Source organism: Rana temporaria, chromosome 7 (genome assembly GCF_905171775.1).
Source record: "Rana temporaria chromosome 7, aRanTem1.1, whole genome shotgun sequence".
In the NCBI taxonomy this organism is placed as follows: Eukaryota; Metazoa; Chordata; class Amphibia; order Anura; family Ranidae; genus Rana; species Rana temporaria.
The window spans coordinates 159,660,697-159,732,785 of record NC_053495.1 but is presented as its reverse complement, the minus strand read 5'-3'; the positions used below and the strand labels follow the sequence as shown (position 1 = coordinate 159,732,785).

Here is a 72,089-nt window from a genome sequence, read left to right as displayed (position 1 = left end):
TCTAAGACTTAGGGGAAGTAGATTCCACTCTCTCGGGCCAAGGACAGAAAAAGCCCTGCCCCCCCATTTTTTCAGCCGACTCTTTGGCTGTTCCAAACGGAATTGGCAGCTCCATCTAAGGGAGCGGCCAGTAACATGTCTATTCAATTTCTCACATAGATAGGCGGGTCCTAGCCCGTGAAATGCTTTAAAAACAAGTGTTAGAATTTTAAAACGCACCCTCTGACCAACTGGCAGCCAATGCAGGGCAGCCTGATGTAGAAGACACCGACGTTCTCAAACACGGAAGTGCAATGCTTCCACGCATGTGTCGAATCAATTCGACGCATGCGCGGGATTTCGGGACGCTGGTTACACATCATAACCAGCGGACATGTCTGATTAGGTGTACTAACCATCGGACATATCCGACGAACATGTTTCCAGCGGACAAGTTTCTTAGCTTGCTAAGAAACTTTTGTCCGCTGGAAACCTGTCCGCTAGGCCGTACACACGGTCGGACATGTCCGCGGAAACTGGTCCGCGGACCAGTTTCCGCGGACATGTTCGACCGTGTGTACGCGGCCTAATGCCTCGTACACACGACCGTTTTTACAGATGAGAAAACTGCCATTTTTTAGATTGGTTGGGAAAACCGGTCGTGTGTATGCTCCATAGCAGTTTTCCCGACGAGAAAACTGCCCGCAAAAAAATTTGAACCTGCCGTCGTACGTGTTGGACGTCACCACGCTTTGGTCAAGCGCTTTTTTTGACTGAACGTGTGTAGGCAAGATATGCTTGAGAGGAATCACGTCAGGAAAAACATCGGGTTTTGGCATGTCAGGAAAACCGGTCGTGTGTACAGGGCATAACTCTTTACCTCAAAAAAAATTCTGACATCACACGGAGTCGCGCCATCCTACCGACAGAATGCCGGTGTTTTTTTTTGTCTCAGCACATACCTCTTAATCCCGATTTTCACCTCACGGCAATCCCGCGGGAGTGGGCGTTCCCAAGCACTGCCTGTGATTGACAGGCTTCCGAACGGCACATGTTGCCGAAAAAACCCGAACGTCGGTGCGGCTCTATACGGCGCCTGCGCACCGACGTTCGGGTTCTGTCGACAACCTGTGACGCGCAGTATGCGCCGTTCGGAAGCCTGTCAATCACAGGCAGTGCTTGGGAACGCCCACTCCCGCGGGATTGCCGTGAGGTGAAAATCGGGATTAAGAGGTATGTGCTGAGAAAAAAAAAAAAAAAACACTGGCATTCTGTCGGTAGGATGGCGCGACTCCGTGTGATGTCACAATTTTTTTTAAAGGGTGAACCTCCACTTTAACCACTTGACCTCCGGAAGCTTTTACCCCCTTCCAGACCAAAGCACTTCTTGCCATTATAAACTGAGTTTCTATCAGCGCAAAAAATAAACTTGGTGACAACAAATATTAATAAATCTATAAAGAAATGTGCAAAATAACAACAAAAGTGCAAATTTGAAAAAAAAAAACACCTGGCTACTGCTAACACAGAAAACGTGTCCACTTCACATTGATTGAATAAATACCAAAACAGTGCTGCGCTGCCAATCATATAAATGTGCAAATGATAAAATTAATACTTAACCAATTTTACCTGCAAAGAAATGTGCAAAATACATTGTGCAAAAATACAATTTCAGTGCAAAATAGGGTGTAACATTCCACCCCCACAAAATTGCTGCTAGTGGCGATCAAATAAATAGAACGGTGCTGCGCTAATGACACAAGATACTAATGTCACAATTGAAATGTTTTAATTTTATGTGTCATTAGTGCAGCACCGTTCTATTTATTTGATCGCCACTAGCAGCAATTTGGTGGAGGTGAAATGTTACACCCTATTTTGCACTGAAATTGTATTTTGCACAGTTTTTGCAAGTAAAATTGGTTTAGTATTCATTTTATCATTTGCACTGCACTGCTTTAACTGGTAATTGCGTGGTCATGCAACATTGTACCCAAACAAAATGTTCGTTCTTTTTTTCCCCCCACAAATAGAGCTTTCTTTTGGTGTTTTTTTTTTTTTTGCTATATAAATGGGGGGAAAAAAAAGATAAGTTTTAAAAAAAATGAAATTTTCTACTTTTTGTTGTAAAAAATATCCAATAAACAAAATTGTTGTCATTCATTTAGGCCAAAATGTATTCAGCCACATGTCTTTGGTAAAAAAAAAATGCAATAAGCATATATTTATTGGTTTGCGCAAAAGTTATGGGGGTTATATACTAAATGAGTCCCCTCCTCACATCACAGCCCTACCTTTTGGCTACAGCAGCATGGCAGGGGGTGAGAATGGGGGCAGGACTGGACAGTGCAGATTGCCATCCTTTCCTGAATGCTGGGTTTGACCCTGCATGCTGCCTGCCTTGTTTCAGCATCATGTGTTGCCATGGTGTGGGTGAGCCAGCCACCAACATCAAAACAATGAACAATGCTTTGTATCTTGCCCTGCATCGTCACTGGTTGGTATGGTTCTGACAGCTGGCAAGTTATGAGGCTGATCCAGGGAAAAATTGGTCTCGTGCTTGTGGCACCCCCCGGGGGAATACAAACAGTACCATGGTTGAGAAATATTGTAATAGACTACCAGGGGAGGACTGACAACTCATGGGGCCCCCCTGCGCAAAAGGGGATTATGGGGCCTCCGGGAAATAGGAGATTATGGGGCCCCCAAGGAATAGATTATGGGGCCCCCAGGCAATAGGAGATTTTGGGGCTTCACAGTATACACACACAATACACATACACACACTGAAAAGGTACTGGAGAGGTGGGGCAGCTATAATCTTTTTAGACCAAAAGGATGTCTGTAAGATACATTTCAGGGACATAAATAAAAAAACAAAGATTTTTACATACTGTCCCTGGTTTTACTGATGCTGGGAATCCTGATGGGGCCCCCTAGTGGCATGGGGCCCTTCGGGCAGTGCCCGAATGGTCAGTCCGCCCCTGTAGACTACTTGTTCATGAGGTTCTGCAGAATTTGCTGTGTTCATTTAGGGGAAGCCAACCCTAAAGGGATATTTCATTTATAGTAGGACCTTTTAGCCCAAGGTCTCTTACATCTCTTTATGAATTCTAGATGGAATATCTCTCAGCTATAGTTTATCCTCTCTTCCCATACACTCTGGCCCAGATTCTCAAAGGGCTTACGACGGCGCAATGCAATGTGCGCCGTCGTAAGTCCTAATCTGGGCCGTCGTATCTATGCGACTGATTCTTAGAATCAGTTACGCATAGATAACCATTAGATCCGACAGGCGTAAGGCTCTTACGCTGTCGGATCTTAAATGCAATTTTTTTTCCGCCGTTAGGTGTCGCCTCGTTTTCCAGATTGAGTATGCAAATTAGCAAAATACGCAAATTCCTGAACGTACGCGCGGTCGACGCAGTGAAGATACGACGTTTACGTTAGATTTGCGACGTGTAAAGGGGCAACCAATGTTAAGTATGGCAGTCGTTCCCGCGTCGAAAATTAAAAAATTTACATTGTTTGCGTAAGTCGTCCATGAATGGGGCTGGACGCCATTTACGTTCACGTCGAAACCAATGACGTCCTTGCGACGTCATTTAGAGCAATGCACGTCGGGAAATTTTAGGGACGGCGCATGCGCAGTATGTTCAGCGCGGGAACGCGCCTAATTTAAATGATCCACGCCCCCTACCCGGATCATTTGAATTAGGCGGGCTTGCGCCGGGGGATTTACGCTACGCCGCCACAACTTTACAGGCAGGTGCTTTGTGAATCAAGCACTTGCCCGTAAAACTTGCGGCGGCGTAACGTAAATGAGATACGTTACGCCGCCGCAGAGATGCGGCGATCTACGAGAATCTGCCCCTCTTTCTTTTGTATTCCTTGCAATAAAAATAAAAAAAACAACAAAGAAAATGTGATCCCTGTGTGATGACTGCAGAAAGTGTGAAGGCCATGGAACTCAAGGGCATACAGTATCTTCATCTCATTAGTAGAATTAATACATATATATCTTAATTTTTTTCTAGGAAGTGTCCTACAATCTCTCATTTACCCATCTTTCCACTCCAGTTCATTGTGCTAGCTTGATAACTGACAGTCACACTCATTACAAGGGTCCTAACAGACTTGAAGCTGATGAAGAGAGGGAGCATGCCTGGCCAGATAACTGACTACATTGGGCAGAAGAGTCAAACTCAAAAGAGTAGCCTTTCTCAAAATTTTTATCCCATAGGAAATCGTGAAATTATTTGCAGATCTCAGGGAAACCTTACTAAAACCTATTCATCGAAAGTCAATGGGAAAAATGCCCCTTACATTGGCAGTTAGTAGGCAGAAAGCAATCTTTACAGCAGTGTTGAGAATGCTACCCTTACAGACAGCTGCTGGCTATGCCACGTGGTGTTGGCTCTGGAACAATGCAGACATTATCAGGTGGGAGGTTAATCCAACACAATTCAAGGAACCACTTGCAACCTATAAAGGAACATGTTCATCTGCCTTAGAAAGAGAGTAGAAGTAATACTATTAAATTGGATGTTGTTAGTACAACTGTATCCAACTATGTCTACTATTATATGACTATCCATTGTTGTGACTTCAATTGAGCCCAAAAAAATACAACCTGAAAGATAAAGTCTTAATGAGCTTGTATGCATAGCACGACGGCACGATCCCATTGAGAAACGGCACGCTCAGTGCACCTGCGCCGTTGTCTACAGAGCGTATGCACTGTTGTCTACGGCGCGCATGCGCGATAGACATCAGGGCCGTCTTTCTTGCAAATATCTCCTTAAAGGGGTTGTAAAGGTAAAAAATAAATCCCTAAATAGCTTCCTTTACCTTAGTGCAGTCCTCCTTCACTTACCTCATCCTTCCATTTTTGTTTTTAAATGTCCTTATTTCTTCTGAGAAATCCTCACTTCCTGTTCTTCTGTCTGTAACTCCACACAGTAATGCGATACTTTCTCCCTGGTGTGGAGAAAGCCTCTTGAGGGGGAGGGGGCGAGCAGGAGTGTAAGGATGCCCACTAAATTTACTGTTAAAAAAAAAAAGGATGCCCACTAACACACAGCTCCTTTCTCTATCTGCAAAGCAGAGAGCGTCCTGACCCTCCTGCTCGTCCCCTCCCCTTCAAGAGGCTTTCTCCACACCAGGGAGAAAGCCTTGCATTACTGTGTTTAGTTACAGACAGAAGAACAGGAAGTGAGGATTTCTCAGAAGAAATAAGGACATTTAAAAGCAAAATGGAAGGATGAGCTAAGTGAAGGAGGACTGCACTAAGGTAAAGGGAGCTATTTAGGGGAAAAAATGTTTACCTTTACAAACCCTTTAACCGCGTAGGTTAAAGCGGAGTTCCGGCCACAATTTCACTTTTTAAATATAAATACCCCTGTAATACACAAGCTTAATGTATTCTAGTAAAGTTAGTCTGTAAACTAAGGTCCGTTTTGTTAGGTTGTTACAGCATTTAGACACTTTATAAAATAGAAATTGACTGGGGCCATCTTAAGTGTGGGCATCATGAAGCCAGACTGTATGACTTCCTGGATTTCAGCCATTACAAGCAGTGGAATAGGTTTCAGCACCTGTACTGTCCAAGTCACATGATTCTTCGAGACTGGGGAGTGCACAGACTCCTGGAAAGTTACACCCACTACATTCCCAGGAGTCTGTGCGGTGTAGGTTAGGAAGCTTAAGCACCTAGGTGCAGGAAGTGGGAAGATTAACTATTCTGCCTAGCAACAACACTTTGAAGGCATCTAAAAAAAAAAAAAATTCTTAAAGGACTAATGACATTTTTTTAAACTACTGATGTAATGTTATATTTATGGGTGGAACTCCACTTTAAGGAGATATTTCTTGCACCTACAGGTAAGCCTTAATCTAGGCTTACCTGTAGGTCTAAGTAGTCTGTAAGGGTTTACAACCACTTTAAGACATAAGGACTAATTTGATAAAACATGATGGATGCACACAATGCAGTAACACATTGAAACCAATCAGATTTTAGATTACTGTTATCTAAAAGATAGCTGAATTTGGTTTTGTTATTATAAGTTCTTACGTCTGGTACCCAGTGGGTTTAGCGGAAAAAAACTGAAAGCCCTGGTCAGAGACGCTGTACTAATGATCCAACCTTAGTCCAGCCATCTCCCTTACTGAGCTGTTGTGTTCTGACAGGGGGACAGCCCGCCCGCCAGAACACTCCGATCAGCGCTCTCAAACATTCGCTGAGAGCGCTGATCGGGAGTCAGTCAGCTGCTGCTTTTCCAGCATGCTCGTCCGACAGAAGCCGGCCAAACAGGTAGCTTCTGTCGGACCGGCTGCCATACACACGAGCCAAATGTTGGCCGGTTTTTATTGAGCCGGCCGAGGTCTCCTGACTTTTGGCCCGTGTGTACTATACTTTACACTTTGCGTGTTATCTACCTTATTAAAGCAACACCCATGCCAAAACTAAGATAGAAATAAGTAGCCCAGTAAAAGAAAACTAACAAAATTAAGGGCCAGATCCTCAAAAGGGATACGCCGACGTAACTGCTGTTACGCCGTCGTATCCCTGTTTCTAACTATGGAACTGATCCACAGAATCAGTATTCCATAGTTAGGCAGAAGATCCGACATGTGTAAGGGACTTACACTGCCGGATCTTAGGATGCAGTACCGCATCCGCCGCTGGTGGCATTTTGTGTCGAAATGCCGCCTCCGGTATGCAAATCAGCACTTACGGAGATCCACAAAGCTTTTACGCTTCGTTTTTACTCCGTAGGTTTTAGTTTGCAAACGCAAAATTAGGGCTGCTTTTACAAAGTGTAAACTGTTTACACCTTGTAAAAACAGACCCTTCTGTCCAGCGACGCATTTTTTTTTTTGTTTTGAATTTTTTTTTTGCGCCGTATCTTTTTTTTTTTTCGACGCAACTTTATTGACCCGTCGCAATCCACAAAGCTCGGCGTAACGTAATTTCGCGCTATGCACGTCGGGAAAATGAAGTCACGAGCATGCGCAGTACGGCCGGCGCGGGAGCGCGCCTAATTTAAATGGGAATCGCACCCATGAAAATAGGAACGCCTTGCGCCGGCGGAATTTAAGTTACACAGCCAAAAATTTCTAGGTAAGTGCTTTGTGGATCAGGCACTTAGGTAGAAATTTTAAGGCAGTGTAACTTAAATGGAAAAAATTAAGTTACGCCGGATCTTTGTGGATTACCCACTAAGCTTTTACTGCAATATTCAGCTTCAATCCAGAGATTTCCCCCTCCAGTTTTCATGTCTTTGTTTTCCGAGCCAGCATATAAACCTTATAAAAAAAAAAAAAAAACACCTACAAACAAGCTGAAAAACAGAAATAGGCAGAATACCAAAAATCTATGTGCAGACACATGTTCCATTCACACATGTATGCATTTGGGGGCATTTTATTGCATCTAAATGGCCTAAAATGTATGGTGAGATGCAATATGTATTTGTATACTCATTGACACTGTTTACCTCTCGGCATTTCATCTTGAGTATCTGTGCTTTTTTGAAGCTGCAATGAAAGTCTATGGAGCGGAAACAAATTCCATTCGTAGAACAGCAGCACTGGAAGTAAAGAGAGCCTGGACTGGAAGTACTGAGCTAAGGTTACCAATGTGCTTATGCAGTGATGTGCCAAATATGCCTGGGTTTGTTTCAAGGAACTGAAAAAAGAGGAAATTGTGAATGGTAATCAGAACCTCTGTGAAGTTTATTATGGGGAGGGGTTAAATCCTTCAAATCGATTTTGGCCTTTTTCACTGCAAACAAAGGGCATGGGGAACACCTTTTGGCACAGAGTATAATCTTTATTATTCCACATGCACCCCAACCCCTGGGCGCTGGTGATGCTGCATGTGATGGGTGCTGGTAGGCTGCATCTGGTGGGCGCTGGTAGACTGCATTGATGGGCGCTGGTATGCTGCATTGATGGGCGCTGGTAGACTGCATTGATGGGCGCTGGTGATGCTGTATGTGATGGGCGCTGGTAGGCTGCATTTGATGGGCACTGGTGAGGCTGCATTAAAGGGTGCTGGTAGGCGGCATTGATGGGTGCTGGTGACGCTGCATGGGATGGGTGCTGGTAGGGTGCATCTGATGGGTGCTGGTGAGGCTGCATTTGATGGGCACTGGTGAGGCTGCATTTGAAGGGCGCTGGTAGGCTGCATTGATGGGCGCTGGTGATGCTGCATGTGATGGTCGCTGGTGAGGCTGCATTGAAGGGTGCTGGTAGGCGACATTGATGGGCGCTGGTGATTCTGCATGTGATGGGTGCTGGTAGGCTGCATCTGGTGGGCACTGGTGAGGCTGCATTTGATGGGCGCTGGTAGACTGCATTGATGGGCGCTGGTGATGCTGTATGTGATGGGCGCTGGTAGGCTGCATTTGATGGGCGCTGGTGAGGCTGCATTGATGGGTGCTGGTGATGCTGCATGTGATGGGTGCTGGTAGGCTGCATCTGATGGTTGCTGGTGAGACTGCATTTGATGGGCGCTGGTGAGGCTGCATGTGATGGGCGCTTGTAGGCTGCATGTGATGGGGGCTGTTGAGGTTGCATTGATGCGTGCTGGTGAGGCCACATTTGATGGGCGATGGTGAGGCTGCATTTGATGGGCGCTGGTGAGGATGCAGTGATGGGCCCTGGTGAGGATGCATTGTTGGGCGCTTTCGAGGCTGCATTGATGGGCGCTGGTTAGGCTACTTTTGATGGGCGCTGGTGAGGCTGAAATTGATGGGCGCTGGTGAGGCTGCATTTTATGGGCGCTTTATTAAAAAGGTGGGGATAACTTGGTCAGGGCAAAGGGGACGGAGTCAGGGGTGGAGCCGGGGGGGGGGGGGAATTAGGTTTTGCCTAGGGTGTGAACAAATCCTTGCACCAGCCCTGATCTACACAACTGTGAATCTCTGTTGAAGGAAAGGCACATTTATTTTAGACTCCTTTGGAGGCTGTGAACATGTTGGATCAACGTGAGCAACCCTTATGGGCTCTCTCTGGTATAACTGTTCTTTCTACTAACTTTACTTTAGAGGAGAGAGAGGATGGGGGTTCCAGTTGTGGCCTCACCTCTGTCCCATGCTGTCTTCTCTTTACTTGCTCCACTCCTTTTTGGATCGTGATCAATGGCTTGAACCTAATGAGTTCTACAGAGCAATATGTTTCTATGTATTATTGCTGTTATATCCTCTGTTCTTTTACTGCCCCATGTGTCTCCATGTACTCCACACAGTTGATCACATTGAAGGTTAGAGGCCTGGAAAACCATCATAGGTTGTTCATCCTTTTCAAAGATTTCAGACTATCATCTACTGTGTACAGGATTAAATGATGTCAAAACATTCTCACTACCTGCAAAGACTGTGGATCAGTCATACATATAACCACTTAACCCCCGGACCATATTGCTGGTCAAAGACCAGAGCCGTTTTTAGTTTTTGCGCTATAAACAAAAATAGAGTGATAATTTTGAAAAAAATGAATATTTTTTACTTTTTACCATAATAAATAACCCCCAAAAATATATAAAAAAACTATTTTTTTCCTCAGTTTAGGCCGATATGTATTCTTCTACATATTTTTCGTAAAAAAAAAAAAATCGCAATAAGCGTTTATTGATTGGTTTGTGCAAAAAGTTATAGCGTTTACAAAATAGGGGGTAGTTTTATGGCATTTTTATTAATATTTTCTTTTTACTAGTAATGGCGGCAATCAGCGATTTTTTTTTCGGTAATGCGACACTTTTGACACATTTTTGGGACCATTGGCATTTTTATAGCGATCAGAATATAAAAATGCATTGATTACTATAAAAATGCCGCTGGCAGGGAAGGGGTTAACACTAGGGGGCGGGGAAGGGGTTAAGTATGTTCCCTGGGTGTGTTCTAACTGTAGGGGGGGGTGGACTCACTAGGGGAAATGACTGATCGCTGTTCATACATGGTATACATTGTCAGGCATTTCTCCCCTGACAGGACCGGGAGCTTTGTGTTTACACACACAGCTCCCGGTTCTCGCTCTGTAACGAGCGATCACGGGTGCCCAGCGGTGATCGAGCGGGGAGCGAGCGGGGGGAGCACCTCTTGCTCCTCCGGCGGCGCGCACGCGCCCCTAGTGGCCGCTTCGAGAGCCGACGTAGAGCTACGGGGCTCTCGCGCAGGAGAGCCAACCTGCCGCCGTAGAACTGCGGCGGCTGGTCGGCATCTAGATAATCTAGGTACTCTCATAGGGTATCCATGCTGATACATAAATCCATTGATTTTGAATTACATGATGCTCTTGCAGATAGAGATTTATATTCCTCCACCACAGAATATTTGAATTAAAATGTATATTAGCTGCGTTCTGCATTCCTCCACCCTTCTCTTTGGGTATTTGGAATTGGTTTTTGGCGTACCTCCTGGACAAACCAGACCTTCAACTTCCTGGGAAACTTTATAATCCTCATATATTCTGTCCTTGACTAATTTTCAAACACCGCCCACTACTTAGACCTAAAACCACTCCTGTGGTGGCACTCCTAAGGACGGATATTTGGAGACATCTACACCCTAATACAGGCAGTTTTAATGTTTTTCTAAAACACGCGTCACTATCCCTCATGTATCTGGACATGGCTAACTCTTTACTATCACCTCATATGTGTATGGGAGAGCATTTTCAAGAACCTCTTGGAAACTTAATTCCCCAATCTTATAATATGCCAAGAAATACTCAAACCAGGATCGCAGAGTTTTTTTTTTACTTGTGCCTATAATGCTAATTATAGGGCTTATTTGTCAACATGGAAAACCTTGACACCAAATGATATCCTTATTCTCCAAAAATAATTCATATACATCCACTACTTAACCACTTACCCCCCGGAACATATTGCTGCCTAAAGACCAGAGTACTTTTTGCGATTCGGGACTGCGTCGCTTTAACAGACAATTGCGCGGTCGTGCGACGTGGCTCCCAAACAAAATTGGCGTCCTTTTTTTCCCACAAATAGAGCTTTCTTTTGGTGGTATTTGATCACCTCTGCGTTTTTTATTTTTTGCGCTATAAACAAAAATAGAGCGACAATTTTGAAAAAAATGAATATTTTTTACTTTTTGCTGTAATAAATATCCCCCAAAAATATATAAAAAAACATTTTTTTTCCTCAGTTTAGGCCGATACGTATTCTTCTACATATTTTTCGTAAAAAAAATCGCAATAAGCGTTTATTGATTGGTTTGCGCAAAAGTTATAGCGTTTACAAAATAGGGGGTATTTTTATGGCATTTTTATTAATATTTTTTTTACTAGTAATGGCGGCGATCAGCGAATTTTTTTTCGGTATTGCGACATTATGGCGGACACTTCGGACATTTTTGACACATTTTTGGGACCATTGGCATTTTTATAGCGATCAGTGCTATAAAAATGCATTAGATTACTATAAAAATGCCACTGGCAGTGAAGGGGTTAACACTAGGGGGCGGGGAAGGGGTTAAGTATGCCTGGGTGTGTTCTTACTGTGGGGGGGGGGGTGGCCTCACTAGGGGAAACACTGATTTTCTGTTCATACATTGTATGAACAGAAGATCAGCATTTCCCCTGCTGACAGGAACGAGAGCTGTGTGTTTACACACACAGCTCCCGTTCCCCGCTCTGTACCGAGCGATCGCGTGTGCCCGGCGGCGATCGCGCCCGCCGGGCACACGCACGGGAGTCGGGGGCGAGCGGGGAGCGCGCGCGTGCGCCTCTGGCGGCGCGCACGCGCCCCCTAGTGGCGGCTATACGATAGGACGTATAGCTACGGGCTCTCGCCCAGGAGAGCCGACCTGCCGCCGTATAATGACGGTGGCTGGTCGGCTACTAGTTAAAAGGGTTTTAAAGGTTTTTATTTTTTATTTTCTAAATAGGTTCCTTTAAGCTAGTACATTGTTGGTTCACTTACCTTTTCCTTCCATTACCCTTCTAAATGTTTTTTTTTTCTTTGTTTTCTTTGCTTGAATTTCTCACTTCCTGTTCCTCCTCAGTAAGCTGTTCTGGCTGACTAACCACCGCTCAGACGATGGGGGCAAGCTTACTGAGGAGAAACAGGAAGTGAGAAATTCAGACAAAGAAAAAAAACATTTAAAAGGGAAATCGAAAGAAAGGGTAAGTGAACCAACAATGCACTAGCTTAACCGCTTGCCGACCGCCGCATGTATATGTACGTCCACAGAATGGCACGTACAGGCATATGGGCGTACATGTACTTCCCCACCTTTCCGCGGGTCGGGGGTCCGATCGGGACCCCCCCCCGCTACATGCGGTGGTCAGTAACCCGCGGGGAGCTATCCGGGACGACAGCGCGGCTATTCGTTTATAGCTGCCCCATCGCGATCGCTCCCTGGAGCTGAGGAACGGGGAGAGCCGTATGTAAACACGGCTTCCCCGTGCTTCACTGTGGCGGCTGCATCGATCGAGTGATCCCTTTTATAGGGAGACTCTATCGATGACGTCAGACCTACAGCCACACCCCCCTACAGTTGTAAACACACACTAGGTGAACCCTAACTCCTACAGCGCCCCCTGTGGTTAACTCCCAAACTTCAACTGTCATTTTCACAATAAACAATGCAATTTAAATGCATTTTTTGCTGTGAAAATGACAATGGTCCCAAAAATTTGTCAAAATTGTCAGAAGTGTCCGCCATAATGTCGCAGTCACGAAAAAAATCGCTGATCGCCGCCAATAGTAGTAAAAAATTATTTTTTTATAAAAATGCAATAAAACTATCCCCTATTTTGTAAACGCTATAAATTTTGCGCAAACCAATCGATAAACGCTTATTGCGATTTTTTTACCAAAAATAGGTAGAAGAATACGTATCGGCCTAAACTGAGGAAAAACATTTTATATATGTTTTTGGGGGATATTTATTATAGCAAAAAGTTAAAAATATTGCATTTTTTTCAAAATTGTCGCTCTATTTTTGTTTATAGCGCAAAAAAGAAAAACCGCAGAGGTGATCAAATGCCACCAAAAGAAAGCTCTATTTGTGGGGAAAAAAAGGATGCCAATTTTGTTTGGAGGAAAAACACATAGACAAGTATGAACTGTAAACCAAAAAAGACCATTTATTCTGGTAAAGAATAGAAATAAAATAAATACAAGGCAGCACTGAATAACCTGCTGCCATTTGTGCACTTGTGTGTGGAGACTAAAATTGGGACATTGAGAGGCACATACAGGAGGAAGCCCAATCTAGTCTTGGACTCCCAGAGGTCAGGAACAGCAGCAGGTCAGATAGATGTCCCAAGGTTGTGGTACTACAGCAGACTGCCTTCTGTCAGACCACCTTGAAGCAAGGCCAACCCTTCTTGCTCTTCCTGACAGCCTTCCTTGCTGCCTTCACTGCAGCCTGTTCTGCAGCCTTCCTTCTCTGCTTGGCTGGAGGCTGTGCCTCCGGAGGTGTACTCGTGCCAGGAGGAGGAGAAGAAGGTGGAGGAGGTGGAGGAGGAGGAGGTGGAAGAGAAGAAGGAGGAGGAGAAGAAGGAGAAGGAGGAGGAGAAGAAAGAGGAGAAGGAGGAGGAGGAGGAGGAGGAGAAGAAGGAGGAGGAGGAGGAGGAGAAGGTGGAGTAGGATGAGGAGGAGGAGGAGGTTGGGAATAAGCTGGTGGGGGAGGATGGCCATGGCAACAAATTACTGTGTCCTCAGTTAGTAGCCCCCTCACCCCCTTATTCACCAAATTGATGAGAAGGGGCTCAAATAAGAGGCGCTGGTTCTCGCTCATTTGGCCCATCACAAGGGTGTCATAGCCCTCTTCAGGGGTGGTTGGCTGTTGGAGGGTGGCCTGTGCCTCTTGAATCAGGGCCAGTGCTGCCTCGCTCACCATCATATCCCTCCTGGCCCTTCTTGTAGGAGGGCGGATGGGAGGCACCTGGCACCTTGTGCTGCCACTTGGCCCTGCCACCTCCTCTGTGACACTCACTCCTGCCACCTCCTCTGTGCCACTCACCCAGGCCTCCTCCTGCCTGGCACTTTCCAGACCCTCCTTCTGGCTGATGTCCTCCTGTGTATAAAAAAGCGATAGTTTGACTTTTGGGTTCAAAAATCACACACAATTTTCTGCTCATGACTGTTGCAAATGGTTTTTAAATAAATTGAAAAGACAATCATTCTGACCCCAGCAGTTTGCTTTCTTTTCTCCCCAACTTTTTCGGATACTACTGACTAATGATATGGAAAACACTTTTAGATCAAACATTCTTTTTTTTTACATATTAACATCTATTTTGCAGCATTTAAAAAAAATAAAAATAAAAACACATTTAAACTACTATACCTGGCTCCAGACAGCCAAATCCAGGTCTTCCTCCAGGATGGAAGACTCCTCTTGCTCCTGAGAAGGCTCACCTTGAGAAGGAGGATCAGCTTGGCTGCAGGGAAGGCTGGAGGCTTGGCTGGAGGCAAGGCTGCAGGGAAGGCTGGAGATTCTTGTGGTTTTTCTTGTGGCTTGTCTGAGGGGAAGGCTGGAAAGAGATTCCCTTGTTTCAAGGTGGTCATCCAGAAAAGACAGTCTGCTGTAGTACCACAACTTCGGTACATATACCCTCCCTGCTGCTGCTCAAGACCTCTGAGAATGCAGTACCAAGTTGCGTGCTTTCCTGTATGTGCCTCTCAAGGTCCCAATTTTAGTCTACAGCTGTTCAGATGTTACATGGGTTATGCGGGTGTGCACAAATGGGAGCAGGCTATTCAGTGCTGCTGTCCTTAGCTGTTTATTCCTGTGTATTGGGTCTTTTGTCGCCCAAAGAACGGGCAGCTCCCTTAATTTGTCAATGAATTCTGCCAGGAACTCCCTCTCATTGAATGGATTCATAATTTCTGCCAGACAAAAACAAAGACAAATATACTAATGTCAATCACAGTCTATAAACGCTAGTAATCTTTATCCCCATATAGCCCTTAAATCTCTTTGCAGTATAGGCCACTGATGTCCCAAGTTTAAAGCATACCTTCGTCCACACGCTCGTCGTTCAAACGTCTTCCTCTGCACCCCGAACGTATGTACGACACATGTGTGTTAAAGCATTATATACACTACACATACGTGACACTCCGCACATGTCGCCCGCCCATGACGTTCTTACTCGATGTTTCCCCGCTCCTTCTCTTTCGGCGCGCAAACGACATGGCGAAATTAGCTGAGCAGGTGTGTGATACTCGGCCAAGTTCATCAGAAAACAACGTCATGGCGGAATTAGATGACCAGGTGTCTGATAATCGGCCAAGTTCATCAGAAAACAACGTCATGGCGGAATTAGATGACCAGGGGCCTGATTTACTAAGCTATGTGCGCTGCGCTGGTTCATGCATTAATTAGTACTCCGGGTGGAGGCTTAATCAGGCGCATGAACCAGCGTAGCAGCCGGCGCATTGAAACTAATATGTAAAGCCGCGCCGAACTCCCTATAGAAGTCTATGGGAGAAATCAAAAGTGTTCATTTTAAAGGCTAATCTGCAAGTTTTGTCCTAAAAAGTGTTTGGGGACCTCAGTCCTGCCCCAGGGAACATGTATCAATGCTTTTTTTATTTTTTAAAACGGCCGTTTTTTCGGGAGCAGTGAAATTAATAATTCTTAAAGTGAAACAATAAAAGTGAAATATTCCTTTAAATTTCGTACCTAGGGGGGGTGTAATGTCAGCATGTGAAATAGCGCATTTTTCCCGCACTTAGAACTCCCCCTGCACAAAGTGACATTCTGAAGGAAAAAAGTCATTTAAAAATTCACACGCGGCTATAATGAATTGTCGGCTCTGACAATTCTAAAGGGATTCATTCATAAAACAAACAAAAAAATGTGTAGGGGTTCCCCCAAATTAAATTACCAGGCCCTTCAGGTCTGGAATGGATATTAAGGGGAACCCCGCCGTAAAAACCAAAAAAAAAAAAGACGTGCGGTTCCCGGCAAATATCCATTCCAGACCCTTCAGGTCTGGTGTGGATTTTAAGGGGAACTCCACCCCAAATTGAAAAAAAAAATGGCGTGGAGTCCCCCTAAAAATCCACACCAGACCCTTATCCGAGCACGTTGACCTGGCCGGCCGCAGAAAAGAGGGGGGGACAGAGTGCGGCCCCCCCTCTCTCCTGAACCGCACCAGGCCACATGCCCTCAACATGGGGAGGATGTCCCCATGTTGATGGGGACAAGGGTCTCATCCCCACAACCCTTGCCCGGTGGTTGTGGGGGTATGCGGGCGGGAGGTTTATCAGAATCTGGAAGACCCCTTTAACAAAGGGGACCCCCAGATCCTGACCCCCCCCCTGTGTGAAATGGTAATGGGGTACATTGTACCTCTACCATTTCACCCCAAAAAAAATGTCAAAGTGATAAAAATGACAGTAGCCGGTTTTTGACAAATCTTTTAATAAAGTCTTCTTTTCTTCTTTCCTTCGGGGTTCTTCCGCTGCTTCTTCTCGTCCACATCTTGCCCGACGTCTTCTTCTATCTTCTCAGTCCGTCCTTCCGCCTTCTGGTCCCGCATCTTGCCCGTTGTCTTCTCCGTCCGCCTCCTCGTCCGCATCTTGGGTCTTCTGCGGTCTTCTTCTCGGTCCGCCGCCTTCTCGTCCCCTGCGTTTGAATTGTAATTGGCCGCCGTTTTCCCGCTCCTGGGACCCGCCCCCCTCTGACGCCAGAAGTAAACTCCTTAGAAGGTCATGTGCGTCAGAGGGGGGCGGGGTCACATGAGTGTGACACGGCGGGAACTTCTTCTCCGGGCGGCGCGATTGAAATTGAATTCCCCCGCTGTGTGACGCTCTGCGACCCCGCCCCCCTCTGACGCACATGACCTTCTAAGGAGTTTACTTGTGGCGTCAGAGGGGGGCGGGTCCCAGGAGCGGGAAAACGGCGGCCAATTACAATTCAAACGCAGGGGACGAGAAGGCGGCGGACCGAGAAGAAGACCGCAGAAGACCCAAGATGCGGACGAGGAGGCGACAGGACAAGACAACGGGCAAGATGCGGGACCAGAAGGCGGAAGGACGGACGGAGAAGATAGAAGAAGACGTCGGGCAAGATGTGGACGAGAAGAATGAAGCAGCGGAAGAACCCCGAAGGAAAGAAGAAAAGAAGACTTTATTAAAAGATTTGTCAAAAACCGGCTACTGTCATTTTTATCACTTTGACATTTTTTTTGGGGTGAAATGGTAGAGGTACAATGTACCCCATTACCATTTCACACAGGGGGGGGGTCAGGATCTGGGGGTCCCCTTTGTTAAAGGGGTCTTCCAGATTCTGATAAACCTCCCGCCCGCATACCCCCACAACCACCGGGCAAGGGTTGTGGGGATGAGACCCTTGTCCCCATCAACATGGGGACATCCTCCCCATGTTGAGGGCATGTGGCCTGGTGCGGTTCAGGAGAGAGGGGGGCCGCACTCTGTCCCCCCCTCTTTTCTGCGGCCGGCCAGGTCAACGTGCTCGGATAAGGGTCTGGTGTGGATTTTTAGGGGGACTCCACGCCATTTTTTTTTTCAATTTGGGGTGGAGTTCCCCTTAAAATCCACACCAGACCTGAAGGGTCTGGAATGGATATTTGCCGGGAACCGCACGTCTTTTTTTTGGGGGGTTTTTACGGCGGGGTTCCCCTTAATATCCATTCCAGACCTGAAGGGCCTGGTAATTTAATTTGGAGGGACCCCCTTTTTTTTTTTTTTTTTTTAATGAGCAATGCCTCTATTCTTTATAGCCATGAGTACTTTAACCACTTGCCCACCGGGTTAATTCTGGCACTTCTCTCCTTCATGTGAAAATCACAATTTTTTGGCTAGAAAATTAATCAGAACCCCCAAACATTATATATTTTTTTTTAGCAGACATCCTAGGGAATAAAATGGCAGTCATTGCAATACTTTTTGTCACACCGTATTTGCGCAGCGGTCTTACAAGCGCACTTTTTTTGGATAAAAATCACTTTTTTGAATTAAAAAATAGGACAACAATACATTTTGCCCAATTTTTTTCTATATTGTGAAAGATAATGTTACGCCGAGTAAAATGATACCCAACATGTCACGCTTAAAAATTGCGCCCGCTCGTGGCATGGCGTCAAACTTTTACCCTTTAAAAAACTCGATAGGCGACGTTTAAAAAATTCTACAGGTTGCATTTTTTGAGTTGCAGAGTAGGTCTAGGGCTAGAATTATTGCTCTCACTCTAACGATCGCGGCGATACCTCACTTGTGTGGTTTGAATACTGTTTTCATATGCGGGCGCTACTCGCGTATGCGTTTGCTTCTGTGCGCGAGCTCGTCGCGACGGGGCGCTTTAAATTTTTTTTTTGGGGTTTTCTTATTTATTTTTATTTAGTTTTATAATGTTTTACACTGAAATAAAAAAATAAAAAAAAAATGATCAGTTTTCTTCCTATTACAAGGAATGTAAACATCCCTTGTAATAGGACTAGTGTGTGACAGGTCCTCTTTATGGAGAGAGGCGGGGTCAATAAGGCTGGAAAGCATGGTATTGAAAAAAAAAAAAAAAGATCTCATGCTTTCAGCTGCAATCATGTTCGTTCACCACAGTGGTGTAGTGTATAGCACTTTGACCTAGCAGCAAAAGAGTCGTTGGTTCGAATCCCGCCCGTGACAGCATCTGCATGGAGTTTGCATGTTCTCCCTGTGCCTGCGTGGGTTTCCTCCCACAATATAAAAACACGCTGTAAATCGGTTCCGGTCTAAATAAGCCCTAATATGCAGTAGTATATTAAGGTTTGGTTCTGCCCTAGGCCTGACTACATATCTGCACCTCCTAATAGAAAAATGACCAACCCCTTCCTGTCAAGGTCACACCCTGTTTTTGTATAACCCCGCCCAGTAATTTTCAGGGGACCCACACACTAGTTCTGGGGGGGCACTGGATTCCCTTAACCACTTCCATACCAGGCACTTACGCACCTTCCCGCCCAAGCCAATTTTCAGCTTTCAACACTGTCGCACTTTGAATGGCAATTGCGCGGTCATACAACACTGTACCCAAACAAAATTGGCGTCCTTTTTTCCCCACAAATAGAGCTTTCTTTTGTTGTTATTTGATCACCTCTGCGTTTTTTTTTTGCGCAACAACTAAAAAAAGACTGCAAATTTTGAAACAAAAAAACCTTTTTCTTTTTTTAGGTTAATTTTTTTGTAAATAAGTTTTTCTCTTTCAATTACGGGCACTGATATGGCGGCACTGATGGGCCCCGATGAGATGGCACTGATGGACATCGATGAGGTAGTACTGACGGCACAGATGAGGTGGCATTGATTGGCGGCGCTGCAATGCGGCACTGATGGGCACTCATAGGCGGCACTGATGGGCACTCATGGGCGGCACAGATGGGCGGCACTTATGGGTGGCACTGATGGATACTTATGGGCGGCACTTATGGGTGGCACTGATGGATACTTATGGGTGGCACAGGTGGGCACTGATAGGTGGGCACTGTGCATGGATGGGCACTGTGGGGTGGCACTGATTTTCCCAGTCAGTGCCCATTTGTGGGCACTGATTGGCATCTTTTTTCTTATTTTTTAATGCTTTTTGTTTTTTTGTTCTATATTTTTTTTGTTTTTGCACACCCTGGTGGTCCAGGGTGGGCATCCCTGGTGGTCCAGTGTGGTGATCCGAGGGGGGGCTGCGCTGATAAACAATCAGCGCGAACGCCCCCTGTCAGGAGAGCCGCCGATCGGCTCTCCTATACTGGCGTCTGTAAGACGCGAGTGAGGAAGAGCCATCGATGGCTCTTCCTGTTTACATCGTGATCAGCCGTGATTGGACACGGCTGATCACGTGGTAAAGAGTCTCCGTGAGAGACTCTTTACCGAGATCGGAGATGCAGGGTGTCAGACTGACACCCCGCATCACCGATCGCCGCGCTGCGTGCCCCCACAGGCGCGTGCGGCATGAAATCCTGCAGGACGTCCTGTCAGGATTGTGTAACCACTTCCCGGACGTAAATCGGCCATAGGCTGGGCGGGAAGTGGTTAATTTGCATAGTTTTTCTCTCACTTCCTGTTTGGCTATGGGGCAGGAAGTGAAGGCAAATCTCCCCAATTGGACACAGATAATACAAAATAAACTGACAGGGCCTATAACCCTCCCTCACTCTATCCAAAATGAAAGAAAATAAAACTTGTTGATTATAGTTCTTGTCAGGGGCGGACTGACCATTGAGTCACTTGGGCACTGCCCGAGGGCCCCATGCCACTAGGGGGCCCCATCCGGGTTGCCAGGCTCAGTAAAACCAGGGACAGTATGTAAAAATCTGTGTTTTTTTTAGATCTGTCCCTGATATGTCCGAAAATGACATGCTTTTAATGTGAATATCCCAAGATTTTAGCTGCCCGCCTCTGCACTACCTCCTGGCGTGGTGGTCATCTGTAAGCCAGAGGGGCCCCATAATCTTCTATTGCCCGGGGGCCCCATGAGTTGTCAGTCCGCCCCTGGTTCTAGTTTAAGCACAAATTTCATAGAGTTTTATTGAGAGCCCTAAGAAAATATAACCATGCCAATAGGCCAGGATAGAGCGTTGCTAATATGTAGGAATGTGTGTGTTAGAGCACCCCACCCAATGTTAACTAAAAAATTATTAATTTGCAAATAAGTATTATCTGCTCATTTTTTGGGGGATGTCTGCACCCCTGATAGTGACAACATTTGTGAGGTGTCTTCACCCTTTCTAATTCATTCACTTCCTGTCACATAGCCAAACAGGAAGTGAGGGTAAAACCTTACTAATATATTTTCTTGTGGACACAGAGATCAATCTAAATAGTTTCCCATTATGTAAATTGCACTCTAGCATTTTGCTGTGTACACCCCAAATTATTAGGGATCTTGGACTTTGGGGTCCACTTACTAAAGGCAAATCCACTCCTACAAGTGCAAAGCAAGGAAGAAAACAAAACAACTTTGCTTCTACAGGATTGGATGTTAAAACCATCAGTGCTTCCTCTCAGATTTTCAGCAACTATGCTTGTACTGCAGAGTGGCTTTGCCTTTACTAAACCCCAAACTAAATAATCATTTGGGGCAGGGATCCTCAAACTACGGCCCTCCAGCTGTTGTAGAACTACACATCCCATGAGGCCTTGTAATGCACTGACATTCACAGACATGACTAGGCATGATGGGAATTGTAGTTCCTGAACAACTGGAGGGCCGTAGTTTGAAGACCCATGATTTGGGGTGTACACAGCAGTGCTGGAGTGCAATTTGCTTAATGGGGACACTAGTTAGATTGACCGGTGTCCCCAAGAAATGACACTGGTAGGGTTTTAACCTCACTTCCTGTTCAGCTGTGTGACAGGAAGTGAAGCCAATTTTAAGAAAAGGGACACAAAGCTCAACACAAAAATAAAAAAACACAAAGCAGGGGTTCTAACACTCACTTGGCTTCCCTCAAACACCCACAATTTGAATAGGATTGCCTTGCGCTAGATTTAAGCACAGTGCTGTAAATCAGCACGTCAAGCCTGTCCACCAATAGCAAACCCCCCCCCCCCCACAGGCCATGTTTGCAGGTTTTCCTTCATCTTGCACATGTGCTTTAAAATAGTCTGGACAGCAATTCTTGATAAGAGAAATCCCCAAAACATGTCCTGTCGGGGGTACTTGAGGGCTGAGGACCACTGCAGAATAAATAAAATACTTACCAGTTTTTGTCTTTAAAGTCAGGGAGAATAAACATGGCAAACATTTCATGATTACACACCAGGAAAGAAGCTTAGACAAAAATCACACATAATTTGTTAGGCCCAAACCTAGTTCAGCTGCAGCTGTCAACATATGTAGCATGAAAAAGTAACAAAAGACAAACTTAACAATTTTAAAGTAATTTTTATTGGTCAACAAAACAAGGAAAGCAAAAAAAGACAAACAAACAAAAATACATTTCAAAATACTAATTAACCATAGCTTTACACATTTTTCATAAAATAAGGCCACATAGACAAATACATCAAAGTGAACATTATTTAAAAATAAACCAAAACCATTGGCAAAATAAAACAAAACCCATGCAACAAACCACATTTGTGTTTAGCAACAGCATTTCTGCCAGCCTGCCCCTTCTGAGGGCAGCTGAGGACTGATCGATCCAAGCTTTTTATAACAGTGCTAGTAATGAAGCAATTGAAATCACATGACCAAATTGCAGTCTCTAGTTTGGGTGAGCTTGTAATTGGGCACACCTGCAATTAACCCAAACCACGCTCTATGAGCATCCAATGAGTGTTTTTCACCTTTTAAAAAGAAAGGATATTTTTTTTCTAAGTGTTTGAGCATGCTCAGTTCATCACACATGTAGGAACCAAGCTGCAATGGAATGAGAGCTTTTTTTTTTTGTTTCCCCTGATCTGATGCTTTCCAGCCTGAAGGGGAGGTGTTAAAGACAGAAGTAAACACGCACATTTAATAATCTATTTGTGTGAAAAAAAAGGTTGCCAATTTTGTTTGGGAGCCACGTCGCACGACTGCGCAATTGTCAGTTAAAGCGACGCCGCGCCGAATCACAAAAACTTGCCCGGTCATTGACCAGAAATATGGTCCGGGCTCAAGTGGTTAAAAATTAACAAAACACAAAAGTGAGCCCAATTTTTGGGGATAATGTGAAAGATGATGTTACACTGAGTAAATAGATACCTTACATGTCACGCTTTACTATTGGAAACACTCCTGCAATGGGGCCAAAATGAATTCCGTGAATATCCCCATAGGCGACCTTTTATTTTTTTTTCCAGGTTACCAGTTTATAGTTACAAAGAAAGTCTAGTGGTAAAAGTATTGCTCTCGCTCTAACGCACGCGTCAATACCTCACATGTGTGGTTTGAACGATGTTTATATATGTGGGCGGGACTTGCGTAAGTCCCGCCCACATATGTAAAAATTATTTTTACTTTTTGCTATAATAAATATCCCCAAAAATATATATTCAAAAAACTAAAAAAACCCTCAGTTTAGGCCGATACGTATTCTACATCTTTTTGGTTCCAAAAAATCGCAAATAGCGTTTAGTGTTTGGTTTTTGCAAAAGGTATAGCGTCTACAAATTTTTTTTTTTTTTGTTTTAACTAGTTATTGGGGCGATCAGCGATTTTTATCGGTACTGCGACATTATGGCGGACACATCGAACACTTTTTTGGAACCATTGGCATTTTTCTAGCAATCAGTGCTGTAAAAAATGCATTGCTTACTCAAAAAATGCCACTGGCAGGGAAGGGGTTAACACTAGGTGCGAGGGAGGGGTTAAATATGTTCCCTGGGTGTGTTCTAACTGTAGGGGGGGGGGGATGGGACTGACATGTGTAAATGACAGATCGCTGTTCATGAAGGGGAACTCCAGACCCCCCCAAAAAAAATAAGGTGGGTTCCCTCCAGGTGCATACCAGGCTCTTAGGCTTGGTCTGGAACATAAGGGGTTAAACCGGGGCCCAAAAAAATAGCGTGCCCCCCCCCCCCAAGATCCAAACCAAGCCCTTATCCCAGGCACGCAGTCTGGTCAGACAGGAATGGGGGTGGGGACGAGCGAGCGCCCCCCTCCCTCCTGAGCCATACCAGACCACATGCCCTCAACATGGGGGAGTGTGTGCTGTGGGGGAGGGGGGCACTGCCCCCCCACCCCAAAGCACTCTTGCCCCCATGTCGATAGGGACAAGAGCCTCTTCCCGACAACCCTGGCCGTTGGTTGTCGGGGTATGCGGGCGGAGAGCTTATCAGAATCTGAGAGACCCCTTTAATAAAGGGGTCCCCAGATTCCGGCCCCCCACCCTATGTGAATGAGTATGGGGTACATCGTACCTCTACCCATTCACATGGGGGAAATGTAAAGTAAAAAAAAAACACCACACAGAATAAAATATTTTATTAATCAGCTCCGGAGCCCCCCCTTTCTTCTTTAGCTCTCTTAGAAGGGGGGGTTTCTTCTCTCCCGATCTTCCGCCGGGACCCTGGGCTTCGGTGATTTCTGCCGGGGGAGGGCGCCATCCCTCGGTCCTCTCCGGAGCCTTCCGCCGGATGCCCCCACCCCATTTAAGCTCTTTTTCATTAGGGAGGGGCATCCGGACTTCGGGGTCTTCTGCCGGGGGATGGCGCCTATCCCCCGGTCTTTCCGGTGCCTTCCGCCAGGGTTCCGGTCTTCCTGGTCTTCTGCCGGGGGTGCGCCAACTCCCCGGTCTTTTCTCTTCTGTCTTCTCTGCTCCCTCTTCTGCCTGGCTCCCCCGCGGAGCCAGGGCTTTCTTCCGTCTTCTTTCTTCTCTCTTCCTTCTTCTGCCTGTCTCCTCCGCGGAGCACAGGGCTTGTCTCCGCTGTCTTCTTCCTTCTCTTCCATTCGATGTTGACACGACGAGGTTCCGCGCTGACATGCCGTGTCAGCGGCGGGCATGGACTTATATAGGGTAATGCCACCATGTGACCTCAACCCATGTGACATCACATTCCCTGGGCATGATGGGAATGTGATGTCACATGGGTTGAGGTCACATGGTGGCATTGCCCTATATAAGTCCATGCCCACTGCTCAGACGGCATTCCAGCGCCGGACCTCGTCGTGTCAACATCCAATGGAAGAGAAGGGAGAAGACAGCGGAGACAAGCCCTGGGCTCCCGGAGGAGACAGGCAGAAGAAGGAAGGGAGAAGAAAGAAGACGGAAGAAAGCCCTGGCTCCGCGGGGGAGCCAGGCAGAAGAGGGAGCAGAGAAGACAGAAGAGAAAAGACCGGGGAGTTGGCGCACCCCCGGCAGAAGACCAGGAAGACCGGAACCCTGGCGGAAGGCACCGGAAAGACCGGGGGATAGGCGCCATCCCCCGGCAGAAGACCCCGAAGTCCGGATGCCCCTCCCTAATGAAAAAGAGCTTAAATGGGGTGGGGGCATCCGGCGGAAGGCTCCGGAGAGGACCGAGGGATGGCGCCCTCCCCCGGCAGAAATCACCGAAGCCCAGGGTCCCGGCGGAAGATCGGGAGAGAAGAAACCCCCCCTTCTAAGAGAGCTAAAGAAGAAAGGGGGGGCTCCGGAGCAGATTAATAAAATATTTTATTCTGTGTGGTGTTTTTTTTTTACTTTACATTTCCCCCATGTGAATGGGTAGAGGTACGATGTACCCCATACTCATTCACATAGGGTGGGGGGCCGGCATCTGGGGGCCCCCTTATTAAAGGGAGCTCACAGATTCCGATTAGCCCCGCCCGCATACCCCGACAACCAATGGCAAGGGTTGTCGGGAAGAGGCTCTTGTCCCTATCAACATGGGGGCAAGAGTGCTGTGGGGTGGGGGGGCAGTGCCCCCCTCCCCCACAGCACACACTCCCCCATGTTGAGGGCATGCGGTCTGGTACGGCTCAGGAGGGGGGGGCCGCTCGCTCGTCCCCTCCCCCATTCCTGTCCGGGCCAGACTGCATGCTTGGGATGAGGGCTTGGTTTGGATCTGGGGGGGACCCCCGCGCCGAATCGGCGCGGGTTTAACCCCTCACGTTCCGGACCAAGCCTAAGAGCCTAATGTAGCCCTGAAGGGGGACCCGCGCCGATTTCAAGTTTGAAATTTGGCGCCGAGTTCCCCTTCAGGGCTGAAAACAGCTCGGAGATTCCCGTGCGCCGCGTCACGCAGCGCATTCACGGGTACGCCGCTTGGTATTTACCAAGATTTTCACGGCGTACTGACAAGGCGCACGGGAATCCCTGACTTTTCTCTCTGCGCATGCCCAGTATGCAAATGAACCTCCCGAGGTTCAGGCGCACTGTGCAAGCGTACGGGGATCTGTTTTCAAAAAACACTTTCCCTTTCAATTCGGCCCGCCAAACACTTCAAAACACATGTCACTTCACTTCCCCTGCATCCCCCCACCTCCCCCCTTAATAAACTCCCGCCCAAACCCCCGCAATTTATAGTTTAATGTGCCGTGCGCCAGGTCTGTACTGGTGCACAATGCACCCTCTCCTGGGCGCACGGAGCACATTAGTAACTAGGGAAATACACTGCACTAGCAGCGTATTTCTTTAGTAAATGGCCAAACGGCTGCTACTCCTGCTTTTACTCCATGAGTCATGGAGTAAAGGCTTGGTAAATCAGGCCCCAGGTGTCTGAGAATCGGCCAAGTTCATCAGAAAACAACGAGATGGCGGAATCGGATGACCAGGTGTATGTAATGAGGCCTAGATCATCCCGAAAAGCCGACGTGGCGGTATCACATGAGCTGCTGTCTCCAATTCGGCCTAGTTCATCCCGAAACTACGACGTGGCGGAGTATGATGAGCAGGTGTCTGTCCTTATAAATTCGTCTAACGACGACACACCAAGCCCGGAGTCTGATGAGGAGACGTTAGAAACAAGGAGCAGCAGATACAAGGCATCTAACATGTCCTACGCGGAAATGGTGGACATCTTACAGAAGTCGGATTACGACGCCAAGCATGGGCCCTATACCCACCCTAATGTAAGGAAGGCCAAAATTATGGAGAAGGTGCAAACAAGTCTGGATCTTAATTTTGGGGTGAAACGTTCTAAGGAACAGCTCAGAAAGAGGTTGTCAAACCTCAAACTGAGGGAGCCCGAACAATTAAGGAGCATCCAGAGAATGCTTGGAAAAAGTAAGTACTTCTCCTGTGTCCCTATATCATTATTGTTTTTCTAAACTTGCATGTTGCTCCGAGTTGTTGCTTTTGCATATAGGACCTTCCAAAATAACTGTTGTTTCAGACACATCCGTTCGTCCACTACATACAATGTTTTTTTAAAAGATACAGGGTTAACTTTAGTTATCTTGGCTTGATTATATTCCAAAAATATCTTTAAATAGGTGTCTAGCTGATGTGTTTGTAACTACAATTAAAATCCAAATTAGATCAGTCTAAAGGAGAGGACATTCCACAGCTTTTAACACATCTGCACTCAGGAGCACTAGTGTGGGCCACCAGAACAACCTTTTTACGGAGACAGTCTCCTGTGCATTTTTAGGGTGTCTACATGTTTGAAACGTGTCCCAAAAAGGTGAGTATTCAAGAATAGAGTTTGCCAAAAAACATGTCTTCTGCTTGTAACTGCCCAAACAGGCACTTGTACCCCACTTCCAAGCAATGTTTAATATTCCAAGTTTTGCCCTTAAATATGTGTGTGTGATAAATGTACTTTTTGTTTCATTCTCATAGGGGACACAAGACTGGGTGGATACCACTCCTCTGAGCCCGATAAAAACAGACCTCGCAAGGAGCCCTCACCTACCCGCCCTCCTCGCAAGGAGCCAACACCTACCCACCCTCCTCGCAAGGAGCCAACACCTACCCGCCCTCCTCGCAAGGAGCCCTCACCTACCTGCCCTCCTCACAAGGAGCCAACACCTACCCGCCCTCCTCGCAAGGAGCCAACACCTACCCGCCCTCCTCGCAAGGAGTCAACACCTACCCGCCCTCCTCGCAGGGAGCCAACACATACCCGCCCTCCTCACAGGGAGCCAACACCTACCCGCCCTCCTCGCAGGGAGCCAACACCTACCCGCCCACTGAGACCTAAGGATGTGGAGGAAGGAGAATTGTTTGAAATTAGCACAACAGGTCAGTATCTGTCACCACAGCTTCAGGTAATACGAGATGTAGGCCTGCAGATGTGTAATTCCCCCCCCCCCCCCTTTTTTTTTTTTTTTTTAGGGGATGATCCTACAAATAAAGGCGTACAGTAGGGAGATGTCAGAAATAAAGCAAAAAATTGTCTTTATTGATAAAAGCTTGAAGGACATAATGGAGGACTTGGGGGGCAAATAAAAATAAAAAATGTTTGGGTTCCCAGTTTTACACACAAACTTGAATTTTTTTTTTATTTAAGCCAAAATTTGTGGATGCGCACAGTGGGTCAGCATGTGCTATCTGCCATCTCGGGATATCTATGTCCGTGTTTTGTGGGTGCAACCCCTTCCTCGCTACTCAAGTAGGTGAAAGGAAGAAGGGGTTGCACCCACAAAACACATCCATTGATCACCCATGATGGCAGATAGCAGATGTTGACCCTTAAAAGACTATGTGCATCCTCAAAATTTGGCTTGTCCAGGGGTGCCAACACCCCATCGTAATATGGGCAGATAGACAATTTTGTTTGAAAAAAAAAAAGTCTCCGTTATTGCCTAGAGGTTCACATTGTTACATTTTGTGCTATATAAGAATCTGTTTTTATTTTTGGTAAAAAAAAAAAAAAAAAAAAGCCAGTTTATGGCAAGTAAAAAAAACAAAAAAAAAAACATGTGTGTGAATATGCACCAAGTAAAATTTGGGTCCAACCAACAAGAAAGTGTGCTTGTTTTTCTTAATTAACCTAGAACTTTAGATGAGTTTACTTTTGGTGTTACCTGTGAAATGGATGTTATTTCATAATGAAAATACACTTGACAATACATGTAGTACACTAGGAAAAATTAGGAGACAGCTAAAATAAACACAAGCGAGACATCAAAAATGGTTTGTAAACAGATTTTTTGTTGGTTTTGGTACAAAAGTATTACAGATTGGCTTGAGAAGGAATGGCCCCCCTACCCATGAAATAGTCCACATATTGATCCCGGACTGCACGGGCACTTTGGGGGGGGGCAAGCCAGTATGGGCAGGTTAGAGGCCCGGCAATGTGAGTTCCCCAGAGGTAAGTCCAGCCTTGGGCCCAACTGTGGCCATATAGGTCATTTGTACTCTGCCATATGTAACAAGGTAAGAAACAGGCAGAACTGGCTGGCCATTATCCCAAAGGCGTTCTCCACAACTCTTCGGGCTCTGGCCAGCCGGTAGTTGAACACCCTCCTCTCTGGGGTGAGGGTCCTAAAGGGGAATGGCCTCATGAGATGGGGTCCCAGGCCAAAGGCTTCATCAGCCAAAAAGACGAAGGGGAGTCCTTCCACATTCTCTGCAACCGGTGGCAATGCTAGATCATCACTCTGGAGACGAAGAGCAAACTCCGTCTGCCTGAAGGCTCCCCAATCCAACATCCGGCCGTTCTTCCCCACATCAACATAGAGGAATTCGTACTGTGCTGACACCACCGCCATCAGCACAATACTATTAAACCCCTTGTAGTTATAGAACTGGGAACCAGAACGGGGTGGTGGCATGATGTAGACGTGCTTGCCTTCAATGGCTCCCCCGCAGTTGGGGAAGTTCCACCGCGTCGCAAACTCCGATGCCACAGTCTGCCATTCCAGTGGCGTGGACGGAAGCTGTGGTATAAAAACCCCCAAAAAAATTACTTTTGTACATAACATTGCAAGCAGGTTATACAAAGACATAATAATCATTCTAACATTTATTTTAAAGAGCATTTTACAGCAAAAATATAAGGCACAATTATGACATTCATAACCCCCTCTGATGGACCATTGACCACATTTTTGGAGGGGGCCTAGATGAGGTTGGGAGTTCTACTAGCTGATTGGCTAGAGCGGATGAATTGAGAGCAGCGCAGCCATTGGCTGGCGCTGCTGTCAATCACATCCAGTGACGCGGCGCGCCGAGGGGAGGGGCCGAGTGATAAAGCGAGCGGCTATGGCCGTTCATTGTATCCCGGGAGCGCGCCTGCAAAGACTCTTCACCATGCGAGTGCTCTCGCATGAATGTGGTGAGTTCTTGCGGGGAGGACCAGAGACAGCCGCTGAGGGACCCCAGAAGACTTAGATCGGGGCCACTCTGTGCAAAACGAACTGCACAGTTGAGGTAAGAATAACATGTTTTTTATTTTAACCTCTTGACCACTGGGCACTTAAACCCCCTTCCTAACCAGACCAATTTCCAGCTTTCGGTGCTCTCACAATTTGAATGACAATTACTCAGTCATACAACATTGTACCCATATGAATTTTTTTCCTTTTTTTCACACAAATAGAGCTTTCTTTTGGTGGTATTTAATCACTGTTGGGTTTTTAATTTTTTGCGCTATAAAAGAAAAAACACTGAAAATTCTGTAAAAAAAGAGAATTTTTTTTGTTTCTGTTATAAAATGTGTAATTTTTCTTCATAAATGTTGGCCAAAATTTATACTGCTACATATCTTTGGTAAAAATAAGTACAAATTGGTGCATATTATTTAGTCTTTGTGAAAGTCAACCACTTAACCCCCGGACCATATTGCTGCCCAAAGACCAGAGCACTTTTTGCGATTCGGGACTGCGCAGCTTTAACTGACAATTGCGCGGTCGTGCGACGTGGCTCCCAAACAAAATTGGCGTCCTTTTTTTCCCACAAATAGAGCTTTCTTTTGGTGGTATTTGATCACCTCTGCGGTTTTTATTTTTTGCGCTATAAACAAAAATAGAGCAACAATTTTGAAAAAAATGAATATTTTTTACTTTTTGCTGTAATAAATATCCCCCAAAAATATATAAAAAAAATTTTTTTTCCCTCAGTTTAGGCCGATACGTATTCTTCTACATATTTTTCGTTAAAAAAAATCGCAATAAGCCTTTATTGATTGGTTTGCGCAAAAGTTATAGCGTTTACAAAATAGGGGGTATTTTTATGGCATTTTTATTAATATATTTTTTTTACTAGTCAGCGATTTTTTTCGGTACTGCGACATTATGGAGGACACTTCAGACACTTTTGACACATTTTTGGGACCATTGGCATTTTTATAGCGATCAGTGCTATAAAAATGCATTGGATTACTATAAAAATGCCACTGGCAGTGAAGGGGTTAACACTAGGGGGCGGGGAAGGGGTTAAGTATGTCCCTGTGTGTTATCTTACTGTGGGGGGGGGGTGGCCTCACTAGGGGAAACACTGATCCTCTGTTCATACATTGTATGAACAGAAGATCAGCATTTCCCCCGCTGACAGGACCGAGAGCTGTGTGTTTACACACACAGCTCCCGGTCCCCGCTCTGTAACGAGCAATCGCGGGTGCCCGGCGGCGATCGAGCCCGCCGGGCACATGCACGGGAGTCGGGGGCGAGCGGGGGGCGCACGCGCCCCTAGTGGCCGCTCGAAGAGCGGACGTATAGCTACGGGCTCTCGCCCAGGAGAGCCGACCTACCGCCGTATAATGACGGTGGCTGGTCGGCTAGTAGTTAATGAGTCCACAAGCTATGGTGTAAATATCTGAAAATTGATCACACCTGAAGTACTGATGGCCTATCTCATTTCTTGAGACCCTAACATGCCAAAAATGTACAAATACCCCCCTAAATGACCCCTTTTTTGGAAAGAAGACATTCCAAGGTATTTAGAAAGAGGCAGGGTGAGTTTTTTTAAGTTGTCAATTTTTCCCCACAATTCTTTGAAAATTAAGATTTTTTTTTCACAAAATTGTCATATTAGCAGGTTATTTCTCACACACAGCATATGCATACCACAAATTACACCCCAAAACACATTCTGCTATTACTCCCGAGTATGGCGATACCACATGTGTGAGACTTTTACACAGCGTGGCCACATACAGAGGCCCAACATGCAGGGAGCACCTTCAGGCGTTCTGGAGCACCCAGGCCAATTCTGACATTCCTCTCCTACATGGAAAAATCATAATTTATTTGCTAGAAAATTACATAGAAACCCAAAACATTATATATGCTTTTTTAGCAAAGACCCTAGAGAATACAATGGCGGTCATTACAACTTTTTTATCTCGCACGGTATTTGCGCAGCAATTTTTCGAACACGTTTTAAAAAAAAATGTTTTGTGCTTAAAAACAAAAAAACAGTAAAGTTAGCCCAATGTTTTTGCATAATGTGAAAGATGAAGTTACGCAGAGTAAATAGATACCTAACATGTCACCCTTCAAAATTGTACACGCTCGTGGAATGGTGCCAAACTTTGCTACTTAAAAATCCCCATAGGCGACGCTTTCATTTTTTTTATTGGTTACATATTTTTAGTTACAGAGGAGGTCTAGGGTCAAAATGCTTGCTCTCACTCTAACGTTCGCAGCGATACCTCACATGTGTAGCTTGAACACCGTTTTCATATGTCGGCAGGAATTACTTATGCGTTCGCTTCTGCATGCGAGCACACAGGGACAGGGGCGCTAAAAAAAAAAAAAAAAATGTTATTGTTCATTTTACCCTATTTATTTTAGTTTGACACTTTTTCCCCAAAAATACATTTTTTTATCACTTTTATTTCTATTATAAGGAATGTAAACATCCCTTGTAATAGGAATATAGCATGACAGGTCCTCTTTACAGTGAGATGTGGGGTCAATAAGACCTCACATCTCACCTCTAGGCTGGGAAGCCTGAAATATTTTTTTTTTTAAAATGATCCTGACTTTGATCGTAGCAGTGAGTGCGTAAAAGTACCAGAGGGTGGCGGGGGGGATGTATAGCAGGGTATTGGAGTATTGCAGGGTATTGGAGTATAGCAGGTGTGACAGGAAGTCTGGTAAATCTGTGGGTGTTGTCACAGACGGGAGATACATTTCTACATTGTTTAGACAATACACCACTTATTATTAGGTGTCGGCTGCAGAAGTAGCCAGAAAGGTTTAAGGGCGTTGGAAAACTTCAGCTGTTCAGAATGAGACAATTAAGACCTCTATAATTAATCCAGAGGATTACTGCTGATTGCTGCATCCTGAGGCTTTTTGAGTGAAGGAGAGCAGTGAACAGAAATACTTCTGAAGAGGTGAGGCGCTGTTGATTTTTCTGTGTGATAAAAATCAAAAAGACTATTTGTTTTCTGCTGTATGACCAGCAGTGTCTGCCCAGCACTAGGCTGTGCCAGACTCCATAGATAGGTTCCTGTGTGGTGAAGGTAGACGCCCCAAGTGGCTAGGGTTTATTTTATGTTTGATTTTGTTTATGCTGTTTGGATGCTTGCACTTGTCTCCAGCAAGATGGAAGAATAAACCAAATTCCTTGTTTTCAACCGTCTTCGGCTGTTTCTCTGTATCGTTCAGTGTGTAGTGAACCCATCCAGGGGGTCACACACCCCTCGCTACCGAGCTAATCCCTTACACAGGGTATTGGAGTATTGAGGAGTATTGCAGGGTATTACCGGGTATTGGAGTATTGCAGGGTATTGGAGTATAGCAGGGAATTGGAGTATTGCAGGGTATTAAAGTATAGCAGGGTATTGGAGTATTGAAGGGTATTGGAGTATAGCAGGGTATTGGAGTATTGCAGGGTATTGGAGTATTGTAGGGTATTGGAGTATTGGAGGGTATTGCGGAGTATTGCAGGGTATTGCGATATTGCAGGGTATTGGAGTATTGCAGGGTATTGGAGTATAGCAGGGTATTGGAGTATTGCAGGGTATTGGAGTATTGCAGGGTATTGGAGTATTGCAGGGTATTGCGAGTACTGCAGGGTATTGGAGTATTGCAGGGTATTGGAGTATTGTAGGGCATTCTAGAGTATTGCAGGGTATTGGAGTATTGCAGGATACTGCAGAGTATTGTGCAGAGTATTGTGCAGGAATGGATGGCTGGATCTGTGACTGCAATTTTTACAGATCCAGCCCACAGCGCTGCTGACACCCGCTCCCCCCCTCTCCTCTCACACTGTACCGATCAGTACAGAGAGGAGAGGGAGGAACCGGCGTCATCAAATAACGCCGGTTTGTTTACAAGTGATCGCTCCGTCATTGGACGGTGCGATCACGTGGTAAATGGCCGCTGTCAGTGGCAATTTACCGCGATCCGTGATGCGCCGGGTCTTCTAGACCCGGCGGTCACAGATGATTCCGGGAGCGCGCCGGGAGGACGTCCTCCCAGAACAACTCGACCGCTCTGTAGACGTCTTTTGTCTATAGCGCTGTCGGCAAGTGGTTAAAGAAAACATTTTTTTCCTTTAGTAACCCTTTAATTAAATATTGGTAAGATGTTATACTACAGTTACTTTTTTCATGTGACCATTGGACGCAGCCAGGCACACATGTGGTATCCCCGTACTCAGGAGAAGTAGCAGAATGTTTTATGGGGTGTAATGCCAGGTATACCCATGATGTGTCAAATATCTCAGTAAAGTGACAACTGTGTGTTAAAAAGTTTTTATTTTTTTCATTTTTCAAAAACTTGTGGCAAAAAATAAGATCTTCCAAAGACTCGCCATGTCTCTCGAAAAATACCTTGGGGTGCCTACATTCCAAAATGCGTTCATTTGGGGGCTGTTTATATAGGATGATGGGAGAGGCTCAGGAGAAGTTCTGGAGGTGAATATGGGAGGAGGCGATGAGGGAGCTAGAGAGCAGGAGGTCTCGGGAGGAACGAAGAATAGATAGGAAATAGGAATACAAGTTTTTGAAAAAAAATGTAAAAGGAAATGTGCAAAAATAAAAATAAAACAAACAATGAAATTTTTTTTAAAGCGCCCCCGTCCCCACATGCTCGCACGCAGAAGCGAGCACATACGCCCGCATATGTAAACGCAAGACCATTATTTCCAGCCCTAGACCTCCTCTGTAACTCTAAACTGGTAACCTGTAAAAAATGTAATTGTCGCCTAGGTACTGAAGTTTGGCGCCATTCCGCAAGCGTGCGCAGTTTGAAAGAGTGGCATGTTAGCTATCTATTTACTTCGCTTAACATCATCTTTCACATTATGCAAACAACTGGGTTAACTTTAGTGTTTTTAATTTTTTTTATTATTCATGAAAAAAAAAAATCTGCAAAAAAAACGCTGCTGTGTGACATCAAAAATTGCAACGATCACCATTTTCTTCTATAGGGCCTCTGATTTTATATATATATATATATATATATATATATATATATATATATATATATATATATAAAGATATATATATATAAATATATCCGGATACAAAGTGGTTAATAACACTTTATTATGGCCACTGCTTCAGCATGGCAGCCAGGCGACACGCATTTTCATGAGAAGTCAGCAGGTGCAGCCTCCATATTCCTGTATACATAGTAAGTGGAGATAGGAGCTCAGCTTATGTAATATGTTCTCACACAGACCAATGCCATGATTTAGCACTATTGTACTGGGAGAGCCCACAACACCTGACACCCAGCCCCCCACCCTCCATGTTCTCTGGATGTTTCCCAATGCCCCCTCCTCTCCCCCAGCCTGTGCCCCCTCTTCTCCCTGGTGTGCCCCCTTCTCTCCCCCAGCCTGTGCCCCCTCTTCTCCCTGGTGTGCCCCCTCCTCTCCCCCAGCCTGTGCCCCCTCTTCTCCCTGGTGTGCCCCCTTCTCTCCCCCAGCCTGTGCCCCCTCTTCTCCCTGGTGTACCCCCCCGCCTGTACCCCCTCTTCTCTCCGGTGCACCCCTCCTCTCCTTTGTCCTCCTCTTGTTTTTCTCGGTCTGAGAGGGGGTGTGCTCCCCTTTCTCTGGACAGGGCTGCCCCCTTCCCCGTCCGCGGCCAATGGCACAAGGCCACGAGGGCGTGGCTAGCATGGCATGCAGCGATCACGTTTGCCAGCGGCCAATGAGCCTGCTGTGGGCGGGCCCCGCGCTGCTCAATATATGTACAGGGCTAAGTAGCCAGCAGCAGCAAAGCTGAGAATGGGAGCTTGTAAGTGACACCTAGCAACAGACCTGGGAACACCCACTGAGCCTGGACTGTCATCGTCATCTCCATCCTCCTCTGACACAGGTAAGCACACGTCTCTATACTTTATATATACAATCTATATCAGTCTAGGATTATTTCCCCATCAGTGACTGGTCATCTTCTATAGAACTACAAGTCTCAGCATGCCCAGAGAGGCTTCTGCACATGTTCCTGCCTGGATCAGATCCAGAGAGCTCAGTGTGTTGTGTATTCTCACCTCTCACAGGGATCAGGTCTGCTCACAAAAGGATACAATGTACAGTGTATGGTCCCTTCATATTGGATACAATTCCACTGCATGGTCAGCCTAAAATCCAGGTTATTCTATGGACATAGTTCACACCGTTACAACGCAGTGCAGAGGAAAAAAAAAAAACAACCAGCAGCATTTTTTGGCACAGCAAACGGACAGAAAAAAAAAATGCACGCAAACGCCATATAAACACATCGCAGCGCACAAACAACAAAAAGAACAAACGCTTGTGAGCGCATGTAAACGTGCATTAAAAAGCACAACAAATGCACGCAGGTAAAAATGCGCAGTTTATGGTGTGAATGAGCCTGTATTGTCCAGGGGTTGTATTATAGATCCTAATATTTTACAAGAATCTCCAGGGACATCCAACCCCCCCAATTACAGGACCAAAGAACATCGTACAGGACATTATTTTGGGGGTATTTTTTTTTATATTTGTCTGATTTTTAAATGTTATGAGAGCGATGACGCCTGATAATGATTCACCCCAGTGTGTAGAAATTAGGGTGTCATTAAATATCAGCAATATTCACATTTCCAACAATTGTGCATGGGCATCTGGAATAGTTGGGGACAATAGGTTGATCAATCAATTGATAGATCGATAATGAGATAGATAGAGAGACTGATCAATCAATAGATAGAGACTAGTCTAATAGATAGATAGATATTGAGAGATTGATAGATAGATATTGAGAGATAGATATTGAGAGATAGATATTGATTGATAGATATTCAGAGATAGATATTGAGAGATAGATATATAGCTAGATAGATATTGAGATAGATACTGATAGATATTGATTGATATATGGATTAATAGATATTGATTAAAATATATTGATTGATAGATATTGAGAGATAGATATTGAGAGATAGATATTGAGAGATAGATATTGATAGATAGATATAGATAGATAGATAGATAGATAGATAGATAGATAGATAGATAGATAGATAGATATTGAGATAGATACTGATATATATTGATTGATAGATATTGAGAGATAGATATTGATAGATAGATAGATAGATAGATAGATATTGAGATAGATACTGATAGATATTGAGGAATAGATATTGATAGACACAGATAGATAGATAGATAGATCAATAAACAGATCAATAGGAAGATTGTTATTTTATTCTGCCGGTTATTGTGACAATTACACTAAGCCCCCCCAATCACACCTGATCTGAGCGTATTTCAGGCGTTTTGGAAGCATTTTTTGCATGTTTTTGTGGGCTTAGATGTGGGTTTTTATGTTTTTTAGGCATTTTTTGCACGTGTTTGCAACCTCAGGTGTTTTCATGTTGGGGGAGGAGAAGAGAACAGTTGTTTCAGTGCAAAAACACAAAAAAGCGCAATGTTTTTCAGATTTGCGGACGCTTCTGGCTATGAGGCTAAAAAAAAAAACATGCAAACAGCTCCACATAAAAAAGCAAAGGTACCCTAGAGCTTGGTGAGGCTGAGTGCAGAGGTGTGAACAGCCACAATGGGATTCTTGATGTCGAGTGTTGTCATGCATAACAAAATGCACAACAGAACACTCGGATGCGAATAAGGGTTAAATTGCGTGTTGCCATAACGCATGCCAATGACCCTGTGCTATGTGTGGCGTGTTGTGGTTTGGTGGGGGGGGGGGGGGGGGGCACCAATTCACTGTACAGTAGAGTGCAGCACATAATATGCGTTGTGATGTGTTGGGTTTAAAAAAAATGATCATTAACTTTGTTTTTTTTCCATTGTAAATCTTTGGCAGCCTCTTCCTAATGAATGGACACCACACATTACCTCAGAAACATATTAACGGTTCACATTAATGTGAATGGGCCCCACAGACAATGACACCTGTTTTGTTCCGCTGCTGTGCGTTTTCGGACACGCAGTGACTGACACGGTCCATCTGTTTGTCGTATTATTGTCCTGCACCTGCTTCCTCGTGTTTATCTTTAGGCTGTGTATCTGCACGTTAATCTGATGGTATTTAATGATGCTATTTTATTTCGCTGATACATTAAAACATAATTGTTACAAGGTTGCATAAGTGGCAGTAATTTCGGCTGTGTACGGAAACCCATAGCAACCAATCACAAACCAACCGCTGATAGCTGATTTGGGGTCAATGCACATCATTAGCCTTTGACTATTGACTCCATGCCTTTTGTATTGGGTATTGGGTACGGGTGATGTTGGACCCCCCCTGGTCTGTCCTGTATAGGTGGTCTCCTGCTCCTATTCTCTGTTATGTAATGTTTATCAGTGGCTCATGGTTTCTCCTTCCTTTACATGTTGTTTTTCTCCAGCCTCAATGTATTCTTCTGTTTCTACGGAGTGTATCTCCCTATGGAAGGGTGCAGCTGCCCGTGCCTCATTCATTTGTATGTGCCTGTGGTGGGGGCAGCCATTTTGAGCAATGTTTTCCTAACTTTGATTTGCAATTCAAAACAACATTTTCCTGTGTGCTTTTACTCAGCGCAGTTTTTTTGCCCTAATTTTAAGGGGATCTTTTATTATCACATGAAAGAATATTCTTCTTTTGGACTCTTTTTGATGTTGGTAACCAAAACATGTGCCATAAAGATTGGCTTCTCTAGTCCTTACTAACCCGTAGTGATTCTCCTAGTAATATGTGGGCTGAAGGTTAGCTTAGTTCACAAAGTAGAACCCTCCTCTGTGTTCAAGTGACAGGTTCTCTTTAAAGGAACTCTGACGTGACTGATGATTTCTGTGGCATAAACAGCTTAAACAGACCTACCGTTTTAGGTACCCTCTGGTCCCCTGGCATCATAACAGTTAGGTGCATTCAGCTTTGCTAAGTGATCACCCTCAACCTCCTAGTATGCACCCCAATGAAGAGGGGGGGGCAGAAAATGTCTGCCACTGGGGAAGTGCATTCAGCTTTGCTAAGTGATCACCCTCAACCTCCTAGTATGCACCCCAGTGAAGGGGGCAGAAAATTTCTGCCACCGGCGGGGGGGGGGGGGGGGGGGGGGCTGATTAGAGTGGCTTCTTCCTTATAAAATTAAAAAAGAAATGATAAAAGTCACATATTTGGCAGAAGGGATGGTAAACCACCTCATTCATCAACGTGTCCAGAACAGCCTTTCTCAAACCCTTTTGGCACAAAGGAGAATCGGCAATAACATTCAGGTCCTTTGGAACCCCTGGCAATAATGAATATGTCCACAAACTAAGGTACATTACCATGGTGGTCAGATAGAAAAATGTCCCTTCCAATAGGTATCAGTGGGAAGGTTATTCCATATATTAGGTGTCAGTAGGAAGAATGTCCCTCACATTGGGTGTCAGTGGGAAGAATGTTCTTACATTGGTCGCCAGAGGGAAGAATGTCCCTTACATTGGGTGCTAGAGGGAAGAACGTCCCTTACATTGGGTGCCAGAGGGAAAAATGTCCTTACATTGGGGGCCAGAGGATAGAATGTCCCTTACATTGGGTGCCAGAGGGAAGAACGTCCCTTACATTGGGTGCCAGAGGGAAGAACGTCCCTTACATTGGGTGCCAGAGGGAAGAACGTCCCTCACATTGGTTGCCAGAAGGAAAAACGTCCCTTACATTGGTTGCCAGAAGAAAGAATGTCCTTACATTGGGTGCCAGAGGGAAGAATGTCCCTTACATTGGTTGTCAGAAGGAAGAACGTCCCTTACATTGGTTGCCAGAAGGAAGAATTCCTTACATTGGGGGCCAGAGGGAAGACTGTCCCTTACATTGGTTGCCAGAAGGAAGAATGTCCTTACATTGGGGGCCAGAGGGAAGACTGTCCCTTACGTCGGTTTCCAGAGGAATGAATGGCCTTACATTGGGTGCCAGAGGGAAGAATGTCCCTTACATTAAATATCAAGGGGAAAAGTGTCCTTGCATTAGGTGCCAGTGGGAAGAATGCCCCTTACAGTAGGTGCCAGTGGGAAGAATTTCCATACATTGGAAAAATGAGGGAAGAATGTCCTTTACTTTCGGCGTCAGTAGGAAGAATGTCCTCACATTTGGTGTCAGAGGAAAAAAACGTCCCTTACTTTGGGCATCAGTGGTAACAATGTCCCTTACATAGGTGGTCAATGGGAAGAATGACCTTACATTGAGTGCCAGAGGGAAGGATGTCCCTTACATTAGATGTCAATGACAAAAATGGCATTCTATTGGATGTCAGTGGTAAGAATGTCTTTACATTGAGTGTCGGTGGGAAGAATGCTCCTTACATTGGTGGTCACTGGAAAGAATGTCCCTTACATTGGTGGACCGGCGGAAGAATGTCCTTACATTGGGTGTCAGTGGGAAGAATGCTCCTTTACATTGGGCATCAGTGTGTGGAATGCTCCTTACATTGGGCATCAGTGTGAGGAATGCTCCTTACATTGGGTGTCTGTGGGAAGATTGTCCCTTACATTAGGTGTCAGTAGGAAGAATGTTCATACATTGGATATATGAGGGAAGAATGTCCCTTACTTTAGGCATCAGTGGGGAGAATATTCCTTACATTGGTGACCAATGGGAAGAATGCACTTTACATTACTGACTAGTGGGAAGAATGTTTCATTACCTTAAGTGTTTGTGGGAAGAATGCTCCTTACATTGGTAGTCAGTGGAGGGAATGTTTACAGATAGGTTACCACTGACTTCAATGATGTTTTTAAGCTATCTGAGAGGCAGAACTTGCTCAAGGAACCCTAGTTGAAAAAGGGTGGTCTAGAAGAGGTAGTGTGTGTGTGTGTGTGTGTGTGTGTGTGTGTGTGTGTGTGTTTGTGTGTCGTCCATAGCAAGCATCTCCATAGGGAATAATTTTTTTTTCCCCCTCTATACAAAACAGTTATGTCAGAGAATTGCATACAGGGGTCATGTACTGTATATATCTGCATTGCACGCCACACTTTGGGTTCATGAGGCAACTGGTGGATGGCATCACAGCAGGAAGAAGAAAATATTCTCCTGGCACACCTCAATTTAATTACAATAAAACCGCCTTTATTGACGATAGTTTAGCGTGCCATACAGGAAACGTGCAGATATGGAGTCAGCTAGTTGTTTGTATATCTCTATTGCACACCATAGCTGGAGTCCCGGGGCATGGAGTGCATGAAGCAACTGGTGGATGGTGCCACAGCAAGCAGAAGAAAATATGTTGCCAGCATGGTTCAGCCCTTTTTTGTATAATAAGCTGAAGAATCATTAATAAAGCTGGTTTATTGTGGTGTGCTGGCAACATAATTTCTTCCCGACACAGAAGTGATTCATGAAGAATAAGGCTAAGGAAATATAAAACTGCCATTCAGGATTTGCATTACATTCAGAAAATAAAAGGAACCTGACTGGTTGCCATGGGCAACAACACCACTTTTTTTTCCTCTCCATTTAAAAAATAGGTGGTTTAATAAAAAACTGTATAAAAATGTAATACTTTCATGGGTAGCAGCTCCATTTTTGCTCCAGTTGAGTCCAAATCTGATAATGGCTCCCATCATTCTATCGGTCTTAACATGCAAAATGCATGAGTGTTTGCTGCTGGCTTTATCTGTATAATAAAAAGAGCTGCCACGCTATCAGTGATCTCTATCAGATTGTGGAGGAAAGCTGGAGCTTTAATTAATTCCACATTGCTTATTCTGCTCCTTCCCACTGTGGACCTCTCTGGAAAGCCCTGTATTGTTCTTAAAGAATCCGCGCCACTCGGCTTGTCAGACTGCTAGAATACTAATACTTAGTTTCCACCAGCGTTAACTACTTGTTTGCTTTTATTTTCTTTGCAGTGTCTGATTAACCTGCAGCCATGGCACTGTCAGCCAGCTCAACGCTATGCAAGGAAGTGAAGAAGATCTACATGGAGTTGCCACAAGGAGATAAGGTCCAGGTTATGTATATATGGATAGATGGGACAGGAGAAGGTCTACGTTGTAAGACTCGCACACTGGACAGTGAACCCAAGTCTGTTGAAGGTAAATGACGCTCTTCAAACCAAGCTTTCTGCCCTTCAGTGCATAGCACCCCCTACAATCCAAAGCTGGTACTACAAAATAAAAGTATTAAAGAGGAGCTGTGCAAAATTGAGTTAAATAAATATGTGAAAATTAAGATTAAACATGTAGTAAAAAATTGACATAAATCAATATGTGAAAAATCCAATACAACCATGTACAAATCAAAACACAAAAATTTGTATGAAACCAATATGTGTTATAACAAAAAATATGTGAACACAAATTTGAAAATCATAAAAAGAAAGTCCCAACAAAATCCGAATAAGATGGATCAATCTAATGATTAATAGAGTGCAGTATACAATGAATGGAAGCCGTGAGTAGAAGGAGAAAGGGCAGGGCTCAAGTCCTGCGAGAACGCGTGGGAACGGAGTGCCTGCACTTTTTTCACAGCAGGAACGCTGTTCCCTTTGCAGGACTAGAGCAGCCGAGCCGCCCGAGCCAATCCTTCACTAAGCGGCGATGCCCAGCTCGAGTCACTGTCAGGGGCAGGCGAACCTTAGTAATCCTAAGTTCTTTCTAAATCTCGCAATAACTGGCGGCAGACCTCCGCAATGTCTCCTGGGAACAATGACAAAAGCTCCTAGAAGACATTGCGGCATCGAGGAAGTGACGGAATACCCACACACTACCCGATGAATCCATATATAGGAAGCAGCCAGTAACATAAATGATTACTAAGGTACAGTGGATCGAAAAAAAAAAAAAACATATGGTTTAGTAATTATGCATATGAGCGTATCATTTTTTTTTTTTGGTGGGGGAGTGGATCTTGGGTGGGAGTTCCCACACTTTTTTCCCCAGGACTTGACCCCTGAGAAAGGGTGACATCAATCTTGCACCAAAAACCACACGTGCACCACCACCGTACAGATTGTTCGCTTACCAGAGGCAACCTGTAACAAGCCCATAAATATGGTCCCACTCCTGGTCTGTAAGGCACCTTTCACACGGACGGACCGTTCAGACAGAGACATGTCCGCTGACATCCGATCCGGGTAAGATCTGATGAAAACGGACATGCCGTTTTCTTCAGATCGCTTCATAGGAAACAGGAGCAGAGAGGAGCTTGTCATCCGTCGGCTCAGTGGACAGATCTCCCGCTGAGCTGGCGGGAGCAGGCAGACTCCATAGCGACGGAGTCCGCCTGTGTGAAAGGAGCCTAATACTCTCCAACACCGTAGACAGCCACACAGGTGAACTCGAAATGCCAGCAATCACAGGGATCGACACAAGAGTACCCAAAACAAGAAAGACACTCACATTGTGTGTAACGCCTAAAAAAGGAGGAATTTAATAGCTAAATGGTCACTTACAAATGCCCAAATTGTAAAGACATCCATAAAACATAAGAGAGCCGGCCGGCATGCAGTCTCCCGTCCAAACGATGACGTCAGCGCGTTGTTTCACTAAGAGATAGCGTCGTCTGGGGAACGGACTACTACAAAATGGATTGTCAAAGTGTACCTGTCATTGCCTGCTCCACAGGGACAGCAATTTTGTGGTCTTGGCAAATTTTGCTGAGAATGGAATTTGTGGGGGAGCTGCGGTGGCTCAACTGCGCTGACAAGCCATTCACCTCTGCAGCTAGGGGTTCGGATCCCGGTCTCGGCTACATGTGAATTGAGTTTGGTGGTCTCAGCCCGGCTCCCGGTGGGTGTGCTATGCGAGGTAAGCCTGCGCTTAGTACGCCCACCCCCCTCCCACAAAAACCACCACACTTACACGCACTCGAAATTGGGTTAACATGCATGCACTTTGACCAAGCGGTCTCTAAAAAAAGAGAGGCGAAGGACTAACGGGGCTGGTTGAGCGGGCTAGATCCTCTCACTCCCTTATAGGGAGTCCCTCTGCCCCGTTGGGCTTCAAAGCGGAGCAGGTAGGGCAGGCTGTGTGGGAGGACCCCGTCACACACCCGCCATTGCCACCCGGGGCATGGAGAAAGGTGGCAGATTGCCTCTGGGGGAGGCCTGCCTACTCCCAACTCCTGCAGTCCGGCTCCTCTCTCGAGTACACGCACAAAATACACTTTAAAAGAAAAAAAAAAGAATGGAATTTGTGGATTTCACACAATGCTAGTGATATGATTGTGGCAGATCTGTCACTAGTTTCTGGTAAACTGATTAACCTTTAGTGCTTGTTCACACTATCTACTTTGAGCTGCATTGATCTTTATAGATCAACACAAGGTTAAGACCACGAGGGGCACAACAATAATTTTCTGTGTGCCCTGTTTATACCACAATGCTGTGTCAATGCGGGTTGTAGTGCATAGACAAGCTATGGGGGGGCGTAGTAAAACTAGAAAATGCTAAATCTGGTGCAGCTCTGCATAGAAACGAATCAACTTCCAGTTTTTCTTTTTTTGGCAAACCTTTAAGTGATACTATGAGTTCTTTTTTTTTTTTAACAACAATCATGTCATACTTACTTCCACTGTGCAGCTTGTTTTGCACATTCTGGGGTCCCACAGCGGCTCTCACGGCTCCTCCCCACAATAGCTAACCCCCTCTGGGAAGCTCTCTCCCATTGAGGTTTCCTTTCGGGCGCGCTCCTGTGTCATACAATCGGCGTCCATAGCCACCGAGTGTATGATTCGGCCCTGCCCCCCGGGTGCATTAAGGTGAAAAAACACAAGAGTTTAAGACAAATACTTTAATTGAGCAAGCTAAAGTTAGAAGCTGATTGGCTACCATGCAGAGCTGCACCAGATTCTGAGTGCTCGAGTTTTAGTAAATCTACCCTAATGTTTCATTTTGTGACACTTGATAAAGTTAAATAAAGATAAAGGTTTTTTTTTTTAGGTATTAAAATAACAAACATGGCTACACTTACCTGCTCTAGAAAAAAGTATCTCCCATGGGACATTGTTGCAGCAATAGAAATCACACAAATTGAAGAATGTTTTATAAACAAAATAAAAATTCTTTATTATACAATAGATTAAAATGGCTGGTCTATACAGTCTATGTCCTATTTATTTATAATCGCCTGCCAACCTCGCAGTATGATCAAACACCCAATTTCATATAAAAAATTGCATATCCACCAAAATCTTAAAACGCGTTTCGACCATGCATTTTCTTCCTCAGGGGTTAGTAAGGTAGGAGCAATCCTATGTACACAAAGGAAAAAGGCACAGAACAAAAAATGGTTATGATAAAAAGAAAGAAAGGGAGCACCAGCCTAGTGCATTATCCTTTGGATAGGTTTTTTTAAGAATAGATAAAAAGAAAACTACTCACAAACGTAGGTGAATGGCTCACAATATAAATGGCCTCCAAAGTAGCAGCAATGAGTCTAAAACAGATGAACTCCAGGTGGTCACGGAGGAAATAACCAGGGCCACTGCCGGCTGACGCGTTTCTAAGGATTACCTTCTTCCTCAGAGCCCAGCAGCTGGGCTCTGAGGAAGAAGGTGATCCTTCGAAACGCGTCAGCCATACACAACAAACAACAACCTGCACAGGTTTTAAAGCTTAGTGATGAATGTTTAACCTTTATTTGTTAAACAGCAACATACTTGGTTGAACTTTACAAAAGTATGTTGATTCTTTTGTATGCCAAAGGAGCTTATACTCCAATGCCCCTACTACAGACATCTAGTGAGTAAAATAGGAAAGGCTGGGTTATACCAGAATTGCAAGGGATAGATTGGCTTGTCTATGGGAGAACTAACACATTGGCAGCTAAATTTGACACAAGCATTAAACGCAGCCATAAAATACTGATGTAAACATTTTCACAAATTATCAGACTTTAGGTGTGTAAATGTTTCAATGGCTCTCATTATTTGCAGATTTGCCAGAATGGAACTTTGATGGCTCTAGCACCCATCAGTCTGAGGGATCAAACAGTGACATGTATCTGATCCCGGTGGCCATGTTTAGAGATCCTTTCCGGAAAGACCCCAACAAACTGGTGATGTGCGAAGTACTGAAATACAACAGGAAAATAGCAGGTACGCTTAATATTTCTTCCTTAGAATAAACCCTCCTACAGATTGTTTCGGACATATAATTCAGTAATGACTTGGTTGCCTTGTTTATATATGTTATTCTAAGCGTCATTTATATTATTATAATACAGGATTTATATAATGCCAACAGTTTGAACAGTCCTTTAAAATATAAAGGGAGACAATACAAGTACAATACAAGTCAAGACAAAAGGGTTCGGAGGGCCCTGCTCATTAGAGCTTACAATCTAAAGGGAAGGACAGGTGATTCAAAAGATATTAACTGTGGGAGGATGAGTTGTTCAAGAAAGTAAAATTCAGTTCTTAGGTAGAGATGGCATAGGTTTCTCTGAAGAGATGAGTTTTAAGGGATCGCCTAAAGGCAACCAGAATATGAGTTAGCAATGAAGATGGAGGTAAGGAGTTCCAGAGGATGGGAGAGGCTCTGGAGCAGTGGTTCTCAACCTTACAAGTGCCGTGACCCCTTGATAAAATTTCCCAATTGTGTGGACCCCTAACAGTAAAATTATTTTCATAGCATGGGTTGTCGGTACCCAAGCCAAGACAAGTAATTTGTACCCCTAACCCATGGGCATTTAGCACTCCCTGAGTTTCTACCACCCATACAGTATTAAACCCCTTATGGTAGATTTTAGGATGTACCCCTTTCTTTCCCTTATCTCTCTCTATCCTAATTTTTCCCCCCCCATCCCTCTCTCTAGCCACATTTCCTTCTCTTGCTCCTTGGTGGGCTGGTGGGGGGGGGGGATGGGATGAGTGGCAGGGCTGGTGGGGGGAATGGGATGAGTGGCAGTACTGGTGGGGGGGGGGGGAATGGGATGAGTGGCAGTGCTGGTGGGGGGGGGGAATGGGATGAGTGGCAGTGCTGATGGGGAATGGGATGAGTGGCAGTGCTGGTGGGGGGGGGGGAATGGGATGAGTGGCAGTGCTGGTGGGGGGGGGGGGGATGGGATGAGTGGCAGTGCTGGGGGGGGGGGGGGGATGGGATGAGTGGCAGTGCTGGTGGTGGGAGGAATGGGATCAGTGACAGTGCTGGGGGGAGTTCTGATCAGCCAACGTAGGTGCTCTTGAATCTGATCAAGGTCATCTGCTGATCTGAGAACTGTAGTGGGGACTTTTAATGGCATCTATAATCACAGGTAGTGTTACTCACTGTGTCTCTGGCTTCACTGTGTCTCCGAATTTGTGGTGTCTCGTAGCAGTGACACCTATGCTAAAATTAGGAGATGGGGTCTCCTCTAGCCCCTCCCACTTCACATTGCTCCAGTCAGCTGACCTCTAGTCTCTGCCCCCCAGCCATGCTGTGAACTGAATGGGTGGCCGCGGACTCCAGGAACAGCCCTGCCGGCCGGCTGCAAGAAGGCTGGGAGAGCGGTGTGGGCTTCAGGAACAGCCCAGGATTTGGTGACCCCTGGCAAATCATCATTTGACCCCCGAGGGGGTCCTGACCACCAGGTTGAGAACCACTGCTCTGGAGAAATCGTGGAGGTGAGCATGGGAGGAGCTGGCAAGAAAGCTAGAGAGCAGCAGTAGGTCCTGGGAAGAGAAAAAATGATGGTTTGGGTGATATTTTAAGATGAGGTTGGTGATGTAGCTGAGGCAGAATTGTGGATGGCTTTGTAAGTTATTGTTAATATTTTTAATTGTATTTACTTGGTGATCGGGAGCCAGTGGAGGGATTGGCAAACAGGGGCAGCAAACACAGGGCATTAGGTAAGGTGGTTGAGTCTTGGGCATATTTATATATTAAATCTGATAATCAGCAAGCATTCTCTACATGGGAATGTTCCAGGGACTTGTCTTTTAAATGAGGCCGATTGATTCTCCACTAAAGAATGTTTACAATCCACTGCTTCATAAATAGACCCTCGTGAAGCAGCAGGTTATGGATTACTATATAATTGGAAATTAGAGGATGGATCACCATTGTATGACTCCTCCTTTATTCCGTAACTACGTTTTAAAAGTCTCAGTTTTCTCCAATTCTGCATTCACGGTCTTGGTTGCGTTTGAAATATTTTGTTTCATTACTGTAGAGTCTTAAAATCCCAGCTTTATCAGTTTTGGGACATCTGGCGGTCCAGATTGTGTTCCGTGCCACTAACCCAAGCGTTGTGTGTTGTCTGTTGTGCTCAACAGATGGGCTAAGCAACTCATAGAGGTGGAAGAGTATTACAGCTCAGAAAAAGGATGTGAGCTTTTTAAATTACAGAGTGCATAGTACAGAGAAAACTAGTGTACAGTAACACCAAAGAACCAATCAAGAATGAACTTTCTGTAATCTCCCCACTTTAAACTATAACATTTTGGTTTTGATTGGTTGCCATAGATCCATACCCCTGCTTTTTGCACTGATTGTCACATAATCTGATTACTGTAATCCCAAAGGTGCCCTGTACACATACTGACTGTCTGAGATTCCCGATTCTCAAGGATTGCAGATATCTACTCAGATACAACATTTACATATAAGGGGCCCAAGCTCAGGCTAAAGCTAAATCGTTCAGCCCAGGTTGTGTATGGATGGTCACTCTATAAAGGTAGAAATTGTAGGGCGGTCAATTGCCATCTGACCACGGTAAGGACTGTGTTGAGTTGGGTTTTGCCGTCCTATTATAGTCTATGAAGCCTCGTACACACGCTCAGTTTTCTCGGCAACACCCAGCAAGAAAACTGCTGGCAGAGCAGAGTAAGGCCTCGTACACACGACTGAGGAACTCGACGGGCGAAACACATCGTTTTCCTCGTCGAGTTCCTTGTTAGGCTGTCGAGGAACTCGACAAGGCAAGTTTCTCCATTCTCGTCGAGGAAATAGAGAACTTGCTCTCTTTTTGGCTTGTCGAGTTTCTCGACAATTTCCTTAACAAAAATGTACACACGACCGGTTTCCTCGGCAAAAAAATATCTCCCAGCAAGTTTCTTGCTGGTTTTTGCAGAGAAACTTGGTCGTGTGTACGAGGCTTAAGCCGAGCGTGTGTACGAGGCTTTCAGGTTTCTCATCTGAAAATCTGCCCAGAATCTCGACAAGAAAAATAGAGATCCCACTCTCTATTTTCTCGTCAAGATTCTTGTCGTCCTGTTTCCCGACGAGAAACCCGAGTGTCTGTTTACTTACCTGTCGCCGTGGAAACCCGCGCATGCTCGAAATTACTTTGACGCATGCGCGGTAGCTTCTACGGCATAGGTAGGGTGAAGCAAGATGGCGGAGACAGCATCGAATGTGACGAGCGCATGCTCGTCATAGTCGATGACGTCGCCGTGTTCTTGCCTTTCAAAAGAATCGCGGTTCTTTTGAAAGGAGTGTCTGTACACTCGGGCGGCAAGAGATTCTTGCCCATGTGTACAGGGCTTGAGAATGCAAAATCCTCTTGGAGATGGTCAGCTGCAGGTCTGAAGGTAGTAAATAGCAGGTTAAAAGCACCTCTTATTAATTCTGAATGATCTCACAAATGTGTCAAGTTGATGCCATTAACATGACCCAAAAGTCATTGACAGAAGTCCTTAGGCTTCTGAATCATATATAGGGATGGCACAGGTGTACTGTAGGCATCTTCAGACCCAGATTATCAGGGGGCACTGTACAAGGTTTTTTAAGTCTGTCTATTGGCTTCTCCCCATACCAAGCTTTGGATGGCGGTATTTTCTAGTGCCTAATAGACATTATATAGTAGTGTGCATTTTAGATGATATGGTCTGCCAGTCCCTAATGCTTAAGATAGTACCATGGACTAAAAGAGAAGTAAGGGAATCTGTTTTTTCCCATAATCATACTTACCTATGTGGATGCAGCATGGGACCGATGTTGCATCTGTCCCCTGGCATCTCTACACTAAGAACTGAGCCATCCAACATCGCCAATGGCTCAATTCTCTCGACTGTCAATCAGCATCTCTCCTGCTCTGTTCCTCCACTTTCACTGGAGCGCTGAGCTATGGAGTGGCAGGGAGCGGCCATCTCAGCTAATCAGTTGTGTACAATCACAGCCTTGAGTTCTGTGTTAATAATCAGCACAGAGCTCTGTACATAGTGAACGATCTCTCTGTTTCTCATCCCTGTAAAGCAGGGATTAGAAACTAAGATCTATTATTAAGCAGCACACCTTACACTTATTACACATAGGCACCCATTTAACTCCTTCATCACCCTAAATGTTAACCCCTTCCCAGCCAGTGTCATTAGTAATGTGATAGTGTATAGTGTTATCACTGATCACTGTATTAATGTCACTGGTGATGTCAGTGGCAGTTAGTCAGTTGTCACCAGTGTCAGTTATTGTCAGATTATCCGCCTCACTATCGCAGTCCCATTATAAGTCGCTGATCACCGCCATTAGTAGTTTAAAAGAAAATCCGGTATATCTACCATAGTTTGTAGGCGCTATAACTTACATGAAAAAAAAACAATCAATATGCACTTATTGGGATTTTTTTTATCAAAGACATGTAGCAGAATACATTTTGGCCAAAACATTTTATTGTATATGTTTTATAGCAGAAAGTAAAAAAAATTTTTTTTTAATTTTGTATTATAGCTAGCAGGAGAATTAATTACTGGAGGGCAAAGCTTCAATCTTGTGATTCTTGAAATCATACTTTTAAATGGGCATGATAAATAAACATAGAAAAATCTTTGGTCTTTTTATTTTTTATTTTTTTTTCCAAAATGTGTTCTTTTTATTCCTGGAAAATATGATCTAAGAACTATGTACGTCTTCTGCTTCCAGCAATTGAGACATATCTGCATACCCAGACATTGTCCTTCAGGCCAGCCGTGACCTTAATGTTTAAGGAGTAAACTAAAAAAGAAGGAAGTCAATCAAATAGTATAAATAAATGTTAAATAAAACATATAAATGTTGTTCACGTTGTGCTCAGTTCAGACTTTATTTGCAAGTCTCATGCAGAATGAACTGATCAAATGTAAGAACATATTTTTCAGCCATACTGTCTGCACTGACCTAGATATCTTAGCCTCAGGTCAAACTAGGTGCTATGTAGGCAATGTTGAGTACTTAGCATTCTTTATACGAAGCACAGAAGTCCTGGGCTTGACTCCCATCACACTGGCCCAGATTCAAGAAGCACTTGCGCCCACGAAACCATAGGTTACGCAGCGCAAGTGCTTACTTGCTCCGGTGTAACGAGTGCTCCTGATTCAGGAACCTCGTTACACCGACTGCAGGCTAAAATCTGCACGGCATAAGGCTCTTATGCCTCGCAGATTTTAGGCTGCATTCTTGCGGGGGCCGCTAGGGGGCGCTCCCATTGTGTACCAGCGTGTAGTATGCAAATTGCATACTACCACTGATTCACAAGCTTGCGCGGGCCCCGCGCAAGCCAGGTACGGAGTTTCCGTACGGCTACTTTTAGCGCAAGGCTGCCCCTTCTAATAGTAGGGGCAGCCAATGCTAAAGTATAGCCAGCCTTCCCGCGCCGTGAAATTTGAATTTCACGGCGTTTGCGTAAGTGAAACGTGAATGGCGCTGGACGCCATTCACGTTCACTTAGAAGCAAATGACGTCCTTTGCCGCAATGCACGTCAGGAAAGTTTCCAGACGGAGCATGCGCTGTACACTCGGCGCGGGAGCGCGCCTAATTTAAATGATTCCCGCCCCCGGCGGGATCATTTAACTTGCGCGCGCCTACGCCGGGCAAATTTGCCGGCGCGCCCTCGCAATTCACGGAGCTACTGCTCAAAATATTTGCGGGGGCGCAGGGCAAAATCGTTGCCCTGCTCCCCCGCAAATATCGCGCAATTCTACTTGAATCTGGGCCACTCTTTATATGAAGCACAGAAGTCCTGGGCTTGACTCCCAGTCCCATCACACTCTTTTTAGGAAGCACGAGGTCCTGGGCTTGACTCCAATCACTCTCTTTATGCAAAGCACAGTAGTCCTGGGCTTGACTCGCATCACACTCTTAAAATATATTTATTATAAATACGATATACGGTCGGCAGAATGGCACGGCTGGGCACAGGCACGTACAGTTACGTTGCCCTTTAAGTGCCCAGCCGTGGGTCGCACACGACCCGGTCCGAAGCTCCTTGACGGCGCCCACGGACCCGATCACCGCCGGTGTCCCGCGATCAGGTCACAGGAGCTGAAGAACGGGGAGAGGTGAGTGTAAACAAACCTTCCCCGTTCTTCTCTGTGGCTTGTCACTGATCGTCTGTTCCCTGTTATAGGGAACGACGGTCAGTGATGTCACACGTCCAGCCACGCCCCCTACAGTAAGAATCACTCCCTTAGGGCACACTTAACCCCTTAACGCCCCCTAGTGGTTAACCCCTTTACTACCATTGTCATTTTCACAGTAATCAGTGCATTTTTTAAATGACAATGGTCCCAAAAATGTGTCAAAAGTGTCCGATGTATCCGCCATAATGTCGCAGTCACGAAAAAAAATCGCTGATCGCCGCCATTACTAGTAAAAAAAAAAAATATTAATTAAAATGCCATAAAACTATCCCCTATTTTGTAAAAGCTATAACTTTTGCGCAAACCAATCAATAAACGCTTATTGCGATTTTTTTTTTACCAAGAATATGTAGAATACGTATCGGCCTAAACTGAGGAAAAAAATTAGTTTTTTTTAGGGCTGTGCAAATTAACGTTTAATTAATCGATTAATCTTTAATTTTTTTGATCGATCAAAATCTTTTTGATCGATTAAAATTCTTTTGATCGGTATTCACCTCTCCGCTGGCTTCTGGGCCTTCAGGGAGTTCCATCTGAGATCCAGTAACGTCGCGGACACCAGCGGGGATTGCCGTGTCCATCTGAGGGGCTCCTTTGCTGTGCCTTCATATCTGCATGCCGGCGGGACCTTACTATCTGCCACACACAAGGGCTGTTACACTTCCCTCTATCACTTCCCTCTATCAACCTTGGATTTTACAACCATACACTGGGAGTTGTGATAGTTCCCTTCATGGGACATCTACATGCCGACGGACTGATGTTAACCTCTCCTCATCTGGATTCAGCAGTGGTATCTTTGTACACATTTTAATACCAGTATCATACTTGGTTACATGTTTTTATGACTGCTTTTGCTACCGTTTGGTATTACTTGCACCATTTTTACAGTTTATGTAGCTGCATCGATTTTATCTCCAGTGCAATATTTATTTTGTTACCTACTTGAAGACTATAAAAGTTTTAATGCTATTCCCATCGAGCGCGGCCCTTGTGTGTTTTTTGTATCCTGCTATCCATTTTTCCATTGGTCGGTAGCTGCACTGGGAATCAGCCTGCAAGGAGATCAGCTAAAAGTAGTTGGATCTGTATGTGCGTTACAATTAATCGAAATTAGTCGATTAATCGATTTAAAAAAAAAAAACGATTAATCGAACAGAAACATTTTTTATCAGTAACAGCCCTATTTTTTTTATATATTTTTGGGGGATATTTATTATAGCAAAAAGTAAAAAATATTGAATTTTTTTCAAAATTGTTGCTCTATTTTTGTTTATAGCGCAAACATTTAAAACCGCAGAGGTAATCAAATACCACCAAAAGAAAGCTCTATTTATGGGAAAAAAAGGACGTCAATTTTGTTTGGGAGCCACGTCGCACGACCACGAAATTGTCAGTTTAAGCGACGCAGTGCCAAATCCCAAGAAGGGGCAAGGTCCTTTAGCGGCACTTTCGTTTTTGAGGTTTTTGCAGGTCCATTGAATTCTATTGCATGCAAAACGCTGCTTTTTGCAGGAAAAAAAGTTCCTTCCCTAAAACGCAGAGGCACAAAAAAGCATTGATGTGAACATAGAAAACCATGTTAAAAAATGTCCCTGCATTTCTGCAAAATGCATCAAAAAAAGCATTTGTGTGAATGGAGCCTTAAGGAGCCACCAAGCAACCAACATCTTTATAAAAGAAAAATGGTTATGCATACTGATTGATTGATGGGGTGATATTGAACTCTGATTGGATATGGTAGATATTGGCTAAGCAGGGCATCTGTTATCTGATTGGTAGTTTCAAAATAGAATGGACAATGCAATATAGGGTTCAGGAATCATTTGGAAAAATATAGGAGGTGACCTTTGTGTTTGAGGAAGCATAGAGCATGTTTGTCCTTTGACAACAGCAAAAATACTTAAGCCCTGTACATACGCTCGGTTTTCACGGCGGTAAAAAGTCTGCCGGGAAAACCGAGGTGAAAGCCTAGAACCCGGCAGGAAAACTGCCATGAGAGCTTTGGCCCGGGAATCCCGGCCGTGTATGCTCCATCGGCACTGCCTCGCATAGAAAAGTATTAGTAAATCTGGCAGAAAAAAAACGCAGGAAATCCCGATGGGAAAATAGAGAGTAGGTTCTCTATTTTCCTGATGGGATTCCCGGCTGTTTTCCTTTTGTATGCATACACACGTCTGGTTTTCCCAGCCAAAAGCTCTCTTGGCAGTTTTCCTGGCAGGAAAACTGGCCGTGTGTACGGGACTTCACACAAATTGACTACCAGCTGTAATTTCCTTGCCTAGTGGGATCATTAAGGGCCAGTTCACACCAGACGCAGTTCCATTCAGTTCTGTGTGCTTTTATTCTGCACAAAATGCATGCACAGTGTTTTCCATGTATTCCAATGGCTCTAGTTGGCTCTAGTTCACACCATGCAGTCAGTTTCTGCACCGGAATGACATGGTGTGAACTAGAGACAACTAGAGCCATTGGAATACATGGAAAACATTGTGCAAGCATTTTGTGCAGAAAAAAAGCCCACGGAACTGAATGGAACTGCGTCTGGTGTGAACTGGCCCTTATGTCAAAGAATGTTTTCAAATAAATTCTAACTTGCCATTTATTTCCTCCTTCTGAATATGAAAGCACAGACATTTTTGTAATCATATTTATTTGAAATGTTGTTCCTGTTTCAAGCTGAGATTTCAGCCAGCGGCAAAATATGTTTTTCTGTGGAACGTTTGCATTGCAGGTGTTTCTCAGAAATACTCAAGTTTATTATGAAAGTCACGCTTATCTTTTTTAATGACCTCTCAGCAGATATGAGAAATGTCAATCCAGAGACATAATATATTAACCATATTGCATTCAGAAATATTTACTGAAGGTAAATAGACTGTGCACTTTGCAAGGGCAGTTGCTCCAGAGCTTAGTATATGAGTTGAAGCTTCACTTTACAAAGAATACCCAATCACATGCAATTAAATAAAACAAAAAAAACAGCATTTTGCTTGCCCATGATTGGATGATGGAAGTCAGCAGAGCTTCCCTTTATTTAGTAAGCTCTGGAGCAACTTGCAAAGTGCACATTTGCCTTTAGTAAATCTACCCCTAGTGTAAGTCCTGTACATAATAAAGAGCAATAACAATAGAAGCAATCCAAAGTATTTTCACAGTTGTGTCAAAACATCACCTGAACATTTTACGTTTCTGAGTACGGCTGTATTGATGATTTCAGCTAGCATGCCCGGCTAATTCCTGACATTTCCTTTTACAGAAACAAACCTGCGAAAAACATGCAAGCAGATCATGGATATGGCGGCTGATGAACATCCATGGTTTGGCATGGAACAGGAATACACCTTGCTTAGAGTGGATGGACATCCCTTTGGCTGGCCTTCTAATGGCTTCCCAGGACCTCAAGGTAAAGTCACGTAAATGTTGTTTTAAGAAAAATGAGCAAGATGGTGGCTATGGGCAGAATTTTTAAATTATATTGTATTTAATGTAATTGCAACAGAAATGGCTGCAGAACACTGTGTAGCAAATTGCAGTGCATTGTGTGCTATTTCAGTAAGTCTGTTACTAGCATTTGCTTAACCTCCCTGGCGGTATGATTCTTTCAGAAAAAAGGTGCTGAAAGCGGTACCATTATTTGCAAGGAAATTTGGCGTTTTATATTGTAGGCCTGTAATTTTTAGGAATAACTCACTTAAATCTGACCAAACAAGAGTCTAGTAGGCATCCCGGGTATGATATTTTTTTAAAAACAAAATTATAAATTATAATATAATAAATAATTATAAATAATTATAACAAGTAATAATATAATTATAATAAAAATTATTCAATAATGTAATCAACTCAAAATCACTGAAATTTGCTCAGTTGCAGAATTGTCACTGTCATTACTTTTATTTTTTTATGACGAATCGCTATCGCACAATTCTGCAAGTGATTATCATTTATTATCACTGTTTTCTAGCTGCTCTAAAACCATTTTTGACATACAGGGACACTTTTGGTTGCTATGGACAATCTACAGTTTGCAGGGAGAAAGAACAGTTTTTATTATGTAGGGCACTGGGCAGACCACTAGGGACAAGGGGGGTGTGTATTTTTTACATACAGTACTGTAATCTATAAGATTACAGTATACTGTATGTAATGTGTTTGTTTACGTTTTTGAATTTGGCGCCGTTCTCCGCTCCCGTGCGTCGTAACGTCGCAGGGAACGGAGATCGGCGGCACACAGAGGCACTGTGTAAATCGAGCGAGGTCCCGCTCACTCACACAGCGCGATGGCATCGCTGGATCCAGGGACAAGGTAAGTAACTTTGTCTGCTGCTGCAGCGAGGCAAGCCCGAGTCTGACTCGGGGTTACCGCTTTTGGTATAAAAATCTCACCCCGAGTCAGACTCGGGAATACCGCTAGGAGGGTTAAGAAGAATGAGCAAGATGGTGGCTATGGGCAGCATTTTTAAATGATATTGTATTTAATGTAATTGTAACAGAAATGGTTGCAGAACACTGTGTAGCAAATTGCAGTGCTTGCAGGAGGACACTGATCTGTAGATTACAAAACTGGGGCATCAACATTGTGTGCTATTTCAGTAAGTCTGTTACTAGCATTTGCTTAAAGTGGTAGTAATCCCAATATAAAAAAAAAAAAAAAAACCTGCAAGTCAAAGGCATAATGAGCTAGTATCCATAGCATACTAGCTCATTATGAATTACTTACCTTAGATTGAAGCCTCCGCAGCAGTCCTCGTCCCCCCCCCCCCCTCTGGCGGTGACATCTCTCCCAGGGTTTACTTCCGGGTATTGCGGCTCTGGCGCTGTGATTGGCCGGAGCCGCCGGTAACGGCACACTGACTGAAGCAACGGCACATACGTGCCATTGCTTCAGTTTGCCCCAGTGCACATGTGAGCCGATGACATTGGCACATTAAGGCGACAGGGGATATCTCCTAAACCATGCAGGTTTAGGAGATATTTTGGGTAGCTACAGGTAAGTCTCATTATAGGCTTACCTGTAGCATAAAGTGGTTGTAAAGCTTTTACAACCACTTTAAAGTATCACTAAACCCACGTCATAAAAAAACTATCAATAAATACTGTATTCCTGCTGCGGTCTACCTCCATGTCCCCAATTCAGCTAGGAATTTTGCAGTTGTGGTGTCAACTCTGCACATGCTCAGTTTTCAGTGAGTGTTTATGCTGAGCATTTCCTCCCCATCACATTGAGGCAACTATAGAGTCAGGCCCCGTACACACGACCGAGTTTCTCGGCAGAATTCAGCCAGAAACTCGATCGGAGCTGGATTCTGCCGAGAAACTCGGTCGTGTGTACACTTTTCAGCGAGGAAGCCGACGAGGAACTTGTCGGGCCGAATAGAGAACATGTTCTCTATTTCCTCGTTGTTCAATGAGGAAAGTCTGCCCGCCGAGATCCTCGGCGGCTTCACACAGAACTCGACGAGGAACTCGATGTGTTTGGCACGTCGAGTTCCTCGGACGTGTGTACGGGGCCTCACTCTTGTGGGTGTATACATAGTGGTAAATAACAGCCTACTTCCTTCCTCCTCCTCCATGCCCACAGAGGGCTAGAAGCTCCTCCTGCTTATGTTTACTTGCAGACAGGCTGGGAGAGAGCTGGTCATGTGACAACTGTACATTGATTAGGAAAAATGTACTTGGATTTTTTTTTATTCAAATAATTACAGCGCCATCATCCACATACAGAAATAGAAGGGAAAATGTAAATTAAACGGTGTGTGTTTAATATCGCTTTAAAAACGTATGAAGTCATTTTGGACTGCCAATACAGTTTAACCTAGTTGTTTTGTTCAGATATAATGATCTTGTTATATTGTCAGATGTGTTTTGTACATCCAGTGGTCATTTTTCTATAATTCAGTGTTGAAAGCGTTGTAAGTAAGTAGTTATGTAATGTATAATTACCATTAGAGCAGCTGTCTGGAAGCAATTTTCCACTCTTCTATCAGGATGATTTTATTTAATGAGCTATGCCCATGCTATGGTCTCCTTTTCTTTGCATATTGACGTTGGCTTTATTAAAGAAACCAGTGTGCGCCCTTAACGTAAATCATTCTACTTTTCTCCAGGTCCATATTACTGTGGAGTCGGGGCAGATAAAGCCTATGGACGGGATGTTGTGGAGGCTCATTATCGGGCATGTCTGTATGCCGGGGTGAAGATTGCAGGAACAAATGCAGAAGTGATGCCAGCACAGGTGAGACCATCGGAGGGTTGGGACTCTACACACTAGAGCTGTATTAGGCTGGGTTCACACTACGGTTTTCCCGTCCGTCAGCCGCATACGATTTATATGAAAAACCGTATGCGGCTGAAACGGACGGGAACGTATGGAACCGCACATATGTGCGTTTTCCATTGACATTAATGTTAAAGGAAAACGTATGCGGTTGCCATACTGTTTTAAAAACGACCGCAAAACCGTGGTTGAACACGGTTTTGCGAACGTTTAAAAAACGTTTTGCCAGCAAATCGTACGCACCCGGATGCATCTGAGTGCATACGATTTGCAATGCATTGTCTATCTATACGTTTTCCCGTCCGTGCCCGTACGTTTTCAATACTGAAATCGTATGCGGCTGACGGACGGGAAAACCGTAGTGTGAACCCAGCCTTACCGGTTTTGGACGTTCAGTGAAAATAGGAGATATATTCCCTTAAAGGCTTTCAAGCATTACTACTTTGGGTAGCAGGCCTTATAGTTTGAGAGTCATACCTCTACTCCGTGTTCTGGTTGCTTTACTAAAGTACTGTTCACTTTTAATGGGAAGTTGCACTTTTGAAGGGAATTTTCCCCTTGAACTTAGCCAATGTGGTGCGATTTCACTTTGTTTTATTTTTTAACTTTTTTTGAAATCGCGTGCAAAGAAAATGTAAAAAAAAACAGCATCTTTGCTTTACATGTGATTGGATAATGGCAGTCAGCAGAGCTGTCTTCTCAATTAATTAGCTTTGGGGAAAATTCCCTTTCAAAGTTTTTTTGCCTTTAGTAAATCAACCTAATTATACTAAGTCACACACTGAACCATGCAAAATAAAAAAGACTGGATACCACTGCTTGTCCGCTTTTAAACATGTTTACCTTGCCCAAAAATCCTGCATCCCGCCCACTTATATCAAAGTTCTAGACTTTTGACAAGTAGAACACAAAATACAGTCATGCATAATATTTGCTTATCAAAAGTTAGATATCTTGGACAAAGTGGAATAATTAAAGCGGAACTAAAGGCACAATTGCTCACCTATGTGCCAACTATCCAACATCCGCTAGGTCCCTCACCAGTGCCAGCATCTTCTACATTTGTTCTTCAAGTTGCCGGTCTTTGGCCGTTTTGATTGGTCAGAGCAGGATGATGTCACTTTTGCACATGCATGGGAGTGCAGTCTTCCCGGTACAGTGAAAGTGTACAGGAATGTAAACTGACCTGTGCATGTGCATCTCGATGTACACTCTGTAGGGGAGTGCAAACAGGCAGATATGTGTGTTTTATTGCAGAAGAGACCTTGCATGCAATAAAAAATCTGCCTATGCACAAATTATTTTTTTTTGCCTTCAGTTCCTTAATATATGATGTGCCTGGATAGGTACTGAATTGTGAGAAAAACATCCAGATTAAGAGCAGATTAGATACTATGACAAGGTAGTTATTGGATTATTTTATTATTGTTCATTTACTGAACTTAAAGCGGGGGTTTACCCAAAAAACTAATTTTTAACATTAGATTGAGGCTAATTGTGGGAAGCAGAATCGGGTGTTTTTTTTTTTTAAATCAATGCAGTACTTACCTTTTTAGAGATAGATGTTCTCCGCGACTTCCGGGTATGGACTGCGGGACGGGGCGTTCCTACTTGATTGACAGGCTTCTGACCGTCGCATACAGCGCGTCACGAGATGCCGAAAGTAGCAGAACGTCGGTGCGCAGGCGCCGTATAGAGCCGCACCGACGTTCGGCTTCTTTCGGCAAGCGTGACGCGCTGTATGCGAGGGTCGGAAGCCTGTCAATCAAATAGGAACGCCCAGTTCCGAAGATCATACCCAGGAAGCAGCGGAGAACATCTATCTCTAAAAAGGTATGTACTGCATTGATTTAAAAAAAAACACCCGATTGTGCTTCCCACAATTAGCCTCAATCTAATGTTAAAAACATTTTTTTCGGGTGAACCCCCGCTTTAAAGCGGAGGTCCAGCTGGGTTTTTTTTTTTTTTTTAAAAGTCAGCAGCTACAAACACTGTAGCTGCTGACTTTTAATAAGCACACTTACCTGTCCAGCGTGCCCGCGATGTCGGCTGCCCGAGGCCGATCCATCGTGTGCCGGCGCCGCCATCCTCACTAAGGGAAACAGGCAGTGAAGCCTTGCGGCTTCACTGCCCATTTCCTACTGCGCATGTGCGAGTCGCGTGGCGCTTTGTGAATGGGCGGCTGTCCTCTGAGAGACACACAGTTCCCAGAAGACAGCGCGCCCATTTCCTAGGAGGCAACGCGAGGAAGAGAAGATCACCACGGACGAGGAAGTGGCAGATTAGAACGATCTGCCTAGCAACAGCCATTTCTGGTAAGTATACATTTTATTTTATTTTACTACTTTTTGGAGACTCTTTTGGCTTTTTTTTTTTTTTTTTTTTTTTTTAGGGTGGACCTCCGCTTTAATGAACCATTGAATAAATGGATGAAGTGAAAGAGAGTTGGTAGTTAGAATAATATCACATGCCCATCAATGTAATAATAAAACCTTTTTTTTTTATTTGCAGTGGGAATTCCAGGTTGGCCCGTGTGAAGGAATTGATATGGGAGACCATCTGTGGATCTCTCGCTTTATTCTACATCGAGTCTGTGAGGACTTTGGAATCGTAGCTTCATTTGATCCTAAACCTATTACAGGAAACTGGAATGGAGCTGGTTGCCATACCAACTACAGCACACAGAAAATGCGAGACGACGGAGGCCTCAAGTAAGTCAAGTCTTTGTAAATTAGATGCATGAGTAAAGAAGCTTGAGCTTAAGTGCAAAGGAATTCTAAGTGACATGGTGATATAAGAAATGGAGACCTGTATTTAGGGGTGAATTCATTTTTAGCAAGTATATTATCAGTATTGCTCCCTATAGTAACCAGACAGCTTTTAGATTTCCGTTTTTTTTGCTAATACTAGAAAAATTACATTTGGATTGCATTAGGAAGCATTGCTTAATTAGATGGCATATTGAAGAAGCAGTCCAAGTAGCACAGACCAATGTACAAAGAATAATATTTCATAGCAATCAATCAGAATTTATCTAAATCAAGATAAATCCAGGTTATTGCATTTTACAATTAAATAAGAAGTATGGAGTGTTTTTCCCCCCCCCCCCGAATCATACTTACCTTGGTGGATGCAGGTAAGTCCCCCATCGGCTCCAAGTCTTAGAACCGAACAATCAAACACTGCCAATCGCTCGGTTCTTAGGGCTCCCTGAGCAGATCGCTTGGAGGGTGAACCTGGTGCCGTTCCATGCATGTGGGCGGATCCCGACTTCATTGTCGCCATCTTGCCCGAGCCTGGATTGGCTCTGTGACATCAGCCAACAGTGGGCTTCAGCCCGCTGTCTGCTGAAAATGGATCGAAGGAGTGCAGAACGAACTGCACTCCTGTGAGCCACAGGAGTAGTACATCTAAACAAGCTTTGGCTGTACTTCTCCCCTGAATAATATGCTAAGCCAACATTTCGTATTCCTGATATGTGTCTGCTATACCATGTACTTGTATGAAAAAGTCTCCTGTTCTATCTAAAATAACTGGTTCTCCTGTTCTATCTAAAAACACCCTGTATGCATAGCATACTAGCTCATTATGAAGTACTTACCTGAGATCGAAGCCCCCGCAGCGGTGCACGGTCACCTCCTCCTTTGGCGCCATCTCTCTAGGATTCACTTCCGCATATCGCAGCTCCGGCGTTGTGACTAGCCGGAGCCGCGATGACGTCACTCCCGCGCATGCGCGTGGGTGCCGCCACCAACGTCATGATCGCCGTTAGTAATGGCACGCTCAGTGCGACAGCGGCGCCATAGACATCGATGCCTTTCTTTTGCAATTATCTCCTAAACCGTGTACGTTTAGGAGATATTTGTTGCACCTACAGGTAAGTCTTAATCTAGGTTTACCTGTAGGTTAAATTGGTCTGTAAGGCCTCGGACACACGACAGAGTTCCTCGGCAAAAACCAGCAAGAAACTTGCTGGGAGATATTTTTTTGCCGAGGAAACCGGTCGTGTGTACATTTTCGTCGAGGAAACTGACGAGAAGTTTGACGAGCCAAAAAGAGAGCAAGTTTTCTATTTCCTCGACGGGAATGGAGAAACTTGCCTTGTCGAGTTCCTCGACAGCCTGACAAGGAACTCAACGAGGAAAACGATGTGTTTCGCCCGTCGAGTTCCTCGGTCGTGTGTACGAGGCTTCAGGCTTTGAAAAAACTTCAGTCTCAAAGCCAATTGACCGTTCCACTGACATTAATCAGTGTTTAGTGATCAGCACACAAATGTTATACTAATTAAATTATAGACTCAGGGCGTGTAATATGTTAGATATGAAGGACACTTCTCAATTTTTTTTGCTTCTCTTACAGGCATATTGAAGAGGCCATTGAATGCCTTAGTAAGCGTCATGGTTACCACATTCGAATCTACGACCCCAAAGGGGGATCAGACAACGCACGCCGCTTAACTGGGCACCATGAAACTTCCGACATCAACGCATTCTCTGCTGGAGTGGCAAACCGCTCTGCAAGTATCCGTATTCCACGTCAGGTCGGGCAAGACCAGAAGGGATATTTGGAGGACCGCCGTCCATCGGCCAACTGTGACCCCTATGCTGTGACAGAAGCCATCATTCGGACCACCATTCTGAAAGAATGTGGAGACGAGCCTGTGGACTATAAAAACTAAAGGAAGAAGTAGACAACGATCAAACCTTCTTTGTTAGCCAGTTCTGTTTCTCGTCTCTACACCTATGCCTAAGTCATGTCTAACTTGATATCCTGAGATCACATAGACATGTTTAGTAAAGGTGGTAGAGTAGGATGTGGGATTCTTATCAATTCTTTATAGTCTGATTCTGTCATGAACTACCTCAGTTCATTCTTAAGACATCTTTGAAAGAAATGTTTAAAAAAAATAAAAGATAGGTAGACTGGAAAACAAACTCATAGCAGGTACTTATGCCTTTTGCGCCCTCAAAGTTGATATGAATCGACATAAGAAACAGGACTGGCCCTATCTCTTTCATGCCAGTGGGGCCAAGACTATAAAGCTAGTCAATGCAAAATGTAGTGTAGAGTAGAAGCACCACTAGCTGGAAAAGGCTTTTACAGATCAAACTGATACACATCCTAATGGGATCTGCCCTGGGTCAGGATCTAACTCAACGTCTGGAAAAAAAAACATTACTCAAGACTAGGCATAGATCAAAAGAATCTCTTGTCTTAGTATTTTATTCAGTAAAGCAGTGCAAAGTTCAGGAACCTATTGCCACTAATTAAATTTCATTTTTGCGTCATCAGACCAGTGACGGCTCATCATTGCTCTTGGTATTGTTTTACTGAATAAACTAATTGTGGACTTGCTTAATAAGGCAGTACAAGGTGTAGAAATCCATAGCAGCCAATCAGACTTCCATTTACTATAGTCAGATTAGTAAACAAGTCGCTTCTGATTGGATGATATGTGTCATTGCTCTATGCAGATAATTGATGCTGTTGACATTGACTTATTGAATAAGCCCACTGTGTCCCTTAAAGGTACAGTAAGGTGATAGGGAAATAAAAAAGAGACAAAGGCGGGTGGGCCACCGAACTTCGCCTCACTGTGCGCTATGATAACCACTGATCTTAAAGAGAGGAATATCTTTTTACCCTTAAACTCAAACCAGGTAGTCAGTCATTTGACATGTTCTAGGCGTATCCCGTTATCCTGTATAATATATACATATAGAGCAGGATACAGTCTGACCCTTCAAGTGACCCCAAGGTCATTGTATCGGTCTAGATGTCTTTGATGCTGTTTTTACATGGGTGTCTCCATTTAGTAATGTCATTTGGGTCCATTGGTGTAATATTTTTCTATTTACTTGTAATTTTAATCTACAGACATGGAGAAATGAGGATCAGGAGATCTATCATATCTATAGTATCTATCAAGGTGTTTGGAATATAATATAGTAATAATAATATAAAACTGTCAAGGTTTATGTCGGTGCTAAATAGAATTTTGGGGAGAGTAATGCAAAAATAATGGAACACTATATTTAAGTAAAGCATCTCAGCGGGAAGTAGAGCGGCGGTCGTGTTTGAACCTTGACAGATCATTGTTCTGGAATCATGATTGGACTAACTGAAGAAGAGTCCTGCTAAAATTAACTTGAAGACTGTCTTGACATGGCTCATGTGTAGAAGACAGCGTGAACTTTCTCTCCTGTGGCATTCAGACTGGAAACAGGACATACGCACCAACCTGTGATGTTTGCAGTCCTTTTATTGTCCTGTTTCTTTTGAATAAGGGATCTAACTTTTCTGGAATTTGTGATACTTGTATGTCAGTTTCACATTGTACAATGATGGATCATGTTTCGATGTACCAAGAAACGCATCCAAAGGTTTTGGAGTGGTAAGAGCTGGGCTAATATTTAATCTTTGCTCTTAGGTTATGTATAGTAGGTTGCTAACTAATGTGCACTGATCACTTCTGTACCAGCAAATAATTATACTCAGTGCTCTGTGAAGAAAAAGAAGAATTTTATTTTTTTTCCCCGTGAATCTCAGAATTTCTACGATTTATACGTACAAACAGAATAAACCACTTGTTCGTCGTTTATGAATGGGTCTCGGGTGGTAATGACAGGGTAGAATTTACTGCTTCTGACTCACATCTCATTCTGACATAGTCTGGTTTTTAAAATAGATTTTGTTTTTTTTTCTTTTTGTAATAAAAAAACTAAATCTGAATATGTATTTGGTGGATTTATTGCTTTGTTTTTTTCTTTAGTTATCTAACAAAGTTAAAGCGAAAACAGCTAAATATGCAGATGACATAAATATATGGGAGCTGCCTGGCCGTAGGTCCTCCAGATAGCAAACTTTGCACAGTTATAGAGGAGAACTGGGGCTACATGTGTGCCATGTGGGGTTCAGGGGAACCTACGGCCGGCTGGTACCGGGTCCCCAAAGTCCGGGAGATAAGGCACAAAAAGGTGACTCGAGCATAGGCCGAAGGGGGGCATTTTTAGCACAAAAAAAGTGCTGAAAAACTCGGCTTATACTCGAGTATATACGGTAATTCTCTGTTGCAGTTAAAGAGGAGCTCCAGTCTCCCCCAGAAAAATGTAAAACTCAGCATCTACAAATACTATAGCTGCTGACTTTTGATATAAGAACACTTACCTGTTCAGAGATCCAGTGTTGTCCTCAGCTGAGCCAATTCGTCAATCGGCTTTGGGTCCAGGCACCGCCATCTTAAAGTGTTACTAAACCCAGTAATCTGAAAATAGTTAATCCGCCCCCAGTGCCCACAGCTTATAAATCGCTATACATTAATACTTTTTTAGTTACTGGGCATGAAGGAGAAGGGAGGGACTGGGCTGTCATTTAGGATCTGTATACACACCCACATGTGTGATGTCATATGTGACCTGAAAAGCTCAGCTCAAGACAGGAAATGTTCTCACCAGCAATAGAGACCAAACTGAGCATGTGCAGGAGAACTACCCTTACTGTGTGTTATCTGGTCTTGCCAAGAGAGACCCTGCAGGTGGGGGAGGTTCTGTCCATTTGGGATAAAAGATCCCTTTTACACAATACAGAGGATTAACCCCATAAGTTCCACAGTGAGTATAACAAGCAAGCTATTCTGCATATACAGACAGATTTTACTGTTGTGGGTTTAGTAACACTTTAAGTAAGGGAATTCAGCAGTAAAGCCCTGCAGCTTCACAGCCGGTTTACCACTGTGCATGTGTGAGCTATGCTTTGTGAATAGTCCTACAGTCTTCTAGAACCTGTGATGTGTTCCAGAAGGAGAGGGGATCCTAACTTCCACTCAGATCGCTGCCACAATCTGACCAAAAGCGGAAGTGGATACCTATCAAAACCAGGTACCCTCTCCCCCCACCACCCCAAAAAGTGCCAAAAAATAAAGAGGAGGGGAGAGGATGCAAAGAAGCGGAACTTCCACTTTTTGTAATTTTCTGCTTGTGTTATTGGCTCACCAATTTTCCCAGAAGCCTGCATGAAGTAAAATTTTCATCATCCCCTGCACCAAAATGTCATCTTTGATGAGATACTCCAAAAGGGAAACCACGTCTAAAGGGATGCAGACCCTCTACAAGTGCAGCAGCTGATTGATAATTATCAAACCCTTCCCCTTAAAATTCACTTCACATGGACACAGACAAACAGCTATTTCTTCAGAATAACAAAAGGTAGGAATTTGTTAAAATCCCCACAAAATACACAGATCACCTAGAGTGGATGTTTTTTTTTCTTCAACAAAAGTGGAGTTTCTCTTTAAATGCCCGGACCCAAGAAGAGACTCTATATGTACTATCGCCAAGTTGGAATTCTTGGCGCCAATAAAACTATCCGTCTAAATAACACAACCATTTGAGTAGGAGAAAAAACAACTTAATGATTAAAGAAGAATATAACTATAATATAATATAGAAAAGCTCCACCTCCTGCCTCGTGCAGTGCTAAAAGTGACACTTACCCATAATAACAGTCAAGACTAAATACACAAAGCCTAGCTCACAGACATAAAAAGGTCTGTGAATCATTAAATCTCTCAGCACTCAAAATAACTGATATATTATAAAGGGGGGGAGAATATGGGACTTTGCATGAGACATCCTGGAAAATAGGTGTCTCCATTCTTGTCAACTGAAAACAAAAAGGGGGAGTTTTGGGACTTTAAATGAGGCACATGAGTGGAACAACACATCAGATCAAAAAACACAAGTTTATTGAGGATATACAAAAGTTATACAAATATCTTTGCCAGCTGGCTAAATATAAATATTTAAGTTAACATTAAAATTGAATGAATCACATCATATTTAATAACATAATGCACCTAAGGCCTGTTGGCTTAAATGGGACTTTATTTCGACAGCAATTAATTTTCCTCATCAGAAGAAAATGCATGTAATCTGTAAAGACATTGTACATATGTATGAGGGCCATAACTCCCCTAATAGAGGTTAGAGACGAAAAAAATTGGGGTATAGAGGAAGGAAATTGTCCAACCCCCTACTTACACGTTGGTGCACTAAGTGTGCAAGTGGCGCTGTATTGGTGGCGATCATTATGCATCTCTCGCAGGAGCTGAGGAGGTGAAGACCCTCAAGGGAACCGGACGCCAGCACATAACCCCCAATGTGATGGTAATGCCCACGCTGACACTGCTGGTGATGCCAGGGAATGGCCATAAAAGTGTCTGAAAAAATAGAAAAAAGTGTTCTGGAATGTGGGATTGAGAAATGTAAACAGGGATGTGGGGGTCATGACAATGAGCACCAAGGTAGTGAAGTGAATGTGAGTGAAATGACAATATATTTTCCCTGGTATTGGGTATGGATTAAATGAAGGTATGAGAATGGGTAAAGTGTTGGATAGGGGACCAATATATGTGGTGTACCAAAAGGTAAGTGTGGAACGTGTGGTAAGGGTATGTGGTTAAGAAGGAGCCACTATCTCCAACAAAACTTCACAAAAATTAAGAAGATATACCTGTATAGTGCCAAATGCCAAACTCGTACTACTAAGAGTATGTGGGGGACACAGCAACCACAACCAGCGAGCAGCATGGATGCCCAAACCAAGTGGGGAATTATGTAGGCACCCAAATTACCCCAGGGACACGCCCCCAGCGTCAAGCTGGCATGCCAGAGAGGGAGGAGGACCCACGCCCAGAACGGCGATGGCTACCCAAGGTCAACTCCTCCGTGGGCATTGCAGACTAGGTCAAGCTAGCCTAAGATGTGTAGCCCTTGGGACTTTTAAGGAGCACACCTCAAGTGAAAAGTATAAATGATTTATTTAACAAACATTTAAAAACAACAGTTAATACAGAAAAGAGAAAAATACATATTAAATATCAGCATATGAATCAATATTGCATATTTATCATAGACCTTTCCATGAGATCAGATTGTGTCATGCAGATGACTATCAGTAGTCTGGGATGGCTATGCTAGTTCTCAACACGTTTCGTGAGAAGGGTCTTGCTTCTTAGGGAGAAGCATAGATAGATGCGAATGATGGAGGACCCCTGGCCTACTAGCTGGTATAGATGAATCCAAAAATGAATAGGTATAAACAAGTGGGTTTCAGAGGCGATCCAGTTCGCATGTGTTGCGCTATATAAGTTTCTCACTCACTCACTCACTCACAAGCCCGCCCACTGCTCGCAACAGAGCAAGTGAGGGGAAGAGGGAGGGCGCATAGAGCGCATTGCAATTCCTGGGGATGTACAAACAAGAGGACAGCCCCATCTCGTAGAGCGCCACCCAGTGTAAGCTGAAAAAGTAGTAGTAAAAATGGATGAAAGGTAATGTTGAATTGCTATATAAGTGCTAAAGTGAAGCAGCACTAAATACTATAAACAATACTTAAATATAAAGTGCTAATATATTGCAAATATAAATGGGGGTATAAATATATATCTTATCCCAATGTGCAAAAAGTGCAATCAAATAACATCATAAGTTGAGCATCAAACATATATATATATATATATATATATATACTGTATATATATATATATATATATATATATATATATATATATATATATATAAATAGTCCAATAGTAAAGTGCATTAAAAAAATAACAAAAGATTTACAAAAAATTGTCTCTTTAATGAACTTTATTATTGGACTATTTATTTATATATATATGTTTGATGGTCAACTTCTGATGTTATTTGATTGCACCCTTTGCACATTGGGATAAGATATATATTTATACCCATTTATATTTGCAATATATTAGCACTTTATATTTAAGTATTGTTTACAGTATTTAGCGCTGCTTCATTTTATCACTTATATATCCATTGGTGCTGGCAACACTATAGAAGTCCAGCAGCTATATACATTTTGTAGCAAACACTTTATTACTCTAATTGTTAACACTTCTAGTAGCGCATTAGTACTTCACATATAATGTTAAAATACTGGCTCCAAAAAAATGATAAGAGATGCCAACCGGCAACTAGATATCAGAGAGTATGTAAGATAAAGGGTTCAAAATAAATGTAGATACAAATTTCTAAAAAAACTTTGATGAAATATCCACTCCACTGAAGCAACACATCAGATCAAAAACACAAGTTTATTGAGGATATACAAAAATTATACAAATATCTTGGCCAGCTGGCTCCATATAAAGATATAAGTTAACATTAACATTGAATGAATCCATTCATATATAATAACATAATGCATCTAGGATGGCCTGTTGGCTTAAATGGCCTGTTGGATCGCCGCGTTTCGGCGAATGTCAGTGTTAATGGGGGAATCCCTCCACTGAGCTATTGTTTTCTCCCGGTGGTGGGGTGGGGAAGGTGCGGTTGAGAGAACACACAATGATAATTGCTATATATGTCTATAGCGACTGGCAATAATCACATGAAAAATCTGACTAGCTGGTTGTATCCAAGTTGATAGATCGGTCAACTTGAGTACAATTAGCTTGCTTATACATAGTTTGAATCTCGACCAGTCCCTGCTGAATCGGACGAGAGTTGAACAGTCTATGGCCAGCTTAACAATGTTTTTACTCCAGTAGAGAAAACTTCCTTAAATTGATACAAATACTGAGCTATATTCAGGTAGCTCAGCGCATTTTTTGCCTGGCGTAGCGCTTCTCATATGCGCTACGCCGACGTAAAACAGGGAGCCCAGAACAGTATTCTGAAAGATCTCTCGCCGTACGTAGCAAATGTGGAAGGTAGTGGGCGTGTTGTATGCAAATTAGCCGTGACCCATGTAAATGATTTCCCGAATGAACGGCTCAGAATCACGTTGCAAATACTCCCTAAGAAACGTTGGCTCAATGCTTTCGACATGAACGTAACCTACGCACAGCCCCATTCACGTACCACTTATGTAAACGACGTAAAATTCAACGGCTGTTCCGACGTCCATACCTTAACATTGGCTGCGCCTCATATAACAGGGGTAACGTTACGCCGGACGTAAGCCTTACGTAAACGGCGTAGCGGGCGCAAGTACATTCGTGAATCAGCGTATCTAGCTCATTTACATATTATATGCGTAAATCTACGGAAGCGCCCCTAGCGGCCAGCGTAAATATGCACCCTAGATACGACGGCGTACTAAGACTTACGTCGGATGAAGCACGAATTCAGGCGTATCTAGTTTCCTGAATAGCGCGCATAGATACAACGGCGCATCTTTCAACTAACGCGGCGTATCAAAAGATACGCCGACAAGTCTTTGTGAATCTAGCTCAATGTGTTTTAACCTCCCTGGCGGTATGATTATGTCAGCTTTTTGCGTCTCAAAGCCGTACATTGTTTCACATTTAAATTTGGCTTTTATTATTGTAGGCCTGTAATTCTTAGGAAAAACTCATTTATATCTGTCTAAACAAGAGTCTAGTAGACATGATAACATTTGAAACACAAAATCACGAATTATAATATAATAAATAACTATAAATAATTATAACAAATTATAATATAATAATAATAAAATGTATTTATTGTAATCAAATCAAAAACACTGAAATTTGCTCAGTTGTAGAACTGTCGCTGTCGTTACTTTCAGTGTTTGATGACGAATTTCCCCACAAATTGCTATCGCTCAATTCTACAAGTGTTCTAATTTACTATCGCTGTTTTCTAGCTGGTCTAAAACCGCTTTTGACAAAGGGACACTTTTTGGTTGCCAAGTTTCCAGGCAGAAAGAACAGTATATATAATATAAAAGTGCATTCAGGGCACAGGACAAAGCACTAGGGACAAAAACAAGGTGAAATAATTTGATACAGTAAAAGATTACAATGTACTGTATGTATTATGTTTTTTTTTTTCACTTTTTGAATTTGGTGCCAGGCTCCGTCCCCGTGCGCCGTGAGTGACGCTCACAGGAAACGGAGCCCGTCTACATGAGCTACATGAGCTTTCCCCCCTGGTGTGGAGTGTCGTGCTCGCCCCCTCCCTTGGACTACAGGAGAGTCAGGATGCCCACTAACACACAGCTCCTTTCTCTATCTGCAACATAGAGAGCGTCCTGACTCTCCTGAAGTCCAAGGGAGGGGGCGAGCACGACACTCCACACCAGGGAGAAAGCCTTGCATTACTTTGTGGAGTTACAAACAGAAGAAGAGGAAGTGAGGATTTCTCAGAAGAAATAAGGACATTTAAAAGCAAAATCGAAGGATAAGGTAAGTGAAGGAGGACTGCACTAAGGTAAAGGTATTTAGGGAAAAAAATGTACCTTTACAACCCCTTTAAGTTGATACGAATAAGGGCCCGGATTCAGAAAGCCCGGCGTTACTTTGTGCGGGCTGTATTCAGAAAGAACCTGTGCCCTAAGTTACGGCGGCGTAGTGTATGAGGGCCGGCGTAAGCCCGCCTAATTCAAAATTGGAAGATGTAGGCGTGTTTTATGTTAATTCAGTGTGACCCCACGTAAATGACGTTTTTTAACGAACGGCGCATGCGCCGTCCATGGACGTATCCAAGTGCGCATGCTGCAAATTACACCGCAAAGCCTCATTGGTTTCGACGTGAACATAACTTACGCAAAGCCCTATTCGCGAACGACTTACGCAAACAACGCAAAATTCGACGCTGGCCCGACGTCCATACTTAAAGCGGGAGTTCACCCATAAAACATTTTTTTCAAAGAATCCCCTTAGATGGATGCTCGTTTTGTCTAGGGGAATCGGCTAGTTGTTTTAAAATATGAGCTGTACTTACCGTTTTCGAGATGCATCTTCTCCGTCGCTTCCGGGTATGGGTCTTCGGGAGCGGGCGTTCCTTCTTGATTGACAGTCTTCCGAGAGGCTTCCGACGGTCGCATCCATCGCGTCACTAGTAGCCGAAAGAAGCCGAACGTTGGTGCGGCTCTATACTGCGCCT

The 72,089-nt window shown here is 44.2% G+C and overlaps 1 protein-coding gene across 1 annotated transcript; it reads left to right on the top strand.

Annotated features, from left to right (window-relative positions):
- Positions 1 to 35,412: 35,412 nt before the first annotated feature.
- On the top strand, positions 35,413 to 64,926 carry GLUL (glutamate-ammonia ligase). The gene is made up of 7 exons (XM_040360250.1): positions 35,413 to 35,530; positions 41,509 to 41,694; positions 45,536 to 45,697; positions 55,174 to 55,320; positions 58,025 to 58,152; positions 60,706 to 60,905; positions 62,554 to 64,926. Exons 2-7 carry the CDS (start codon positions 41,529 to 41,531, stop codon positions 62,870 to 62,872), a joined length of 1,122 nt encoding a protein of 373 aa, XP_040216184.1. The 5' UTR covers positions 35,413 to 35,530; positions 41,509 to 41,528; the 3' UTR covers positions 62,873 to 64,926.
- Positions 64,927 to 72,089: the final 7,163 nt, after the last annotated feature.

Excerpts from the sequence above, each read along its gene's own strand:
- GLUL (XM_040360250.1), top strand. The coding sequence starts at position 41,529 with ATGGCACTGTCAGCCAGCTCAACGCTATGCAAGGAAGTGAAGAAGATC. Across the intron at positions 45,698-55,173 it reads ATACAACAGGAAAATAGCAG|AAACAAACCTGCGAAAAACA; the intron begins GTACGCTTAATA and ends TTCCTTTTACAG. Across the intron at positions 58,153-60,705 it reads CAGAAGTGATGCCAGCACAG|TGGGAATTCCAGGTTGGCCC; the intron begins GTGAGACCATCG and ends TTTTATTTGCAG.